Below are 60,948 nucleotides of genomic sequence, written 5' to 3' on the forward strand. Positions count from 1 at the left end.
AGGTAGTGTTGAGGAAGCAGGTAGGATGCAGAAGGACTTAGAAAGATTAGGAGAATGGGAAGAAAGTGGCAAGTGAAATACAATGTTGGAAAATGCATGGTCATGCACTTTGGTAGCAGAAATAAGTGTGCAGTCTATTTTCTAAACGGGGAGAAAATCCAAAAATTTGAGATGCAAAGGGACTTGGGAGTCCTTGTGCAGAACATCCTGAAGTTTAACTTGCAGGTAGGGTCAGTGGTGAGGAAAGCAAATGTCATGAGAACATTCACTTCAAGAGGTTTAGAATACAACAGCAAGGATGTAATACTCAGGCTTTATAAGGCACTGGTGAGGCCTCACCTTGAGTACTGTGAACAGTTTTGGGCCCCTCATCTTAGAAAAGCTATACTGGCATTGGCCAGAGGAGGTTCACAAGGATGATTCCAGGAATGAAAGGGTTATCATACGTGGAATGTTTGATGGCTCTGTGTCTGTACTCGCTGGAATTCAGAAGAACGAGGGTGAATCTCATAGTAACCTTTCAAATATAGAAAGGCCTAGACAGAGTAGATGTGGAAAGGATGTTTCCCATGGTGGGAGAGTCTAGGACAAGAGGGCACAGCATCAGGATAGAGGGGCGCCTTTTCAAAACAGAGATGGGGAGAAATTTCTTTAGCCAAAGGGTGGTGAATTTGTGGAATTTTTTGCCACATGCAGCTGTGGAGGTCAGGTCGTTGGGTGTATTTAAGGCAGAGATTGATAGGTTCTTGATTGGACATGGCTTCAAAGGTTATGGGGAGAAGGCCGGGAGCTGGTGTTGAGGAGGGGGAAAATGGATCTGCTATGATTGAATGGCGGAGCAGACCCGATGGGCCAGATTGCCTAATTCTGCTCCTATGTCTTATGGCCTATTTATCCTTGATCAACATGCAACATTTAAAATGTTAAAGACCATAAGACCACAAAACATAAGAGCAGAATCAGGCCATTTGTTCCATCGAGTCTGCTCCACCATTCTACGATTTATTATCCCTCTTGACCCCATTCTCCTGCCTTCTCTCTATAACCTTTGATGCTTTTACTAATCAAGAACCTATCAAACTCTGCTTTATATAGCCTCTGCAACTGTCAGTAACAGTAAGTTCCACAGATTTACCATCCACTGGTTAAAAAAATTCCTCCTCCTCATCGCTGTTCTAGAACAACATTTTTCTATTCTGAGGCTGTGTCCTCTGTTCCTTGCCTCCCCCACTATAGGACACATCCTCTCCACATCCACTCTAAGTTGGTCTTTCAATATTTGACAGGTTTCAATAGTTTAAAATAGACAAGCTAAGTTACTGTAAAATCATCTGTCATTTGCCTTAATTTTGATGTCATAGCATTTTATCTGTTACACTTATTTCAGATATAAACTATTAACTTTAGATATTAATATTAACATTATTAATATCTACTGAATGTGATAGTAAATTAACCGGGGTACTTTAATGATGTGTAATTTTACAAAGCCTTGAAATAAGCTAGCGAATGAGTTGAGGCTTGACCTATTGACTGTTTTTGCATGAAGTCTGCTACAGGGAGTCTTTTAAACTCTTATTGCACAGGAACATGTCACATCGGATACACAATGTGGCACTGGTTCTCATTGCTCAAGGACAGAAAATTAACATGCCTACTTCTGCCATAATGTTTTGGTATAAGCTCTAATGCAGCTCATTTGTAACACAGGCAGAGAGGTGGTTGAACAACTGAATTATTTTTATTATAGAAACATGTACATATAATTTATATAATTTATTTCCAATCTCCCCTACAGAACAGGATCATGTAGTTATTCTGCAAATATATCACAAGTAGTTATTAAAGGCTGACAGAGCATGAATCCTATAGAGTCCTATAGGATGAGTCCAGAGCATGAATCCTATTTAGTTTAGTACTGAACCCAGCCAACTCCTTCACACTCTGCCATTTTACTAAATTCATGTGCAATAGTTAAATCTGCTAGAGTTTTTTTGTATGCTTGAAACTGACTTGAGTAACACAGACAAAATGCTGGAGGAACTCAACAAAGGTCACGTCTATGGAAATTAATAAAGAGTTGTTGCTTTGGGCTGAGACTTTTCATCTCTTGTAAAATATAGAACATTTTTAAAAGAACAGAATTATTAAAAATAGATTATGTTTCCAAATCCAGCATTCCACATTTTTTCACATTAAAGGCAATATGTCCCTGAAGTTGTTTCAGTGCTAATTATTATTTCATTATCTGTTGGAAGATCCAGTCCACATGATGAAATTATGTGCAACCTTCTGACCGCACTGTTGGGATTTAGCTTTTATCCATCTAAACGAGGAGAAGGATATTTAAGGATTAACATTTGGAACCCTGCATAAGTTCCACACACAAGATACTGGAGGAACTCAGCAGGCTAGGTAGCATCAATGTAAAAGAGTACACCATCAACATTTCAGGCCAAAACCTTTTCAGCCCTTTCAGGGGACCCTTTCAGCCCCAAAACGTTGACTGTACTCTTTTCCACAGATGTTTCCTGGCCTGCTGAGCTCCTCCAGCATTTTGTGCGTGTTGCTCAGATTTCCAGCGTCTGCAGGTTTTCTCTTGTTTCTGACCAGTTCCGCTTGGAGTAGGGTTGGCCTACGTTTCGCAGGATTGATTGCTGAGCGGGCAGAATGCCTGACTGAATCATGAGCTGGACTCTGTGAATACGCAAGCTGAAGTTGAAGGTGATAGTCACTTGACTGACGAGTCAGCAGAGTGAACACTGTGCACTCTCTGCACAGTTTCAAATGTATGCTCGGTGGCCACTTTACTAAGTACCTCTGAGCCACTGAGTGTAGGTTCATTGTCTTCTGTTGCTGTAACCCGTTCACTTCAACGTTCCACATGTTGTGCATTCAGAGATGCTCTTCCGCACACCACTGTTGTAACGTGTGGTTATTTGAGTTATAGTATAACTTTCTCTGTGTTTTTTTTATTATGTAGTTCAGTCTAGTTTTTGTACTGTGTCGTGTAAACCATGGTCCTGAAAAATGTTGTCTCATTTTTACTATGCACTGTACCAGCAGTTATGGTCAAAATGACAATAAAAGTTGACTTGACTTGACTTGACTATTGTCACCTTCCTGTCAGCTTGAACCAGTCTGGCCCCTTTCCTCTGACCTCTCATTTTTAAGGCATTTTTCCCCACAGAACAGCAGATTATTGGAGGTTTTTTTTGGTTTTTTTTACACACCATTCTCTGCAAACTCTAGAGACAGTTGTGTGCGGAAACTCCAGAAGATCAGCATTTTCTGAGATACTCAAACCACCCTGTACGGCACCAACAACCATCCCATGGTCAACGTCACCTAAATCACATTTCTTCCCCATTCTGATGTTTGGTTTGAATAACAACTGAAACTCCTCACCATGTCCGCATGCTTTTTTCATTGGTTTGCTGCCACAAGATTGGCTGTTGATATATTTGCACTAACGAGTCAGTGTGTAAGTGTACCTAATAAAGAGGCCACTGAGAATAGTTCTATGGGTGACACCAGACCGGAATAGGCTATACTTTTTTTTAACTTGTGTGTCACACATATAGGAAGAATTTATACTGAGACGCAAACCAGCTACAGGAAATCTGCTGAACAGTAATGATGAGTCAGCATACAGAGAGGAAGTGCAGCGGCTAACAGACTGGTACAAAGCCAACAACCTGTCTCTGAATGTGAACAAAACAAAAGAGATGGTTGTACACTTCAGGAGGGCACGGAGTGACCACTCCCCGCTGAATATCGACGGCTTCTTGGTAGAGATCGTTAAGAGCACCAAATTTCTTGGTGTTCACCTGGTGGAGAATCTCACCTGGTCCCTCAACACCAGCTCCATAGCAAAGAAAGCCCAGCAGCGTCTCTACTTTCTGCGAAGGCTGAGGAAAGTCCATCTCCCACCCCCCATCTTAATCACATTTTGGAGGGGTTGTATTGAGAGCATCCTGAGCAGCTGTATCACTGCCTGGTACAGAAATTGAACCATCTCAGATTGCAAGACCCTGCAACAGATAGTGAGGTCAGCTGAGAAGATCATCAAGGTCTCTCTTCCCGCCATTACGGACATTTACACTACACGCTGCATCCGCAAGGCAAACAGCATTATGAAGGACCCCAAACATCCCTCATACAATCTCTTCTCCCTCCTGCCGTCTAGGAATAGGCACCGGAGCATTCGGGCTCTCACGACCAGACTATGTAACAGTTTCTTCCCCCGAGCTATCAGACTCCTCAATACCCAGAGATTGGACTGACACCAACTTACTGCCCTCTACTGTGCCTATTGTCTTGTCTATTATTTATTGTAATGCCTGCACTGTTTTGTGAACTTTATGCAGTCTTGGGTAGGTGTGGTGAACTAGATATACCTGTCTGGGCTGCGCCTGTGGCTCCTCCCACAGACCCCTGCTCACTGCTCCTGTGGCTCCTCCCACAGACCCCTGTATAAAGGCGACTGTGACCTGTTGCCCTGCCTCATTCCCCAGGATGTAGTGTTGTTCATTCTTCCAGTCAATAAAAGCCGATACCTCGCTTCCTACGTCTCAGCGTGAGTTATTGATGGTGCATCAGTAGGTCTACAGTCTAATGTAGTTTTTTTTTTTCTGTGTTGTTTTTACGTAGTTCAGTGTAGTTTTTGTACCGTTTCATGTAGCACCATGGTCCTGAAAAATGTTTCGTTTTTACTGTGTACTGTACCAGCAATGGTTGAAATGACAATAAAAGTGACTTGACTTGACTTGAATTACAATGAACCCAGTGAAAATATCTAAAACATATCCTCCAAAGTATAACACACACAAAATGCTGGTAGAACACAGCAGGCTAGGCAGCATCTATAGGGAGAAGCGATGTCGACGTTTCAGGCCGAGACCGGGTCTCAGCCTGAAACGTCGACATCGCTTCTCCCTATAGATGGTGCCTAGCCTGCTGTATTCTACCAGCATTTTGTGTGTGTTGTTGTTTGAATTTCCAGCATCTGCAGATTTCCTCATGTTTGCTCCTGCAAAGTATAAGAGGCCAAAAGCAGTAGACAAGATAGAAGGTTACTTAGACAATAGTTGTGCATAGAGACCTTCTTTTGAAAGGTACAGGGACAAGGCAAAATACAAAAGCTGCATATTAGTAGCTGTTTCATAAACATTGCCCATTTATTGATACAAGGGCAGAACTGAATTATATCCCTTCTTGAGAATTTCCATTCGCTTTGGCTGTCAGTCACATTTTATTACCATGTTCTGTAACTTTGATGAAAGAATTATGAAAGTCAAGTATTTTTGTGTTGTTCTGGCAAACATTACGGGCATGCCATTTTGGTGCTGGAATGTGTAGTGACACTTGTGTTGCTGCCCCCCAGCACACTCCCGGGTGTGTTGGCTGTTAACACAAATGACGCACTTCACCTGATGTCTCAATGTGACAAATAAACTTGAATATTTAATACTGAATCTTGCAGACTGAAGCCACATCCGTTTGAGAAGGGTGTCAAGTACAAATATGATCCACACTGTCACGTCAGTGCCATGAATGGCAGGCTTATTGCTTACCATATGGTCTTGATCTATGTTCTGGTAATGCTTCATTCAACCACCATTAAGTGGCTTTGGAGCATCTCATTGACAGAAATGCAGCCCTTGACTGCCTCTGCCTCAGATCACATTCTCCGTAGTAGACAGCGTCTGACCAATTTGCTCCTTCCTTCAACCATGCTGAGCAAAGTCAGGCAACCCTTTCAAATGCCCTATCCCCCTCCTATCAACACCAGCTGTATCAGAAATCACTGCCAGTTTTCTTTCTCCAGTGAGAATTTATATTAATATTGTTTTTTTTCCCCTTAAGTAAAAGTAGGGTGGGAATATACGAGCCTGTCAATTGAATATAATGGAATGCTCTGGTGGGTTGTATGGGAGCTTTCACTGTTGTTCTGAATTTGATTTGACATTTGAGTGCTGAGGCCTTCTGAATACAAAAGGTGAGAGAAAAAGGTGATGCAAACTAGAAAAAGCAAGACTTTCCATCAAATATGTTTTCTCAAAGAATTTGATTACATAGAAACATAGAAAATAGGTGCAGGAGTGGGTCATTCGGCCCTTCGAGCCTGCACCGCCATTCAGTATAGATAGATAGATAGATAGATACTTTATTCATCCCCATGGGGAAATTCAACATTTTTTCCAATGTCCCATACACTTATTGTAGCAAAACTAATTACATACAATACTTAACTCAGTATAATATGATATGCATCTAAAATCACCCTCTCAAAAAGCATTAATAAATAGCTTTTAAAAAGTTCTTAAATAGTTTACTAAAATACATTGAATGGTAACTTAAGCTCAGTCCTAACCCCGGCACTTTAACATATCTTACCCCTGGCGGTTGAATTGTAAAGCCGAATGGCATTGGGGAATAATGATCTCTTCATCCTGTCTGAGGAGCATTGCATCGATAGCAACCTGCCGCTGAAACTGCTTCTCTGTCTCTGGATGGTGCTATGCAGAGGATGTTCAGGGTTTTCCATGATTGACCGTAGTCTACTCAGTGCCCTTCGCTCTGCTACCGATCTCATACTCTCCAGTTCTGTGCCCACGACAGAGCCCGCCTTCCTTACCAGCTTATTAAGACGTGAGGCGTCCCTCTTCTTAATGCTGCCTCCCCAACACACCACCACAAAGAAGAGGGCGCTCTCCACAACTGACCTATAGAACATCTTCAGCATCTCACTACAAACATTGAATGACGCCAACCTTCTAAGGAAGTACAGTCGACTCTGTGCCTTCCTGCACAAGGCATCTGTGTTGGCAGTCCAGTCTAGCTTCTCGTCTAACTGCACGCCCAGATACTTGTAGGTCTTAACCTGCTCCACACATTCTCCATTAATGATCACTGGCTCCATATGAGGCCTAGATCTCCTAAAGTCCACCACCATTTCCTTGGTCTTGGTGATATTGAGACGCAGGTAGTTTGAGTTGCACCATATCACAAAGTCCTGTATCAGTTTCCTATACTTTTCCTCCTGTCCATTCCTGACACACCCCACTATGGCCGTGTCATCAGCGAACTTCTGCACATGGCAGGACTCCGAGTTATATTGGAAGTCTGATGTGATCATGGCTGATCATCCAACTCAGAACCCTGTACCTGCTTTCTCTCCATACCCCCTGATCCCTTTAGCCACAAGGGCCATATCTAACTCCCTCTTAAATATAGCCAATGAACCGGCCTCAACTGTTTCCTGTGGCAGAGAATTCCACAGATTCACCACTCTCTGTGTGAAGAAGTTTTTCCTCATCTTGGTCCTAAAAGGCTTCCCCTTTATCCTTAAACTGTGACCCCTCGTTCTGGACTTCCCCAACATCGGAAACAATCTTCCTGCATCTAGCCCATCCAATTACAATCTTTAATCATTGAGAATAGAACTACAGAGTCATACAGCACAGAAGCAGAACCTTTGGTCCAACTGGATGATGACAGCTATGACAACCATCCAAGCTAGCTTCATTTGCCAACTTCTGGCACATAACCTTTCCAATCCATGTACCTGTCCAACTATCTTTTAAATGTTGTTTTGTACCTAAATTCCCAGAAATTTACTCTAACCATTTTAATACCAGTCTGCTCCAAATGATCTAGCATTTGGGAGACTGCTAGGATGGATTTTCCAGAGGCCGTAGAGTTGCAGTGTTTCTTCTGCCATGTGGGAACTCTGTCTGGCCCTATCTGAGCAGCTTATTTCAGGGGCAGCTAACCTGATTGAGAGTGTGTACCTAAATTGGCGAAAACGTTCAGAAGATTTCTCTAGCATGCAGTGGTGATTTTGAGGAGAGATTAGCATTGATTAATGAATGAATAGGGGTGTAGTGGGCTCTGCATTTGATGTCAGGCAGCAGCACTCTACCTATTAGAGTGGACAGGCATCAAGGTCCTCATCCATCTCCTAAATCTCTCATGTCTGCCTCAAAGTGACACACCGCTACAGCCGGTGGGCTAAACGACATGACAGGGTGGTGCTAACATGGGTGAAGGACCTCGTCGAAGAGGTCACCAGCCAGGGCGGATGAGTTCCTCAAAGAACTACAATGGCTACGCACCCCTCATACAAACTCTTCTCCCTCCTGCCATCTGGGAAAAGGCATCGAAGCATTTGGGCTCTCACAACCAGACTATGTAACAGTTTCTTTCCCCAAGCCATCAGAATCCTCAATACCCAGAGTCTGGACTGACTCCAACCTACTGCCCTCTACTGTGCCTATTGTCTTGTTTATTATTTATTGTAATGCCTGCACTGTTTTGTGCACGTTATGCAGTCCTGGGTAGGTCTGTAGTCTAGTGAGGATTTTTGTGTTGTTTTACGTAGTTCAGTGTAGTTTTTGTATTGTTTCATGTAGCACCATGGTCCTGAAAAATGTCTCATTTTTACTATGTACTGTGCCAGCAGTTACGGTCAAAATGACAATAAAAAGTGACTTGACTTGACTTGAGATCAGGGTGAGCCACTGAGTTGGAGGACATTGGCTGTGGTCTGGCCTGGAGAGGGATGTGTGCCACCAGGCCTCACCAACACAAGACACGTGGAAATGCCCCTGTGACCCATAAGCGGGTTGTGATATATGAACCGATTGAATAAGTAGCAATAATTCTGGACTTCTTTAAGGAAAAAAGATGAGTTCTGTTGCTTAAGTAGATGCATTCATTGTTTTACTATTAATGAAAACTTTACAGAGACAGATTGAAATAAAAGGAGCATTTTAGAAACTGGTCATGGTCAAAATTATTAATATTAATCTTTTAAAAGAGAAATATTTTCAGGATATATATATTGTATACATTTCTCTGACATTAAATGCACCAATTGAAACCTACTAAGAATTGAAAAAGAACATCATTTCTTAAGTGCTGTCTTAAGGGCACCTACAGGCAGCGGGAAACATCTTCCTATAAATCTTATTACTGTAATAATTTCTAATGCAAATACCAATGTGCAGGTATAGATAGATAGATAGATAGATAGATAGATAGATAGATAGATACTTTATTCATCTCCATGGGGAAATTCAACTTTTTTCCAATGTCCCATACACTTGTTGTAGCAAAACTAATTGTCACCAGAAAGCCATCTCATGGGTGAAGTGGAAATTTTGGACCAAACTTGTATCAACAAGGGATGCTTGTGGCAGGGTTTGAATGCTATCACCTCTTATAAAGTTAAATGAAGTGACAATGGAGACAGCAGAGCTTTGCTTCCAGATGAGCTCAATGCCTTCTATGCTTGCTTTGACCGTCAGAACATGGAGGGACCATCACAGTCTCCCACATCGCCTGATGCTCTGATGATCCCAGTCTCTGACGTTGATGTGTGGGCTGCCTTGAGAGGGCTGAATCGACAGAAAGCTTCTGACAGGACAGGGTACCTCACCATGTACTGAAGACATGTGCTGACCAACTGGCGGGGGTGCTCACTGATATTTAGCCTCTCACTCCGGCAGTGTGTGGTACTCACCTGCTTCAATTAAACCAGCGCCAAGAACGTGCTGACCTGTCTCAATAACAATTGCCCAGTTGCAGATACATCCACAGTGATGAAGTTTTGAGAGGTTAGTAATGAAACATAGACGTTCCTGCCTGAGGGGTGACTTTGATCCACTCCAATTTGCCCATCATTGCAACAAATCCACAGCAGATGCCATGTCATTGGCTCTTCACTCAACCCTGCAACATCTGGACAGCAATTATGTATATCTGTATCAGGATGCTCTTTATCAACTGCAGCTGGGAATTCAATACCATCATCCCCTCAAAACTAATTAATAAGCTCCATGACCTTGGCCTCAATTTCTCCTTGTGCAATTAGGTAATGGATTTCCTTACTCATAGATCCCAATCATTTTGTGTTGATAATAAAATATCCTCAATGATCTCCATCAGCACAGGTGCACCTCAAGGCTGTGTGCTTACTGGCCTGCTATACATGCTTTACAGTTATGACTGTGTGGCTAAGCACAGCTCCAATGCCATATCCAAGTTTGCTGATGACACCACGGCCGAATGATGGTTGGTAAAGAATCAGCATATAGGAGGGAGATTGAAAATGTGTCTGAATGGTGCCACAACCAGCTACTTCTCACTCAATGTCAGCAAGACCAAGGAACTGATTGTGGACTTCAGGAAAGGGAAACCAGAGGCCCATGACCCAGTCCTCATCAGAGGATCAGAGATGGAGGGGTTATCAACTTTAAATTTCTGGCTGTTATTATTTCAGAGGATTTATGTCCCAAGCATGTAAGTGCAATTGCGATGAAAGCACAGCAGCAACTGTACTTCCTCAGGAGTTTGAAGAGATTCAACAAGACATCTAAAACTTCGATAAACTTCTGCAGGTGAGTTGTGGAGAGTATATTGATTGGCAGCATCACAGTATGGAAACACCAATGCCTTTGAATGGAATATCCTATAAAAAGTAGTTGATTCAGCCCAGCACATCACAGGTAAAGCCCTCCCCGCCCTTACTGAGCACATCTACATGAAATGCTGTTGTAGCAAAGCAGCATCTATCATCAGAGATCCCCGCTATCCAGGCAATGCTCAGTGTTGCGATCAGGTAGAAGGTACAACAGCCTCAGGACTCACACATACCAGGTTCAGGAACAGTTACTACCCCTTAACCCTCAGGCCCTTGATAAAAAAGGGATAACTGCATTGAACTTCACTTGTTCCATCATTGAAATGCTCCTACAACCAATGAACTCATTTTCAAGGACTGTATCTCAATATCTTATGTTTTTGTTGTTTATTGCTATTTATTTATATTTGCATTTGCACAGTTCTTCTGCAATCTGGTTGGTTTCTCATTGATCCCGTTATAGTTACTTTTCTATAGATTTGTTCAGAAGATGAATCTCAGGGTTGCATATGGTGATATATGTATACTTCGATAATAAAATTTACTTTGAATTCTAAAGGGAAAGATATTTAAAGCAGAGGTTTATAGGTTCCTGAATAGTAAAGGTGTTTAATATCATGGGGAGAAGGCTGTAGAATGGGGCTGAGAAAGAAATTAAATCAGTCATGATTGAATAGTGGAGCAAGTTCAATGTGCCAAATCGATTAATTCAGCTCCTATGTCTTATGGTTTTATTTTTATAACCATTGCAAGTACACAGGAAGTATATTTAGGAAGTTATCTGAATAAGTAGAATTATTCCTCAATTAGTCAACATGGATCAAAAAGCAGAGTTAATGTTTTGGGTCTTGAACTTTCTTTAGAGGGCAGGTTCCAACTTCTATTGGAAAGTTATCAACCAAGACCCTAACACTGTTCCTTTCTTTTCAGACATGCTGTGGATTTCTGGCATAGTTTTATTTCTTTCTGATCCATGTATGCAGCACCATTAATATGACAAAAATGTTCCAGGGCACTCCATAAGCATAAAATCAAATAAAAACTGCTTATGAAGGTTTATGTTATTATTGGAAGGACTTTGGCAGATCAAAATGTCTTTACCATTCCAGAGTGTTTTATATTCTCATTGCATCTTGAGATGATGCTTCTCAATGTTCTTTGGCTTTTTAAAGTGAGATGGCCAATTTAGTGACCAGTTGTGCCAAGATATAGACATCCAGGGTCAGGGTATCACCTACAAAATGCTGGAGGAGTTCCGCAAGTCAGGTAGCATCTATGGAGAGGAATAAACAGTCAATTGTTTGGGCCATGACTGAGTCCGGCAACTGTTTATTCCCCTCCAAAGACCATAAGATATAAGAACACAGCTAGGCCATTTGGCCCATTGAGTCTGCTGTGCTGTTTCATCATGGCTGATCCAATTTTCCTCTCAGTTGCAATCTCCTGCCTTCAATCCATATCCCTTCATCCCCTGACCAATTAAGAATCTATCAACCTCTGCTTTATATATACAAAAAATCTTGGCCTCCACAGCTGCCTGTGGCAAAGAATTCCACAGGTTCACCACTCTCTGGCTAAAGAAATTCCTCCTCATTTCCATTCTAAAAAGACACTCCTCTATCCTCAGACTGTGTCCTCTGGTCTTAGATTCCCCCACCATTGGAAACATCCTCTCCCATCTACTCTTTCAAGGCCTTTCAACATTCAATAGGTTTCAATGAGGTCACCCCTAATTCTCTTGAATTCTAGTGAATACAGGCCCAGAGCCATCAAATGCTCTTCATAGTGTTAGGGTTAATGTTAGGGTTAATTCGAGACTGCCACTACAGGTCAGGAGTGGCTCACGTGATATTAGGAGACAGGAGTACAAGGGAGGGAGGAAGTGAAACTGGGGATTCCGCTACACCGAAACTGCTAGTGTCATGCGATTCAATAAACAAAAGAAACAGGTAACTCGTGAGTGAATGGCATCGGGCCAATAAGGAGGACACAAGTGCCCGATATTACCTAATATGTACAACAAAGTTCGGCCTTACCAAATATGTGTAGCGAGGGGTTGGAATGGGGAAAAGGGGTATAAATAAGAGCAGAATGTAAGGGGAAGGCAGAACGCGCCTTCTCCAGCGACGCCGTGTACTCGCTGTGCCAGTTACGATTCTGCAATAAAGCCACGTTTCACTATAATCAGGTGTTGGTTGTCTCTCTTCCAAACGAACACAGGGCAGAATTTGAAGCCCAACAATATGATAAGTCATTCAATCCTGGAATCATTTTCATGACCTACTTTGAACCATCTCCAGTTTCAGCACATCCTTTCTAAAATATGGGGCCCAAAACTGCTCCCAATTCTGCAGTGCTTTATAAAGACTCAACGCTTCATCCTTGCTTTTATATTATAGTCTTCTTGAAATGAATGCTGATATTGCATTTGCTTTCCTCACCACAAACTGCATCTGCAAATTAACCTTTAGGGAAAATTGGACTGGTCAAAGAACACTGAGGCTGTCTACAAGAAGGGTCAGAGTCGTCTCTACTTCCTGAGGAGATTGAGGTCCTTTAACATCTGCTGGATGATGCTGAAGATGTTCTACGAGTCTGTGGTGGCCAGTGCTATCATGTTTGCTGTTGTGTGCTGGGGCAGTAGGCTGAGTGTAGCAGACACCAACAGAATCAACAAACTCATTCGTAAGGCCAGTGATGTTGTGGGGGTGGAACTGGACTCTCTGACGGTGGTGTCTGAAAAGAGGATGCTGTCCAAGTTGCATGCCATCTTGGACAATGACTCCCATCCACTCCATAATGTACTGATTAGGCACAGGAGTACATTCAGCCAGAGACTCATTCCACCGAGATGCAACACTGAGCGTCATAGGAAGTCATTCGTACCTGTGGCCATCAAACTTCACAACTCCTCCCTCGGAGTGTCAGATACCCTGAGCCAATAGGCTGATCCTAGACTTATTTCCACCCGGCATGATTAACTTATTATTATTTAATTATTTATGGTTTTATATTGCTATATTTCTGCACTATTCTTGGTTGGTGCGGCCGTAACGAAACCCAATTTCCCTCGGGATCAATAAAGTATGTCTGTCTGTCTGACTGTCTGTCTGTCTGATTCATTCTTTTGCAGGGATTTAGCAGAAAAACAAGGGGTACAATGGAATTTACTGAAAAGCTGTACATAAACACTCAAAAACTAACAACCACCATGCAAAAGAAGAGGCCATGCATTTAAGGTGGAGGGGGTAGTTTAAAGGAGATGTGAGAGGTCTGTTTTTCACAGAGAGAGGCGGTAGGTGCCTGAAATGTGCTGTTCATGTCATGGTGGAGTTAGAGGCAGATACACTAGGGACTTCTAAAAGATGATTAGATAGGCACAGGAATGTGAGGAAAATGAAAGGATATGGACATTGTAATGGCAGAAGAGTTTAATTACTGATGTAGTTGGTTTAGCACAACATTGTGGGCTGAATGGCCTGTTCTTGTGCTGTACTCTTCTACTGAATGTTCTACTTTTATGTTCTAATGCTTTAAAAATAATATGGAATACATGAGTTGTAAAGAGATATTCAGAGATCTGTCATCAGCACTCAGCAAAATGGAGCTACCATTTTTCAAGGCAGTCTGAAATCCATTTCAGAGGGCCATTTGGACATCAAATAGCCAGAAATGAGTCACATTCTGGAGTCTTGTTTTACTTACTCCCTTTAGTGAAAATACATTAAGAGTAAGGATTAATTTATGGATTCCAGAGTCAGCAGGAGGTCCTGTTGACGCCCTTCAGCTGAAGTTTTTGGAATCACGGGAAAGATAGATAGATAGATAGATAGATAGATACTTTATTCATCCCCATGGGGAAATTCAACTTTTTTTCCAATATCCCATACACTTGTTGTAGCAAAACTAATTACATACAATACTTAACTCAGTAAAAAATATGATATGCATCTAAATCACTATCTCAAAAAGCATTAATAATAGCTTTTAAAAAGTTCTTAAGTCCTGGCGGTTGAATTGTAAAGCCTAATGGCATTGGGGAGTATTGACCTCTTCATCCTGTCTGAGGAGCATTGCATCGATAGTAACCTGTCACTGAAACTGCTTCTCTGTCTCTGGATGGTGCTATGTAGAGGATGTTCAGAGTTTTCCATAATTGACCGTAGCCTACTCAGCGCCCTTCGCTCAGCTACCAATGTTAAACTCTCCAGTACTTTGCCCACGACAGAGCCCGCCTTCCTTACCAGCTTATTAAGACGTGAGGCGTCCCTCTTCTTAATGCTTCCTCCCCAACACGCCACCACGAAGAAGAGGGCGCTCTCCACAACTGACCTATAGAACATCTTCAGCATCTCACTACAGACATTGAATGACGCCAACCTTCTAAGGAAATACAGTCGACTCTGTGCCTTCCTGCACAAGGCATCTGTGTTGGCAGTCCAGTCTAGCTTCTCATCTAACTGTACTCCCAGATACTTGTAGGTCTTAACCTGCTCCACACATTCTCCATTAATGATCACTGGCTCCATATGAGGCCTAGATCTCCTAAAGTCCACCACCATCTCCTTGGTCTTGGTGATATTGAGATGCAGGTAGTTTGAGTTGCACCATATCACAAAGTCCTGTATCAGTTTCCTATAATCCTCCTCCTGTCCATTCCTGACACACCCCACTATGGCCGTGTCATCAGCAAACTTCTGCACATGGCAGGACTCTGAGTTATATTGGAAGTCCAATGTGTACAGGGTGAACAGGACCGGAGAGAGCACGGTCCCCTGCGGCACTCCTGTGCTGCTGACCACCGTGTCAGACCTACAGTCTCCCAACCGCACATACTGAGGTCTATCTGTCAAGTAGTCCACTATCCAATCCACCATGTGAGAGTCTACTCCCATCTCCGTTAGTTTGTGCCTTAAGATCTTGGGCTGGATGGTGTTAAAGGCACTAGAGAAGTCAAGGAATGTAATCCTCACAGCACCACTGACCCCATCTAGGTGAGAGAGAGATTTGTGCAGCAAATACGTGATAGCATCCTCCACTCCCACCTTCTCCTTATACGCAAACTGAAGAGGATCCCGGGCGTGCCTGGTTTGTGGCCTCAGATTCTGTATTATCAGTCGCTCCATGGTCTTCATCACGTGCGACGTCAAGGCAACAGGTCTGAAGTCATTCAACTCCTTTGGTTGTGGTTTCTTCGGTACCGGGACAATACAGGATGTTTTCCACTGTCTGGGTACTCTTCTCTGCTCCAGGCTCATGTTGAAGATGCGCTGTAGTGGTTCTCCCAGCTCAGTCGCACAGGCCCTCAGTAATCGTGGGGAAACTCCATCCGGTCCCGCCGCCTTGCTGGTACAGATCTTCCTCAGTTGACCTTCCACCTGTGCAGCCGTAATCCTGGGCGTGGGCAAGGTCTCCTGTGAGTGGCTATTTTCCTGTGAGGGAAGTAAGCCTGGTGTGGAGTTCTGCGGTGAGGATGAGATTGTGCTGTCGAACCTATTGAAGAAGTTGTTCAGCTGGTTCGCTTTCTCCACATCTCCACTTATGTTTCATATATCTCATAGGATATCTCATTTGAATGTAGTCCTTGCTTGCTCGTCTGCCGTGTGCGTATCTTTGGCATTGAGCAGTAGGAAGCCAAATCCACTGTGGTTTGGTTATTTTCTTTAGTCTCTCCACCCACCTGAAAAATCTGTAAAATGCCTCAATTCAGAGAATGTCAAAACACTGTAGATTGATATGTGAAAGAACTTTGTGACAGGAACAATGCTTGGAACTGTCATATCTGGGATTGATTCAGCTCTTGCTAAATTCTCAGAGAGAAATCCTGCTCCACGTCCAAGCAGTCAGCATACCCTGAAGCTAGAAAAAGAGATGGTAACAAACTATCTGAGTGCAATTAAGGGATTAAATTTTGAGTCTAAGTAAAGGTATTCAGAAAAGCTGGAGTTAACGTGTCTCTTGATTTGTAGGGAACACCCAACTCTTGTTAGTCACTCAAATCAACCAACATAGTTTCATCATGAGTGCAGTGGTGATGTGGTGTTGCACAATGTGTTTGCAAAATTTGCGAACAAATTCTTTCACAGAATGTTTTCACCCCTCTTCACCTCATCCTTGCAACATATGCTATCCACCCCATGCTATTTTCTAACCTCACCCGAAATGCATCTATTTTCAACTTCTTGAGGTAGGTTTGAAGATTCTAGGGTATTCTTAATTGACACATTGGTAGCTATCTTATATTCATAGCACCTATTACATCTCTTTTACATTCAGTTTACTCTTTACTCTAGGATTTTTGAGAATCCATCATCATTATGTGCCATGTCATATGACATGGATGATCAAGATCTCCCTGACCATGGTTGTCCGTGGCAATTTTTTCTACAGAGGGGCCTTCTTCTGGGCAGTATATTTACAAAACAGGTGACCCCAGCCATGATCAATGCTCTTCAGAGATTGTCTGCCTGGTGTCAGTGGTTGCATAACCAGGTCTTGTGATGTGCACCAGCTGCTCATATGGTAATTCACTATCTGCTCCCATAGGTTTACGTGACCCTGACTGGGGGGGGGGGGGGGGTTGCTAAACGGGTGCTACACTTTGCTCAAGGGTGACCTGTAGGTTAATGGAGGGAAAGAATAGTTTCACCTCCTTTGGTAGAGATGTATCTCTATCCCATTACCCAATTAGTGGAGTCATAAAGCCAAGAGACTGGCCCTTTGGTCCAAATGGACCATGCCAACCAAGATTCCCAAATATGTTCATCCCATTTGAATGTAGTTGCCCCTTTCCTCTCCATGTACTACTCAAAGTACCTTTCAAATGTTGTAAGGTACTGTAACCACTTCCACTGGCAGCTCATTCAATATACTGACCATTATCTGGAATGAAAAAGTTGCCTCTCAGGTTCCTATTAAATCTTCCCCCCCCCTTACCTAAAGCCTGCATCTTCTAGTTTGATGACCCAATGCTGGAAAAAATGACGTTGTACATTGAAAGTTCGAGGTAAATTTCTGATCCTCATAATTGTCTGTGTACACTTTGATAAGATTATTCCTCATTCCTTTAAAAAAGTCCCAACCTACTCAACCTCTCTTCGTAAGTCTGTCCCTCAAGTCTGGAAACATCCTCATATATCTCCTCTGCACTCTTTTTAACTCAGTGGCATCTTCCTTATAGCAGAGTGGCAAAAGCTGAACACAATATTTCAAGTATGGCTTTTCCGTATACCTTTAAATATTCAGTATGTCATGTGAGTCATTACCTTCAATATATTACTGCACCAGCCACTACTACCAGTTGTGAGTTGATTGCCTTCATTCGAGATGTATGTTGGTAGCAATATTTTTGTTATGTGTCTGAACATCAGCAACAAACAAGACATGGACACTGCAATGGTCATGCGTTCACTGAGTTGTTGCTGAATGGATTAAGAGGGCCATAATAATGGTAGAACAGCGATTATGTCAGGCTTTGGATGTGACAGTGAGCTTGCCAGATATTGCTGGCTACCAATAGGGAATGGGTGGAAGTGGTCTGAAGGGTGTGCAATATCATCTAGGTCAGGACTTCCCAACCTTTTTTATGCATGGACCAATACAATGAAGCAAGGAGACCGTGGACCCCAGGTTGGGAAACCCTGATCTACGTCCTGGGGGAGGACCTGGAACAGAGTAATACAGCAATAGGTGAGGATGGGAGGCTGATACTGTTGCATCTACTGCTGGGCCAAGGACAGATTCGATGTTGGTGGTCCTACAAACTCTGAACTATGGATGAAGGTGGCAAAGCTCACAGATCTAGTGACCCAGGTTCAGTTCTGACCTCTGGCACCATCTGTGCAGAGTTTGCACATTCTTCCTGCTTGGATTCCCCTGAGATGCTTGTGTGAGTTGGTGGTGGCTGTGGTTCAAAGAGGTATAATTTTAGAGTTTTGCTGCACAGAAACAGACGCTTCAACCCAACTTATCCATGCTAACCAAGTTGGCTTCTGTGTTTGCCTCATATCCCTCCAAACCTTTCCTAACCACATATGTGTTCAAATGTATTTTTAAACTTATAAGCATCTCTGGTAGTTTGTTCCAGAAACCTATCATCCTCTATGTGAAAAAACTGCCCCTTTAAATCTCCATTCAATGCAGGTTGGCACTTCCATGGTATCCTGGACAATGGACTACCTGACTGGCAGACTACAGATCGTGTGGCTTCAGAGCTGTGTGTCAGACATGGCTATAGGCAGCACTGGGGCCCCACAGAGGGTTGTATTGATTCCTTTTCTGTTTACCCTGTATACCTTGGACTTTAATTACAACACTGAGTCATGTCATCTGCAGAAATTCTCTGATGATTCAGCAATAGGAGGGAGGATGGGAGGATGAATACAGGGCCCTGGTGGAGGATGTTGTCAAATGGTGCAAGCTGAATCATCTGCAGCTCACCATCAGTAAGACAAAGGAGACGGTGATGGACTTTAGGAAGACTAAGTCTGCACTGCCTTCTGGTAATGACATCAACATGGGTGATGCCGATAGGGTCAATACACTGATTAGAAAGGCTGGCTCTGTTATAGGAGTCAAGCTGGACACAGTGGAGGGTGTGGTAGAACAAAGGACCCTACGGAAAATCCTGGCAATTCTGGACAATGTTTCTCACCCTCTGCTGCCACCTTGGCTGAACAGAGAAGCACTTTCAGTAATAGACAAGACAACTGCACTGCTCCAACGAGTGCTACATGAGATCATTCTAACCCTCGGCCATTAGGCTCTTTAATGTCAACTTATAGCCGGAGAAGTGATGACCCCCTCCTGTTAGACTGTTTGAGGTAATTTTTTTAAATTCTTTCTTACTTTTCTTCTAATATTTGTATATCTGTGCATTTGTAATGCTACAGTGACCCTGTAATTACCCTTGGGATCAATAAGGTAACTATCTATCTATCTCCCCTCTCACTCCTTATGCTTTTGCCTTCTAGTTGTAGACTCCATGCCCCTCGTGATTTTATATACTCCTATCAGGTCATCCCTCAGGGGAAAAAGCCCCATCTTATCCTGAACTCAAGTTGCTTTTATGTAGGTGAATGACAGAATCTGAGGATAGATAATGGGAATGTAGGGAGAACAAAGTAAAATTGGTGTAGGATTAATGTGAATGGGTGCTTGATGGTTAGTGGTATCTCAGGTGGGCTGAAGGCCCTATTACTTTTCTTTAGAGATACAGCACAGTAATAGGCCCTTCCAGCCCAACGAGCCCCAATTACACAAATGTGACCATGTTACTGCACTGTTTGAAGCTAGGACTCTTGTTCTCTTAGGCCAACAGAGGAAGAACATTTAAGGGGCATTTTAATCAGAGATTTTTTAATATTACAAATTTGGCACGTGGCAAACATCAGGAAGGAAAAGGTGATGAATATGTCACAGACAACAAACATCAGAATCAGGTTTAATATCGCTGGCATATGTTGTGAAATTTGTTAGCTTAGTGACAGCAGTACAATGCAGTACACGATAATATAGAAAAATAAGTAAATCAATTACAGTAAGTAAATATTTGTATATTAAATAGCTACATGAAAACAGTGCAAAAATACAAATAATATTAAAATAAATGAGGTTGTATCCATGAGTTCAATGTTCACTTAGGAATCGGATGGCGGAGGGTAAGAAGCTGTTCCTGAATTACTGAGTGTGTGCCTTTAAACTTCTATACTTACTTTTTGATGGTAACAATGAAAAGAGGGGATATTCTGGGTGATGGGAGTCCTTCTTAATGGACACCACCTTTCTGAGACACTGCTCCTTGAAGATGTTTTGGATACTACAGAGGCTAGATGGAACTGACTAATTTTACAACTTTTTTAGCTTCTTTTGATCATATGCAGTAGCTGGCCATCCCCTCCCTCCCATCTCACTCCCACAGTGATGCAGCCTGCCAGAACACGGTACATCTGTAGAAGTTTTTGAGTGTTTTAGGCTGACAAAACAAATCTCCTCCAACTTCTAATGAAATATAGCCACTGTCATGCCTTCTTTTTGCTGCATTAATATGTCGGGACCAAGTTAGGTCCTCAAAGATCTTGACACCCAGGAACTTGAAATGCTCATTCTCTCCACTTCTGATCCCTCTATGACAACTAGTTCATATTCCCTGATCTTACTCTTTCTGAAGTCCACAATCAGCTTCTGACATTGAGTGTGAGGTTGTTGCTGCTACACCATTCAATGAGTTGGTATATTTCGCTCCTGTATGCCCTCTCGTCTCCATCTGAGATTCTGCCAACAATGGTTGCATCTTCAGATGGCATTTGAGCTACACTTAGCCACACAGACATAGGCATTGAGAGAGTAGAGCAGTAAGCACCAGTGTTGATTGTCAGGGAAGAGGAGCTATTATTATCAATCCACATAGATTGTGGTCTTGTGGTTAGGAAGTTAAGAGTCCAATTGCAGAGGGACATTGCCCAGGTTCTGTAGCTTTTCGATCAAGACTGTGGGATTGATGGTGTTTAACGCTGAACTAACATGATGAATATGTAGTCAGGCTTAGGAGTCTAGGTGAATGGCACATTATTGGTCCGTGTGGGAGTGCTCAGTCTGCAGACTATGGAATGGGAGAACCCTGACCAGAAGTACAGTATTTGTTGTTGCTAGAACCAATGTTCCATGGAGCATGTAAAACACCCACAAGAACACAGGTGGCACTAAGAGTGAGATATAGTTTCATGCAGAACCTGGTTCTGAAGTACAAACGTACAAGCCACAGAAATGGCAACAGTGGAGCTGAGACATGTAGAGCACTCCAGCACAGAAACATCTAGTCCGTGCTGAACTATTATTCTGCCTAGTCCCATCAACTTGCACCTGTGCTACAGCCCTCCCTACCCCTCCCATCCTTGTACTTATCCTAATTTCTCTTAAATAGTGAAATAGAATTCATATCCACCACTTCCACTGGCAGCTTGTTCCACACTCTCAAACACCTCCTCAGTGAAGAAGTTCCCGACATGTTCCCCTTAAACACCTCATTTTTCACCCTTAACCCATGCCCTCTAGTTCTAGCCTTACCCGACAGCAGAGAAAAAAAGCCTGCTTGCATTTACCCCCATCGATACCATTCATAATTTTATGTACCTCTAACAAATCTCCCTTTTTTTTTCTTATGCTCCAAGGCAAAAAGTCCCAGGAAAAAGAATAAAGATGTGGACACAGAATGCCCAGTAAAAATGGTCCAGTTCCAGAAATGTCACCAGTGAGGACATAATACAGTTAAGTCTAAGCTCTTGAAGAAAGCAACTACCTGCAAATCCACAAACATGGGAAAAGCTGCAGATGCTGGAAATTGAAAGTGTCACACACAAAATCCTGGAGGAACTGATCAGGCCAGGCAGCATCTATGGAAAAGAGTAAACAGTCGACGTTTCAGGCCGAGACGCTTCTTCAGGTCTTCTACAGTCTTGAAGGAGGATCTTGGCCCAAAAGGAAGACTGTTTACCCTTTTCCATAGATACTGCCCGGCTTGCTGATTTCTTCAAGCATTTTGTGAGTGTTACCTGAAAAGCCAGGAGCCTGTATTTGTCTCTAATACAAGGTGCACAAGTGCACCATACATTGTAAAATCAGACAACAAATTGGGAGACTGGCACTCTGAACAGTATTTATTACACATCCAGAGGATGATCAAAGTAAATTTAATTATCAAAGTACATATATGTCAGCATATATAACCCTGAGATTCATTCATCAGACATCACATTTGTATCCATCTCATTTACTGAGAGGAAAATGATAACTATCTATCATAAACACAAGACGCTCTGAAATGCTGGAAATCCAGAGCAACAAACACAAATATAATGTTGTGTTATTTGCTCAGGGTGCATACTTAAAGGCAAAATGGTCTTGAAACTATACTCCAGTCATTCTCAGTTGTGCAGGTGGAAAATCATGGATTCAGTTGCCTGACATAGTTATGAGCCAAGAATTTGCTCCAATAATCATGGACAACAGTAGGTCATTTAGATTAGGTTTGAGAGGACCAGAGCTTCTGATATTGAGGATATTCGGGACCAATCAGTGGTTTGAAGTGCATGACTCAGAGAAACCATCTATTAACACAGTTTAACGAAATCTGCTACACTCTCCAACAACTGGGGCTCAACTGAGCATTTCAAAGTTGAGTTAATATCTTTTTGGCAGGTGGGGGAAAAAGGATGGCATGACTAAGTCAGATAAATAGAGACATAGGTACATGTCACCGGTAATGTAACATCTTCAGCTGAATAATTTGCCCCTCCTCCACTGTTTACATTGCCATTGTGAACATTACTCATCATGCCCGCAATTTAGATTAATTTTGGACTATAAGACATTGGAGCAAAATTAGGCTATTTGGCCCATTGAGTCTGCTCTGCCATTTGATCATGGCTGATCCATTTCTCTCTCAACTCCATTCTCCTGCCTTCTCCTCATAATCTTTCAAGAACCTATCAGCCTTCCCCTTGAATACAAACAATGACCTGGCCTCTATAGCTGCCTGTGGTAGCGAATTCCACAGATTCACTACCATCTGGCTAAAAAAATTCCTTCTCATCTCCATTCTAAATGGATATCCTTCTATTCTGAGGTTATGCCCTCTGGTCCTAGACCCCACCCTCCCCACTACAGGAAATATTCTCTCCACATCTTATGGGACTATAGCCTTCCATACACCTACCTTCCATGTACCTATCCAAACTTCTCTTCAACATTGAAATCGAGCTCACATACACCACTTGTGCTGGCAGGTCATTGTACACTCTCAAGATCTTCTGAATGAAGAAGTTTCCCCTCACAGTCCCCTTAAATGTTTTACCATTCACCCTTAACCCATGACCTTTGGTTGTAGTCCCACCCAACCTCAGTGTAAAAAGCTAATCTATACCGGTCATAATTTTGTATACCTCTATCAAATCTCCTCTCAATTTTCTATGTTCTAAGGAATACAGTCCAAACTTATTCAATCTTTCCTTTAAAAATAAGTCCTCCAGACCTGGTAACATCCTTGTAAATTTTCTTTTACTCTTTTAACCTTGTTTATATCTTTCCTGCAGTAGGTGACCGAAACTGCACACAATACTCCAAATTAGATTATACCAATGTCATAGTCTATATGACTTCAACATAACATCCCAATTCCTGTACTCAATACATTAATTTATGAAGGCCAATGTGCCAAAAGCTTTCTTTACGACCCTATCTACATGTGACACCACTTACAATGAATTATATATTTGTATTCCCAGATCCCTTTGTTCTACAGCACTCCTCGCACTTGTCTGTATTCAATTCCATGTGCCATTTTTTCAGCCCATTTTCCCAGCTGATGCAGATCCCTTCGAAAGCCATGATATCCTTTCTCACTGTCGACTACACTCCCAAATTTGCAGGTGTCATCTGCAAATTTGCTGATCCAGTTAACTGCATTATCATCCAGATTATTGATATACTGTAGATGACAAACAACGACAGACCCAGTACTAATCCCTGTGGTGCACCATTAGTCACAGACCTCCAGTCAGAAAGGCAACCATCTACTACCACTCCCTGGCTTCTCCCACAAAGTCAAGGCCTAATTCAATTTACCAGCTCATCTTGAATGCTGAGTGACTGAATCTTTTTGACCAATGTCCCACACGGGTCCTTAACAAATGCCTTGCCTAAGTACACGTAGACAAAGTTCACTGCCTTGCCTTCATCCACTTTCCTGGTAACTTCCTCAAAGAACTTTAAAATATTGGTTAGACATTATCTAACACACACAAAGCCATGCTGACTGTCCGTAATCTGTCCATGTCTATCCAAATACTTATATATCCAGTCCCTTACAATACCTTCCCATAACTTCCCCACAACTGATGTCACCCTCACTGACCTACGATTTCCTGGTTTGTGTTTAGAGCTTTTCTTAAACAGCAGAACAACATTGGCTATCCTCCAGTCCTCTGGTACTTCGCCTGTCACAAAGGATGATCTAAATATCTCTGCTAGGACCCTGGACACTTCTGCATTTGCCTCCCGTAGGGTCCAGGGGAACACCTTGTCAGACCCTGGGGATTTATCCACCCTGATACGCCTCAGCATAGCAAACAACTCCTCCTCTGCAATCTGTACAGGGTCCATGAAGTTGTTGCTGCTTTGCCTCACTTCTACAGACTCTGTGTCCATCTCCTGAGTAAATTCTGCTGCAAAGAATTCATCTAAGATCTCCCTCATCTGCTTTGGCACCACACCTGAATTACCATTCTGGTCTTCCAGAGAACCAATTTTGTCCCTTGCAGTCCTTTTGATCTTAACATATCTGTAGAATCCCTTAGGATTCTCTTTCACCATGTCTGCTAGAGCAACTTCATGCCTTCTTTTAGCCCTTCTGATTTCTTTCTTTAGTATTCTCTTGCATTTCCTATACTCCATAATCACCTCATTTCTTCCTACCTGCCTATACCTGCTATGCACCTCCTTTTTCTCTCCTAACCAGGCCCTCAATATCTCTTGAAAGTCAAGGTTCCTGCACTTATTATCTTTATCTTTATTCTGACAGGCACACACAAGCTTTGTACTCTCAAAATTTTGCGTTTGAAGGACTCCCTCTTACCAAGTACACTTTGCCAGAAAACAACCTGTCCCAATCCTCACTTGCCAGATAACTTCTGATACAACCAAAACTAGCCTTTCTCCAATTTTGAATCTCAACCCGTGACCAGCCTATATTTTTGCATATTTACTTTGAAGCTAATGACATTGTGGTCAGTAGATGCAAATTGTTCCCATACACATACTTCTGTCACCTGCCTCGTCTCATTTCCTAATAGCAGATCCAGTATTGCACTCGCTCCAGTTGGGACTTCTACATACTGATGAATGAAACTTTCCTAAACACATTTGACAAACTCTATACCATCTGTTCCTTTACAGTATGGGATTCCCGGTCAATATGTGGAAAGTTAAAATCACCTACTATAACAACCTTATGCTTCTTGTTAGTCTGCGATCTCTTGACAAATTTGTTCCTCTAAATCCTTAGGACTTTTGGATGGCCTGTAATATAGCCCCATTAACATGGTCATACCTTTCTTATTTCTCAGTTCCACCCAAAATACTTCACTAAACGAGTTCTCCAGTCTGTCCTAATGGAGCATTGCTATGACATTTTCCCTGAGTAATGACACCACCCTTCCTCCTGTAATCCCTCCTGCACTGTCAAGTCTAAAACAACAGAAGCCTAGAATATTGAGCTGTCAGTCCGGTCCCTCCTGCAACCAAGTTTCACTAATGGTTACAATGTCATAATTCCAGGTGTTGACCCATACTCTGAACTCATCCGCCTTTCCTGCGATAATTCTTGTACTGAAATTTACACAACTTGGGACACTAATCGCACCATGCTCAACTTTTTGATTCCTGACTCTGTCCGAGGTCTTCCAACATCTGTCTCCACTAACTGTTCTGGCACACTGGCTCCCATCACCCTGCAACTCTAGTTTAAACCCCACTGTGCAGAATTAACAAGCCTTCCTACTAGGATAGTAGTCCCCCTCCAGTTCAGGTGTAAACTGTCCCTTCTGTACAGGTCCCACCTTCCCTGGAAGAGAGCCCATTGATCTAAAGATCATACGCCCCCCCTCCAACACCAACTCCTTAGCCACCTGTTAAACTGTATAATCTTCCTAGTTCTGGCCTCACTAGCACTTGATGTGGGTAGCAATCCTGAGTTCACAGCCCTGGAGGTCCTGCCCTTTAACATGGCACCTAACTTCCCGAACTCCCTCTGTAGAACCTCGTCACTGGTCCTACCCATGTCATTGGTACCTACATGGACCACGACCTCTGACTGTTCACCCTTCCACTTAAGAATGCAGCCCAAGACCTCACCTGCCACCCCACCAGCTTCTGCGTCCAGCACATAATTCTCCGAAACTCCTGCCACCACCAAGCGCAGGGATTCACCAACACAGTTTTCCGCAGGGATCGCTCCATACTTGACTTCCTTGTCCATTCATTTCTCCTTCCTGGCACTTATCCTTGCAAGCAGAATTAGTGCTACACCTGCCCTTACACTTCCTCCCTCATTGCCACCCAGGGGCCTAAGTAGTCCTTTAAGGCGAGGCAACATTTCACCTGTGAGTCTGTTGGGGTCATGTACTGTGTTCGGTGCTACCGGTGTGGCTTCCTGTACATTGGTGAGACCTGATGTAGATTGGGAGACAGCTTCACCAAGCATGCACGCTCTGTCCACCAGAACAAGCAGGATCTCCCAGTGGCCATCCATTTTAATTCCACTTCCCATTCCCATTCCAGTATGACTGTCCACGGCCTCTTCTACTGTCGTGAAGAGGCCACGCTTAGGTTTGAGGAACAACACCTTATATTCCATTTGGGTAGTCTCCAACCTGATGGCATGAACATCGATTTATCAAACTTACGGTAATGGCCCCCACCCACCTCCCCCCTTCTCCATTTCCAATCCCCTTTTCCCTCTCTCACCTCATCTCCTTGCTTACCCATTGCTTCCCTCTGCTGCTTCTTCCCCCTTTTTCTTTAGTATAGCATAGTATAGCCCTTATTATGGTAAAGTAACGTACTTATGTAGATAGAATGGATTACTTTAGTTGAGCATTTAATGACTAGTTAGTATGGACACCATTTTGGGCTGAAGGGCTTGCTCCTGTGCTGTGTTGTTCTATGTTCTGAAGAAGCAGATAATTGAAGGCAAAGCTGAGATTGGTAGTTGGGGTAGAAGTGATGCCATAATGGTTCAGATTACACCTACTGCCCAGGCATATGCACTCACCGCAGTCTTGAATTGTTTCAGATATCAAAATGATGCAAGGGTAAGTGTCTGGAATGTTAAAACTTGTGGGAGTTCGGCAGAACTGCCAGATCGGTGCGTAGATCAGAGCAAGCTGCTGAATATTTCACCCCTCTGGAACTGTGTGCCCACCTGCCCCTCTGGAACTGTGTGCCCACCTGCCCCTCTGGAACTGTGTGCCCACCTGCCCCTCTGGAACTGTGCGCCCACCTGCCGCCCCTCTGGAACTGTGCGCCCAGCTGCCGCCCCTCTGGAACTGTGCGCCCACCTGCCGCCCCTCTGGAACTGTGCGCCCAGCTGCCGCCCCTCTGGAACTGTGCGCCCACCTGCCGCCCCTCTGGAACTGTGCGCCCAGCTGCCGCCCCTCTGGAACTGTGCGCCCACCTGCCGCCCCTCTGGAACTGTGCGCCCACCTGCCTCCCTTCTGGAACTGTGCGCCCAGCTGCCGCCCCTCTGGAACTGTGCGCCCAGCTGCCGCCCCTCTGGAACTGTACGCCCAGCTGCCCCTCTGGAACTGTACGCCCAGCTGCTAGCTCCCATTATCCTCACCTGGCTAACCATCCATTCAGCATCTTAAATGACCATCGTATCCTCTGGCCCTCCTCAAACCCAATCAATGCTATTAATGTATTGCACAATGAAGTACACCCAATTCTGAGCTTTTATGTAGCTCATCCAAGTTAAAAACACTGCATAAGCAAAATGTTACACTGTGACTTCTTGATGTAACAGACCATAGAAGAAATAACTGATAAGGAATGAATGCAAGAGAACAAGGGGAAATCTTCCAGGTAATATGATGACATGCCTTTTCCCCTTCAAGCTGGGTGACACTGGATCTAGAAGTTATTGGTTTAGGGTGAAAGATGAAATAGTTGCTGGGATCATGAGAAGGAATTTCTTCCCTCAGAGGATGATGTAAGCGTGAACAAGCTGCCAGCGGAAGTAATAGATGTGAGTTCAATTGTAATGTTTAAACAAAGTTTGGATATGAATGGGAGGGGTTTGGTGCAATATGCTGGTAGATAGAACTAAGGATATGGGCCAATATGTCTTTGGACTGTAGGAGGAAACCAGAGCACTCAGAGGAAACCTGTGCAGTCACAGAGACTCCTTATAGACAGCGATACGAATTGAACCTGAGTCTCTACTACGGTGCCACCCCATTGTAAAGCACTTTAACTACATTGTTTGTATGAAAAGTGCTCAATAAATAAGTTGTTAGTATTATAAGCTGTCAAATTTTACACCATCTTTAGACTTGCGAGACATTATTGACCTTTTCAGCAGTGGTTTCCTAGAAGCCTCTGAGTGAAGAATCATCTCCGTTACAGCAATGTTTTCATCACCTGGTGATTAAACTGAGATTTCCTTTACTTCTTTTCATTTCAGTTCCATAGAATAAACACCCACTAACCATTTTCATTGGAATTCTTTGTGTTGTTTCAGGGATTGAAATGGCTGGTACTGATTAATTATAATAATTGAGTCTGAATCTTTGCAGATCACCCATGCAATTTATTACAATGGATGTTAAATTAATAACATATTGAATAATCAATCTGCAGATATAGAACCAGAGCACTCATGTATAATCATGCTGAGATGTTTTAGAAAAGCCTGTGAATCCTTTAATAACATTTCGAATCTCCTATTAAGAATAAAACTATGGTGTCAGTTATCCCCATCTTCAACATACTCTCAAGGTAGCTAAAACTAATCCTATGAATGGCAGGAGCAGATTGACCTTCCTTAAACCTCTTGGACCTTTGAACAAATGACCCGCCCCCACTAAGATTACTAGGTGGCATGATAGCATAGTGGCAGGTGCTACAGTGCTACAGTGCCGGCAATTTGGGCTCAGTTCCTGCTGTTGTCTGTAATGAGTTTGTATGCTCTTCCTCGTGACCACATGGGCTTCTTCTGAGTATTCTAGGTTCCGCCCATGTTCTAAAGATGTACGAGTTAGTAGGTTAATAGGGCAGCATGGTCTTGTTGTCCCAGAAAGGCCTGTTATCATCCTTTATCTCTAAATAAAAATAAAACTATACCTTGCCAGTCTTACAAAGCCAGAAGTGGGTCAGCCATTTGGGACCGAGCAAAGGAAATCCCTTCATACAAACGGTTGTGAATACTTGCAATTTTCTACCTGCCTCCCCAGTAATATGGATGCTCATTTGCTGAGCATATTCACAGCTGTTATCAATGAACTTCTTCAACACCAAGCAATATGGGTATCAGAGATGTGACCTTAAGGTAAAGAATCAACTTTGATTTCATTAAATGACTGTACATGTACTTAGCTAGGGTAACAATGTATTAGGTGGGATAGCTCAAGGCTTTATGCTATAACCCTCAGTTCTAAATTTATATGAAATACAAAACACAAAATTACATCCCAAATTGAGCAAACTCAAGTGCTTGAGCTTGGCTACATGTGGCTTGAAAAGAGAGAGATCCCAATATTTCTTATATCTTCAAATTAAATCAGTTTATAAATGATATTTATCACTTCAGCTTAGGAAATAAAAACACTATAAAAATTACTAAGATATGAATTTGGAAACATTTTGAATATAAAACATGACACATTGGAAAAATTAAATCCTTGCCCTACCTCTTTGAAACTATGAGAGCACATCTGAAAAGTTTTCTGCTGCCTTGCAGTGTCATGTGGTTTGTGGAAAAATGGTACTTATTGTAGATAGATTCCGTACCTGTCTGTCTCTCAGTCTTGTGGACTGTGTAGGGTGAGCAAGGAATAGGAATCAGCAAGGCAAAGAGGTAAGGGAAGAATGCTCAATAGTAACTGGCTGCAGGGAGAGCTTGAGGACTAGAAGTGGACAGCACAAAGTGAAGAGGCGCTGGGTGTTGAGCCAGCACACGTGATGGGTAGGATGCACTGTTGTGGAAATGGCAGACTGGGAGTGGATACAGAAGCGTTGTGCTCGGGCTGACATGAAGGGGAGATGTGGCTTAGACGGGCTTGAAAGGAAAACGACAGGGTGGAGCTCAAGGAGGCATGGTAGGTTGGTGGCCGAGCAGACTGCGTAGGGTGAACAGGGGACAGGGAGAGACGGGGCGGAAGGGACAAACAAGCAATGGATGCACTACAGTAAGTGGCCACAGGGTGATTAAAAGTAGGCTGTAAAAAGTGAGTGCTTTGGGGGTAGAGCAAGTGTGACCTTCGGTGGAAGGGGAATTGGAATGCCAGACTGGGTGTAGACCTGGCTGGGTGTAGCTCAGGCAAATGTGAAAGGGATGTCAGTGTGTGGCTTATAAGCGGTCCTGATAGGAAGATGGCAGGCTGGCTCTCAAGCAGACATGAATGGAAAAAGGCAGGGTTAGGCTCAAGTGGATCTGATAGGGTGATAGCCTGGCAGACAGTATAGGATGAACCTGGAGCAGAGATAGACAGAGTGATGGGGGCATCTAAGTAAGGAATGAAAAATAGCAGTTGTTTAAAAAATACACAAAAAAACTAAATGTTTTATGAAGGCTAAAACAAATGATGTCCACCATCCAGAGACATAGATAAACTGCATCTCCAAATAATCAATAGATCCTGATGTTAGTAATAATGCAGTTGCAATATATGCTTTTACTGAGAGGTAGAGCCATGTTTATCAAATAAATAATTTAATTACGTTGCATACTCCATCATGTAGTTTAATTGACTCCATAATAGTATTTTTAATTTTAGCCCTGCAACTTTGCAAAATCAATACATTAGCAAAGATAGTACAAGGCAAAGTAATACATTTATATGATAAGCACAAGAGATTATTTTCATATGCTGGAAGTTCAGAGTAACACACACGAAACGCTGGAGGAACTCAGCAGGTCAGGCAGCATATACATATGGAAGGGAATAAACAGTTGACATTTTGGGCTGAGACCCTTCATCAGGATTGTAATTTATATATTAGTATGCTCTTTGTACAAATTACTGACAATAACAGCATCAATTCAGACTTTCAATAAGTAAGCTTACAATACCAACATAATTCTGACAAGAAGTACTGAATTTCTTGGAATTAATTGAGGAATACATAAAAAAAATCCTTCAACAAATTTCCCATAATGTCCCTGAAAACTGGTCATTCTTAAATGGTTGCCGGTCTTTATTACGACCTTCACAGTAAGTGATGCAGAGATCTTGGGTTTATGCTGCGTTATCAGTAATCCATTGGCTTGCAACGTTAAACTCAAATTTGAAACACTGCGTTTTTATAAACATGGACACAAGGCAGCTGACCGATCATTCCACATCTTATTTTTATTTATACCACAAATGCCACCCAAGGAAGAAACTCTGGTGTCCTTACCAAATTCAGTTTCTGAAGTGACTGAACAATCTTGTGTCAAACAATTGTAGAAACCCATACCAACCTTCTCAGTGCTACTGAACTGCTGCCAAAATATTGGCCTTGCCAGCAATGTTCCCATCCTAAGAATTAGCTTTATAAGCCTGAGAGACCCTTGGACATTTTCTGGTTGTAGAACAACAGTAGTTACAGTGTCTTCGATTCTCTATTTAACCGACTGTCACAATGGGTTCCACAATGGAAATATCAGTCCTTGCGGAGTTTGTGTTGGTGCTGAACCGTGGATTCCGAGCTTCACTGGTCCTCTTGTGGCTTCTCCCATCATTCCATGCCTGCCTGTAGGGAGGGGGGCTGTAGGCAAGTGGCTGCACGTGGGTGGCCCTCCTCCTCCTGCACATACTCAACAAGGATTTGAATTCAGATCGGAAATTTGCGTTCAGCCAGCAGTAGATGAAGGGGTTGTAACATGTACTGCTCATGGCAAACCAGTGGAAGGTGAAGTACAAGGCGTTGTTGGTGTTGATGGCCTTGCTGGAGATGAGCACCAAGTAGCAGTTCAAGGGGAACCAACAGACAGCAAACACCACCACCACCAGCATCAGCATCTTCAGCATCATCTTTTTCTTACGCCTGTGGGCAAAGTATTGCTCCACAGTGATGTCCCCAATGGCATTCCGCAACCACAGCTTCTTTGCCACTGCAGTGTATGCCACGGTTATGATCAGGAGTGGCAGAACATAGAGGAGAATAAAAGTGGACAAGTCCATATACTTCCAATACAAATCTGCTGGCTGTGGGAAATTGTGGAGACACAAACTTCGCACTCGCTCCTTCCTGGAACACAGAATGTACAAGTGATTTACTGTGCTGATGATTTCACACAGGGAGCAGACTTTCTTTGATTGCTGTGGAAATTGGACTTTATTACATTGGCTAGACAAGGAACATCACCTCTACTACTCATTCAGAAATTCTCCAGTGGAAATGAAGGTCAGGTTGAGAGTGCATTGAACCATCTCTCTAAAGTCAACTACTCTACAATAAATACCTACCCAGTGGTGCACTTTTAAAACTATCTACTGTTCTACACAGAGTGCAACACAATTGGAAAGACTACTTACGTTGAGTTGTAGTCATTGCTATTCACAATCATTTAGAGGTCAATTAATAATTACTTCCCAATAGAGTCATAGAGCATTTCAGCACAGAAACCAGATCTTTAGCCCCATTAATCTATTATTCTGTCTACCTTCATCAACCCACACCTGGGCCATAGCCCTCCACTTCTCTTCCATCTATGTACTGATCCCAACTTCTCACAAGTGTTGAAATTGAACCTGGATCCATCACTTCTGCTAGCAGCTTGTTCCATACCCTTACCAAGGTCTGAGTGAAAGAGTTCCCCCTCAGGTGCCCTTTCACCTTTCACACTTAACCTATGGCCTCTAGCCCTCACCTCCCCCAATCTCAGTGGGAAAAGCCTGATTGCATTTACCCTACCTATAACCCTCACTATTTGGTATACCTCTGTTAAATCGCTCCTCATTCGCCTATGCTCCAGAGATATAGTCCTAATCTATTAAAACTTTCCTTACAACTCAGGTCCTCAAGTCCCAGCAACATCCTTGTAAAATTTCCTCTATACTCTTTCAAACTTTCTGATATCTTTCCTGTAGGTAGATGAACAGAACTGCACACAATACTCCAAATTTGGCCCTACCAATGTCCTATATAACTTCAACATAACATCCCAAATCCTGTAGACAATATTTTGATTTGTGAAGGGTAATGTTCGAAAAATTCTTTTACACTTATCTACCAGTGATAGCACTTTTAAGGAATTATGGATCTGTATTTCCAAATTCCTTTGTTCTACCGCTGTTCCAATTTACCTTTTTAACCAATGGTAATCTCAACAGGTGTTGAGATCCATCAGCATTAATTAGGTCACAACTTGCAGCTATCTGAATGGCTCTATGATGTGGTTTTGTATGATTAGGTCAATCACACAATTTGGCAATGAAGCCAAGACCTTCATCTCTCATTGAATAATCTGTTGAGGCATCAGCAATGCTTGTTCCTGAAGAATCACTTCAACTCATTATTACGCAAATCCATTTTCAGCTGGCAAAGGAAAATGCTCATTTAAGCTTTACACAGGAATTGAAACTCAACCGACGAATGAAATATTGCAATCTGATTTGTTGTCACTGACTTAGAATGTAAAGTTGGTTGCTTTGTAGCAACAGTACAGTGCAAAGTTTCACGCAACCCTGCCACTTTGATCTGGCCCACGCCTTCATTGACCAGGTCCAACACTTGCCTTTGTTGAATCTTGCCCCTCCTGACATAGGACATCAGGTTTGTGAGGGTCTAGCAAGGGTTAATTGGGGTGTGTTTAGGGTTTGTGGGACTGAAGCCAGGGATAATCGGGAAATGCCAAGGGTTTGTGGGGGTGTGTGCCCCATTTGGACCTTAGGATTAGGTTTGAGTGTTGGGCTGGTGGATGTATATGTTTGGCTGGGAGAGGTTAGGCTGCAGAGTTTTGAGTGGTGATGTATGAACTGCTATGGCGGATAAGCTGGTATGGGGAAGCCAGGTTAATCTGGCCCATGCCTTTCATTATCGTGGTCCGACACCACTTGGTTCAACGAACCGGGTGTGCACTGGGACACATCGTCAGTAATGCGTCCTCAGATCGTCAGGTGTTTCGGGCCTTTCATCATTAGACACCCTCCCCAAGAGAGGAGATAACATACAATGATGGAAACCTTCCATGTTTGGTTGTTTGATTTTTGTCTCACCTGTATTCAACTTTAAACAACTTCTGGTAGATTGCATGTGGAAGAGAGAAACCTGTAGCCATGATCCAAATGATGATGATGCAGAGGACTCCTTTAGCCTTAGACATCCTCGGCTTCAAGGGATGCATGATAACCTGTGTAAAGCAATAATAAACCATATCAGTGGGTGTCCCATACAACCTGGCTAACACACGCAATATAATGCAGAGACTCTCACTATAGAGGAAGTGTTATACCAAAGAATACATGACATTGACAATGATTAGTCAGTCCATCAAATTCCATGTTAACTTTGGCAAAGAACAGCTAATCAGTCCTATTCTCTGTAAAGTCTAAGGAAGAGAATAGGACCACCTAGGAGAGTACCACCTCTGAAATGTCCTGAAAGAATTCATTTTCCTTTGGGTCTAACTCCTCACTTTTTCCCCCTGTATTTTGCCCGTCACTTTGAATCTGTAGTCCTCAAATCATTCATCAATGGGGGCAGTGTATGCCCTTGTGTGTATCCATCTGATTTCCTGATAAGCACCGATGTTCCAAGGAGAAGAAATTCTGATTCCACAATCTAACCTTGCTGCTAAAATTCCCCCTCTTTTGAACCATTCACTCCCAGTAGGATGTTCTCATCTTCCCTCAAGTGTGGTGACCAGAGCCGGGCACTAAACTCCAGTGTTGATTTTTCAGCAGGTCAACACACCTTCATCAATGCTGCTCACAATGCTTCCAGGATCCCTTACGTTTCCACTTCCCTCCCCTGATTCTGATCCTTTTATCACACTTGAATCAAAACATACCATGAAATGTGCCATATGCATTAACAACCAACACCATCTAAGAACACCTCTTCTTCTATTCCTCACTCTGGCGTCTTACCTCTTCTCACCTGCCTATCATCTCCCTCTGGGTCCCCTCCTCTTACAGCCAACCCTTCTCTCCTATCAAATTCCTTCCTCTCCAGTCCTGATCTTTCCTACCCACCCAGCTTCACCTATCACCTTCTAGCTATCCTCCTTCCCCCTTTTTATTCTGGTATCTACCCCTTTCCTTTCCAGTCCTGAGGAAGGGACTGAAACATTAACTGTTTATTCATTTCCATAGATGCTGCCTGACCGGCTGAGATTCTCCAGCATTTAGTGTGGGCGACAATCTGAGAACGTGGTTCTGGCAGCAGCCTGAACCTGTCAAATCTGCCCAGGGAACCCCTCTGTGTTGGAGCATAGACCCTAAGTTGCTTTTCTTCATACGCCAGATGAAGTGTGCAAAGACTGCTGATGTAGGTGGCATTGTTGGATAGTGACAAGTAGTATAATCTAGCTGCAATTTGTTCCTCTAGGCTCCAGGCACTAGAGAAGATTGCAAATTACTCACAAACATCTTCTCTAGTAGGTAATCATGAAGTTGCTTTGGAAAAGAAAAGTTTAAGAAGGTACTTCAGAAAGGAAAGTGTTCAGCAAGAAAATTGTGTTGTTCACAGCTGCAATTCTAATGGATCCATTTAGTTTTTTTACTCAGCACAAGTTACTAATAAATTAGAACCTGAATTTCCTAAAATACAGGTTTATTCTTAATTTCTAAAGATATATGTTCCCAATACTCCGCTTGCAATACTGCTCAGTATATTATCGTAAATACAAGACCATGTTTAACATAAAAGTATATTGGTGTAATTCAAGGTGAAATAGTAATGTTGAACAAGGTCATCATAAATTTGTCATCCACTTCCCACTTGGAAGCCTCTTTGCACTGAATTTCATTATTTGAAATAAGTTTTTAAAAATGTGAACTATTGGCAAGTGAAGGTGGTTTGATTTTCGGTGAATTACTTCTCATCAGAACAGCACCCTCTGGGATGTGTGTATTATACTTAATGAATCTATAAACTGATGAAGAGAAATTTTAAAGGAATTTTGTCTATAAAATAAGAATGGCCTTTTGGTGGGTTTTATAACTGTAACCATTAAAAGTAACATTTCTGATTAGAAATTGATGAAGGCTCAGATTTGAATCAGAATCAGGTTTATTTTAACCAGAGTTAAAATTCATATGTCATGAAATTTGCTTTTTTTAAAAAAAAAATGGCATTACAGTGCAAAACATAACATTTATTATAAGATAACAAAATATAAATAGTGTAATGAAGTTGTGTTCATTGACCATTCAGAAATATGATGGTGGAGAGGAAAAAGCTATTGCCAAGACATTGAGTGTGTCTTCAGGCTCAGATACTTTCTGCCTGATGGTAACAATGAGAAGAGGTTATGTCCCAAATGCTGGGAGTCATTAAGTGATGCTTCAAGAAGTTGGCATCGATAATTCTGGAAGATGTCTTCTATGCTGGGGAGGGTTGGAGCATGATAGAGATGGCCTGTGCAGCCTCTCAATTCCGTGCATTGGAGACTCCACACCAATCAGTCAGATGATGAGGTGCAATCAGTCAAGAATGATCTCCACTAAACATACAACAATTACAGCACGGAAACAAGCCATCTCGGCCCTTCTAGTCTGTGCTGAACGCTTATTCTCACCTAGTCCCACCGACCCGCACTCAGCCCATAACCCTCCATTCCTTTCCTGTCCATATACGTATACAATTTTTAAAAAATGACAATATTGAACCTGCCTCTACCACTTCAACTGGAAGCTCGTTCCACACAGCTACCACTCTCTGAGTAAAGAAGTTCCTGCTCATGTTACCCCTAAACTTCTGCCCCTTAACTCTCACCTCATGTCCTCATTTGAATCTCCCCTACTCTCAATGGAAAAAGCCTATCCACGTCCACTCTATCTATCCCCCTCATAATTTTAAATACCTCTATCAAGTCCCCCCTCAACCTTCTATGCTCCAAAGAATGAAGACCTAACTTGTTCAACCTTTCTCTGTAACTTAGGTGCTGAAACCCAGGTAACATTCTAGTAAATCTCCTCTGTACTCTCTACTTTGTTGACATCTTTCCTATAATTCAGTGACCAGAACTGTACACAATACTCCAAATTTGGCCTCACTAATGTCTTGTACAGTTTTAACATTACATCCCAACTCCTATACTCAATGCTCTAATTTATAAAGGCCAGCATACCAAAAGCTTTCTTCACCACCCTATCCACATGAGATTCCACCTTAAGAAACTATGCACCATTATTCCAAGATCACTCTGCTCTACTGCATTCCTCAATGCCCTACCATTTACCATGTATGTCCTATTTTGATTAGTCCTACCAAAATGTAGCACGTTACACTTATCAGCATTAAACTCTATCTGCCATCTTTCAGCCCACTGTTCTAACTGGCCTAAATCTCTCTACAAGCTTTGAAAACCTACTTCATTATCTACAACACCACCTATCTTAGCATCATCTGCATACTTACTATTCTAATTTACTACCCCAGCATCCAGATCATTAATGTATATGACAAACAACATTAGACCCAGTACAGATCCCTGAGGCACACCACTAGTCACCAGCCTCCAACCTGACAAACAGTTATCCACCATTACTCTCTGGCATCTCCCATCCAGCCACTGTTGAATCCATTTTACTACTTCAATATTAACACCTAACGATTGAACCTTCCTAACTAACCTTCCGTGCGGAACATTGTCAAAGGCCTTACTGAAGTCCATATAGACAACATCCACTGCTTTACCCTCATGAACTTTCCTCGTAACCTCTTCAAAAAATTCAATAAGATTTGTCAAACATGATGTTCCACGCACAAATCCATGTTGACTGTTCCTAATCAGACCCTGTCTATCCAGATAATTATATATACCATCTCTAAGAATATTTTCCATTAATTTACCCACCACTGATGTCGAACTTACAGGCCTATAATTGCTAGGTTTACTCTTAGAACCCTTTTTAAACAATGGAACCACATGAGCAATACACCAATCCTCCGGCACCATCCCCGTTTGTAATGACATTTGAAATATTTCTGTCTGAGCCCCTGCTATTTCTACACTAACTTCCCTCAAGGTCCTAGGGAACATCCTGTCAGGACCAGGAGACATCCACTTTTACATTCTTTAAAAGCGCCAGTACTTCCTCTTCTTTAATCATCATAGTTTCCATAACAACCCTACTTGCTTCCCTTACCTTACACAATTCAATATCCTTCTCCTTAGTGAATAGTGAAGAAAAGAAATTGTTCAAAATCTCCCCCATCTCTTTTGGCTCCACACATAGCTGTCCACTCTGATTCTCTAAGGGACCAATTTTATCCCTCACTATCCTTTTGCTATTAATATAACTGTAGAATCCCTTTGGATTTATTTTCACCTTACTTGCCAAAGCAACCTCGTATCTTCTTTTAGCTTTTCCAATTTCTTTCTTAAGATTCTTTTTACATTCTTTATATTCCTCGAGCACCTCATTTACTCCATGCCACCAATATTTATTGTAGATATCCCTCTTTTTCCAAACCAAGATTCCAATATCCCTTGAAAACCATGGCTCTCTCAAACTTTTAAACTTTCCTTTCAACCTAACAGGAACATAAAGATTCTGTACCCTCAAAATTTCACCTTTAAATGACCTCTATTTCTCTATTATATCCTTCCCATAAAACAAATTGTCCAAATCCACTCCTAAATCCTTTCACATCTCCTCAAAGTTAACCTTTCTGCAATCAAAAATCTCAACTCTGGGTCCAGTCCTATCCTTCTCCATAATTATATTGAAAACTAATGGCATTGTGATCACTGGACCCAAAGTGCTCTCCAACACACATCTCCGTCACCTGACCTATTTCATTCCCTAACAGAAGATCCAACACTGCCCCTTCTCTAGTTGGTACCTCTATGTATTACTGCAAAAAACTATCCTGCACACATTTTACAAACTCCAAACCATCCAGCCCTTTTACAGAATGGGCTTCCCAGTCTATGTGTGGAAAATTAAAATCTCCCACAATCACAACCTTGTGCTTACTACAAATATCTGCTATCTCCTTACAAATTTGCTCCTCCAATTCTTGCTCCCCATTAGGTGGTCTATAATACACCCCTACAAGTGTTACTACACCTTTCCCATTCCTCAATTCCACCCAAATTGCCTCCCTAGACGAGCCCTCTAATCTATCCTGCCAGAGCACTGCTGGAATATTTTCTCTGACAAGCAATGCAACACCTCCACCTCTTGCCCCTCCGATTCTATCACACCTGAAGCAATGAAATCCAGGAATATTTAGTTGCCAATCACACTCCTCCTGCAACCATGTTTCACTAATAGCTACAACATCATATTTCCAGGTATCAATCCATGCTTTAAGCTCATCCACTTTTCTTATAATTCTCCTAGCATTAAAATAAATTCATTTAAGAAATTCTCCACCCCTTACTGTTTATCCCTAATGGTGCAAACAACTTTACTAATCTTTTTTTTCTTCCTTCTCCCCTACATCTTCTGTCTGAGCGCTCCCCTTCTCTATCACCTGCCTATCCTTCCTCACACACTGCCTACAAGCTTTCTCTATTTGTGAACTAACCTCCTCTCTCCTAGTCTCTTCAATTTGATTCCCACCCCCCAACTATTCTAGTTTAAACTCTCCCCAATAGCCTTAGCAAATCTCCCAGCCAAGATATTGGTCCCCCTAGGATTCAAGTGCAACCCATCCTTTTTGTACAGGTCACACCTACCCCAAAAGATGTCCTAATGATCCAGAAACTTGAATCCCTGCCCCTTGCTCCAATCCTTCTGCCACGCATTTATCCTCCACCTCATTCCATTCCTACAGATGCCTTGTGCAGGAAGGCACAGAGTCGACTGTACTTCCTAAGAAGGTTGGCGTCATTCAATGTCTGTAGTGAGATGCTAAACATGTTCTATAGGTCAGTTGTGGAGAGCGCCCTCTTCTTTGTGGTGGCGTGTTGGGGAGGAAGCATTAAGAAGAGGGACACCTCACATCTTAATAAGCTGGTAAGGAAGGCGGGCTCTGTCGTGGGCAAAGTACTGGAGAGTTTAACATCGGTAGCTGAGCGAAGGGCGCTGAGTAGGCTACGGTCAATTATGGATAACTCTGAACATCCTCTACATAGCACCATCCAGAGACAGAGAAGCAGTTTCAGCGACAGGTTACTATCGATGCAATGCTCCTCAGACAGGATGAAGAGGTCAATACTCCCCAATGCCATTAGGCTTTACAATTCTACTGAAGAACTTTTTTAAAAGCTATTAATGCTTTTTGAGATAGTGATTTAGATGCATATCATATTTTTTACTGAGTTAAGTATTGTATGTAATTAGTTTTGCTACAACAAGTGTATGGGACATTGGAAAAAAAGTTGAATTTCCCCATGGGGATGAATAAAGTATCTATCTATCTATCTATCTATCTACTCTCACTGTCGCGTGGCACAGGCAGTAATCCTGAGATTACTACCTTTGCGGTCCTTCTCAACTCCCTTCCTAACTCCCTGTATTCTCCTTTCAGGACCTCTTCCCTTTTCCTACGAATGTCATTGGTACCTATATGTACCACGACTTCTGGCTCTTCACCCTCCCACTTCAGGATATCTTGGATGCAACCAGAAACATCCCGGACCCTGGCACCAAGAAGGCAAACTACCATCCGGGTGTCCTGACTGCGTCCACAGAATTGCCAATCTGACCCCCTAACTATCAAGTCCCCTATCACTACTGCCTTCCTCTTCCTTTCCCTACCCTTCTGAGCTACAGGACCGGACTCTGTGTCAGAGGCACTGTTGCTTCCCCCAGGTAGGCTATCCTCCCCAACAGTACTCAAACAGGAGTACTTATTGTCAAGGGGTACAGCCGCTGGGGTACTCACTAGTACCTGACTCTTCCCCTTCCCTCTCCTTGTCTGCCTCCTGTGGCCCCAGTGTGACCACCTGCCTGGAACTCCTCTCTATCACCTCCTCACTCTCCCTGACCAGACGAAGGTCATTGAGCTGCAGCTCCAGTTCTCTAACATGGTCCCTTGGAGCTGCAGCTCGACACACCTGGCGCAGATATGGACGTCCGGGAGGCTAGGAGACTCCAGGACCTCCCACATCCGACACTGAGAATGACAAGCAGCCCTCACACTCATAAATCTTTTGGTCGCATACCAAATCTCTTTAAAATCCTAAAGTAGTGCCTTCTTCATTCCTGCACCAGGATAGATCTAGTCACAAACAAGAGAAAATCTGCAGATGCTAGAAATCCAAGCAGCACAAAATGCTGGAGGAATTAAGCAGGCCAGGCAGCATCTGTGCTGAATACCTGCTGAGTTCCTCCAGCATTTTTTGTGTTGTCAGGATAGATCTATCTCGGTCCCAGGATAGATCTGAGAAACAGACATCCAGGAACTGGAAGCTGTTCACCCATTCCACCACTGACCCCTCAATGAGGACTCGTGTTATTCCAACTTGCCCCTTCCTGAGGGCCACAATCAATTCCTTGATCTTGTTGATGTTGAATTCAAGGTTATTGTGACAGCACTCTACTAGATGATCTATCTCACTCCTATACACCTTACATTCTTGTTGCTATCCGAGATTCTGCCAACAGTGCTGCCATAGGCCAATTTATAGATGGCATTTAAGCTGTGCCTAGCCACAGTCATGAGTGTAGAGTAGAGCAGTGGGTTACACACACATCTTTGAGATGTACCTAGTTGATGGCAAGGAGATATTATTATTTATCGGATTGCAGAGAGAGCTATAGCGGCCCAAGTTTTGAAGCCTGTTGATTAGGCGATGGTGTTAAACACTAAGTTGTAATTTTAAACTGCCATCTGTCATATGTTTTGCTGTTCTTTAGGTTCTCCGAAGCCAAAAGGGGAACCAGTGAGATTGACTAAATTGTAGACCTACTGCAGTGGTAGATGAATTGCAGCAGATCTAGGTCCTTGTTTAGGCAGGAGTTAATTCCAGCCATGACCAAACACTCAAAGAATTTCATCACAGTAGATGTGAGTGCTGCTAGGTGACGGTCATTGAGGCAGCTCACTCTGCTCTTGTGTACTGGTACGATTGATGCCCTTTTGAATCATACGGGAGTTTCCAACTACTGAAGAGAGGTTGAAAATGTCCTTGAACACTCCAGTCATCCTGCTGGCACAGAATTTCATTACCCGGCCAGGTACTTCATCAGCGTCTGATGCATTGCAAGGGTTCAGCCTCTTGGAGGATGTACGGACATCAGCCTTCAAGACAGACCACAGGATCACCAGGTGTTGTGCATGATGACAGTTTCTGGAGGTTTGCTCAGAGAAATTGCATCTTGAGAAATGAACAATGCGAGTTATTAATACATAACCCACTGTACATCAAGGGGAGTCAAACTATCTTTAACAGGCCTGTTCCGAGCTGCCTGCCTCATTTGTTTGGGAATGTTACCAGGCACCCCGAGATAATAAAAACACAAAAATACAACTGCAGATGCTGTGGATCAAAGAATACGCACACAGTGCTGGAAGAACTCAGCAGGTCAGGCAGCATCCGTGAGAAAAGAGTAGCCAACATTTCGGGCCGAGACCCTTCATCAGGAATGGGGGGGGGGAAAGAAAGGGCCGAAGCCCAGTATTAGAGATAGGGGAGGGGGTAGGGCCTAGAGGTGCCAGGTGGAAAACCAATCAGAGTAAACATAAAGGGGGGAGGGGGAGGGGATAAGCATGAAAGAACTGTAGAGATAAAGAAACAGAAAGTTGAAAGGGGAGAGAGGCAGAGAGGGTCCTGGGATAGGGGAAGAGGGAGGGGGAGGGAATTACCGGAAATTGGAGATTTCAATGTCGCGCACCTACGCTCCGTCCGTCACAATAGACAGGACCTCCCGGTTGCCACCCACTTCAACTCTGCCTTTCATTCCCATCTAGATATGTCCATACATGGCCTCCTCTACTGCCATGATGAGGCCAAACTCAGGTTGGAGGAGCAACACCTCATCTACCGTCTGGGTGGCCTCCGACCTTGTGGTATGAACATTGAATTCTCCAATTTCCGGTAATTTCCTCCCTGTCCCCCTTCCCCTATCCCAGGACCCTCTCTGCCTCTCTCCCCTTTCAACATTCTGCTTCTTTATCTCTACAGTTCTTTCATGCTTATCTCCTCCCCCCTTTATCCTTCCTCTGATTGGTTTTCCACCTGGCGCCTCTAGGCCCTACCCCCTCCCCTATCTCTATTACTGGGCTTCGGCCCTCTCTTCCCCCCCCATTCCTGATGAAGGGTCTCAGCCCGAAATGTTGGCTACTCTTTTCTCACGGATGCTGCCTGACCTGCTGAGTTCTTCCAGCGTTGTGTACGTATACCTCGAGATAATAACTAGCCAGAACCCATTATGGGCAGGAGCACTCTGAAGCACTTCTCCTCAGCTTAAATAAATGGGTTATTGTTCTCACTATTTTAGTGAAATTTGTATCATTCTTAGAGGATCTAACAAAGCAAGGTTAGCTTCAGTTATCTGTCACACACACATCACAACATTTCTAACAAGATGGCACCAGTGACCAATGGCAACATCTTGCAGACAGCTGACAAAACTGCTGGATACTGTTCTTCAAAATACATTTCTACTGAACTGGGATCGATTGCAGCCTGTAATTTCCCTTTTAAGAATATTTTTGGGCTGACTAAATGACCTGCTGCTTCTGTGATCTCCTGAGGGATTCGGCGTGGGGAGCAGCTATGGCTGTTGCTGGGATGCAAGGTGCATCGATTGCTAACAGCAGAATACAAACCTGTGGTCGGCTCCTTCACTCCGTGCCTATTAAAGTGTTGAGCAAGATCAGAATTGACAAGGACGAGAGCAGAAACTGAATGGATGCTCAGTTCAGTCTGCCTGTGTTTGTTTGGTCTCCCCCTCACTTCTGCCAGCAGAAGGTGCAGTAGTCTTGGGTCCCACACTACAAGGTGTGATTGTCTAGGCAACTTGCAGCCCAGGACTGCGGACTCACTTTTGACTACAATTTGATGCTTAATGTCCTTAGTGCTGAAAGCACTTTACCATTTGCCCAATTTGATCATGGCATTTCATTGCAGAATTATATCTACAGCTGTGGCCTGAAGCCATTGACACAGCGCAGAACTGACCGACTCAGTGTCTGTGGTCGCAGCTATCAGCTCCTGGACTGGCTTTACTTGCCTCAATGGCTCGTGGCTGTGGACTCACTTCTGGTTACTCTACGGTTTAATGTTTAGTAGTTTGCGTGTTATTTGTTTGCTTTTTTGCTGTTTGTGCAATTTGTTCTTTTTTTTGCACATTTGATGGTCTTGAGTGGGAGTTTTCTTTAAATGGGTTCTAAGGTGTTTCTTTATTTTGTGTGGGAAGATGAATCTCAAGATTACCTGGGGAACCCTAGGTAATTTCTAAAGTACATGTTCGGCACAGCAGTGTGGGCCGAAGGGCCTGTATTGTGCCGTAGGTTGTCTATCTTCCTGTTGTATACTGTATACATACTTTGAAAATAAATGTACTTTGAACATCAGTGAAATACATCATTTGCATCAACGACCACCACAATCAGAGAATTGTACTGGGAACAGCCCACAGTGTCACTGTTTCCAGCACCAACATAGCATGCCTACAATTTAATAATCCTAACTTGTACATCTTTGGAATGTGGGAGGAAACTTGAGCACCCAGAGAAAACCCACACAGTCAAAGGAAGAATATCCAAATTCCTTACAGAGAGGGTTAGGAATTTTATCCCAAGTGCAATGTATGGTGCAAGGCATTATGCTAATAGATCTGATTCTATGCTACCCTGGAGGAATTAATGGAATATTCTTAAGAAATTAGGAACAGTTCATCTAGCCTCAAGCCTGCTTCACCATTCAATGTGATCATCCAAATTCAGCACTCTGTTCATACCTTCTTCCCACATCTCTCTATGTCTAAATGCTGGGAGAATATGGATCTAGTAAAGGAAGTAGAGCTGAGAAATCAGGTCGGCTATTTGAGATAACACTGAGAAATTTCTTAACTAGAGAGGGTTGTGAATCCAGAATTTGATATTCCCAAAGCTTCTGGATGCCCCATCACTGAATATCGGAGTCAAGGTGAAGATGTTTGAGGCTTAAGTGATTCTGCAAGTAGATCAGATAGAAGTAGCCATTCAAGGATCAGTGATTTTACTGAATTGCAGAATCAGACAGATTATAAAATGGCACTGTCTGTCATTTCTCATGTTATATTTCAGTCACATAATTTACAACAAATCTGTAGTACATATTGACCTGCTTGCTATTATGTGTTTTTAAAATAGATCAATCATAGAAAAATTTCCAGTATACAACACAGTTACAGGCTCTTCCGGCTCAATGGATTTATGCCACCCAATTTCAATTTAGTGATCAATTAACCTACTAAGCCATAGTCTTCAGACAATGGGAGTAAACCTATGCGGTTATGGGGAGAACATACAAGATTCTTCCAGACAGCGGCGGAATTGATCCTGAGTTGCTGATGCTGTAATAGTTTTTCACTAACCACTATGCTGCCATGTTTCGCGGCAAAATTTTGTAAATGTTATCAGTCCATGTATGGCACCAACTCTAATCCACAAGGATAATTTATGTTGGAAATGGAACAGCTGAATATGTGGGAAACATGTCCTTTCAATATGGATGTCTGAGCGGAACTGATATCCTGTCTCATGCCATCCTGAAAGCTTTCTATGTTACAAACTATTTGGTTAATCCACCTTTGGAAATTTTTCCTATGACAATATAAGCCCATGTGTGAAAGTAACAAATTGTAAATTTACGTTAGCATGCAAGCCTGTCTGAGCATTCACAGGCATAACCAGGTAATACAGACAGAATTACAACCCCAAATAGTTGGAACTAACAAGTAGTCTTGCCACAACCTCACTGCTGGTGGATCTTCCAGACCTCAACTGTCTACAAAGTGAAGGTCTATCTAATATACAAAAATCATTCTTATCAATGGAGACCTTAACAGGAGATACTGAATATGAAGAGAGAAGTTTAATATAATCTTTTTAGGAATTTTTATAGATATATCCAGTAATACATCAAAATAGTTTTATTAAGGTTGTTATAGCCAGGGTGGTAATGGGAACAAGCTCCCACTACCTATTAAATGCTCCCTGTGGCATGTGGCTCAAATAACCTCTGACAACCAAGTCCAGCTCCTGCCCTTCATGTGTGGTTTAGCTACTAAGCCCGGTGGAACAGTTTCTACTGACAGGAGGTGGTGCAAAGTAGGTTTACTGGCACCTTAAAGACAGTTGTTTTGGGCAGATGGGGCTTTTCAGCCATGGTTGGCAGCTCATCTAAGAGAAGGAAAACTGATCTCAAACCTCTGCTGCCTTGTGGCTGTACCTACTCATGGGGAAGGCTCAGAAGTAAACTGAGGGGGAAAAATCCAGAGCTGGAGTCCCTAAGGCAGTCCCACATTGAGTTCAGTGCTGGCTGGCAACTCCTACGACACTGCTGCTATCAAATTCTATTGAGTTCATCAGATGCACAGAGAGGGGGAGCTTGTTACATGGCAGCAGCTTGCTCTCCATGTTGTACTGCCCAGGCTTGTGTATCTAGACAGCTGGGATGCAATATCCATGGTCGACCCTGACCGACGGAGGCCATCACTCACATCAAAACAAGATTGTTTTTAGTTTCATAGAAAACTACAGATTTCTCTAGTAAAACACACAAAATGCAGGAGGAACTCAGCATGTCATGCAGCCTCTATGGAAATGAATAAACAATTGACGTTTCAGGCTGAGACCCTTCTTCAGGAAGAATTTCTGACCTGTTGAGTGCACTAATAACCCGGAAACAGATGGCCCCACATTCAGTGTTGGTTTGGAAACATCTATTCGTTGATAACATTTAATGGTTAGCCATCAGGGTGTAATAACAGCCAAAGAAAGGATTGACTTTGGCTAACAAGCTGCTTTGAGTAGTTATTTCCCCCATAAACAAGAGAAAATCTGCAGATGCTGAAAATCCGAGCAACACAATCAAAATGCTGGAGGAACTCAGCAGGCCAGGCAGCATCTATGGAGAACCCTTTGGCATGACTGGAGAAAGAAAGCGGAGTAGATTTGAAAGGTGGGATGAGGGGGTTGATTGGAAAGGTGGATTGGAAATCTACTTCACAGCTTTTTTTCTCTCCAGTCCTGCCGAAGGGTTTTGGCTGGAAACATCAACTGTACTTTTTTCCATAGATGCTGCCTGGCCTGCTGAGTTCCTCCATCATTTTGTATTTATTCCGCCATGTTCAATCCTGGGACCAGAGTGACATTGTGATGTGGCACTTGCAAACAGAATGTAGCAGTGTGCTGAGAACAAGCTTTTAACTGCACAAGAAACATTTATTAAGTCTTACTGCATTGCAGGAAACATTTGAAAAAACCTTTATACTTGGGTATCTTTTTGTTTGAATCCTATAATGTAGTGAATTGTTTCCCCACAATAGTTCCCAATTAGGTGCAGAAGGTTTCGTGTTTTGCTGCCTTTCCTGTGGATACTGTACCTGGTGCCGGTCCAGAGCAATAGCAGTGAGGGTCAGGACAGAAACATGTACAGAACAGTACTGAGCAAAGCGACTGACATGACACATCAACTTGCCGAACACCCAGTTGCTATTCACAAAACGGACCTGCAAGGGGAAAAAAAGGAATAAATGTCAATAAAATTGTAATATATATTCATTTCCTGCAGATAATTAATGGACCTTTCAACATTAAGAGTAGGGGAACTGCTCGCTATACTGCATATGTTGCCTACTCTCAAATTGACCATAAATTATGAACATAGTTAAATTCAACTTCCTTCACTGGTTATGTGTAACATAATTCCACTCAGTAGGTTTGGGAGGGGCTGTATTCCACCACTTTTAGGTAGCTGCATGTGTCCCAATTTTAACAGCTACCTAAAAGTGGTTGAATACAGCCCCTCCCAAACCTGCTGCATGCTTGGAGAAACACTAGTGATTGTAGTTTACTTATTTTTATTTCAACTTAATGTGTCCAACAGCAATTTATCCGATTAGCCTGTAGAGCAGGGAAAGTGGGTGAGTGTACCAACACTATTGTTGGAATATACCATCTTTCCAATCAACTTTACAGTTCAATTCTTCTCAAATGGTAGGGTGTTCATGTAGATAATCCATATAAAGGTGTATTCAGCAGATCATGTAGCTTGAAGTATTTCAAGTGAAGTCCTACACTTGATCAATGCACTTAGTCACCAATGTTCACAAAAATTGCCCCAGGAATGTGAATGCTACAGCTCCACAGACCTTGTCATTATAGATTACAGATTTTATGATATGCTGAGGTGCTTATGGAGTACAAGACATGCAAGAGAACACTTAAGAAATCAGGAAGGCTGAAAGAAAGTATGAAGTTGCTCTAGCAGACAAAACAAAGGAGAATCAAAAGAACACTAGATCATAAGGTAAAAGAGCAGAATTGGGCCATCTGGCCCTTCAAGAATTCTCCACCATTTCATCATGGTTGACCTAATTTTCCTCTCAGTCTCCCAAGGAATTCTACAGATATGTTAGAGCAAAAGAATTAGTAAGGAATAGAATTGGTCCTCTGGAGGATCAGAATGGTAATCCATATGTGGAGCCAAAACAGATGAGGGAGATCTTCGGTAATTTTTTTTGCATCTGTATTTACTCAGGAGGCAGAAATGGAGTTTAGAGAAGTGGGGCAAAGTGGCATCAACTTCAAGGACCCTGTACAGATGACAGAGGAGGTGTTTGCTATCCTGAGGCAAATCAAGGTGGATAAATTCTCAGGGCCTGACAAGGTATTCCCTCAGACCCTACGGGAGGCAAGTGCAGACATTTCCAGGGCCCTAGCAGAAATATTAAAATCATCCTTAGCAACAGGAGAGGTACCAGAGGATTGGTGGGTAGCCAATGTTGTTCCACACTTTAAAAAGTCTCCCTCTAAATGCAAATCAGAAAATTGTAGACCCATGAGTGACACAAGTTATCGGATGGTATTCCAAGGGACCAGACATAAAAGTATTTGAAACATAGAAACATAGAAAATAGGTGCAGGAGTAGGCCATTCGGCCCTTTGAGCCTGCACCGCCATTCAGTATGATCATGGCTGATCATTTGGATAGACATGGACTGAAAGGATAGTCAGTATAGTTTGTGTAGTAGGTCACATCTTTTTTTCCCAAGGAAGTTATCAGGAAAGTGGATGAAAGAAAGACCGTGGATGTTGCCTAAAAAAGTTCAGCAAAGCATTTGACAAGGTTCTGCATGGGAGGTTGGTCAAGGTTTTGCCGCTTGGTGTTCAAGCTGAGGTAGTAAATTGGATTAGATAATGGCTTTGTGGGAGAAGCCAGAGAGTGGTAGTAGATGGTCGCATCTCTTACTAGAGGCCTGTGACTAGTGGTCACACGGATCAGTGCTGGGTCTGTTGCTGTTTATTATCCAGATTGTTGATATAGATGACAGTGTGTTAACTGGATCAGCAAATTTGTGGATGATACCAAGATTGGTGGTGTAGTGAACACCAAGGAAGGCCATCATGGCTTGCAGAGGGATCTGCATCAGCTGGAAAAATGGGCTGAAAATGGCGGATGGAATTTAGTGCAGACAAATGTGAGGTGTTGCACTTTGGCAGCACCAACTAAAGTAGGTCTTACAGTGAATGGTAGGGCACTGAGGTACGTGGCAGAAAGAAAGATCTGAGAACAAAGGTCCATAATTTGTTGTAAGTGGTGTCACAGGTAGATAGTGTCATAAAGAAAGCTTTTGGCACATTGGCCTACATAAATCAACGGATTAAGTACAAAGTTGGCATGCTATGTTGAAGTTGTATATGACCTTGGTGAGGCCTAATTTGGAGTGTTGTGTGCATTTGTGTACTTATAAGAAAGATGTTTGAAAGTGTGCAGAGAAAATTTACAAGGATGTTGCCAGGTTGGGAGAATCTGATTTATAAGGAAAGATTGAATAGGTTAGGATTTATTCCTTAGAACACAGAAGACTGAAGGGAGATTAGATAGAGGTATTCAAAATTATGAGGGGTATAGATAAGGTAAATGCAAGCAGGCTTTTTCCACTGAGGTTAGATGGGATAACAACCAGAGATCATATGTTTTGTGTGAAAGGTGAAAGTGGTGTATGTGAGCTTAATTTCAACACTTAGGAGAAGTTTGTGTAGGTATATGGATAGAAGGGGTTTGGAGGGCTATGGCCCCAGTGCAGGTAAATGGGAGTAGGCTGTTTAAATGGTTTTGGGATAGACTAGGTGGGCAAAAAGGCCTGTTTCCGTGTTGTAGTACTCATGTCTATCTCAAAAAAATAAATCTAATTTACAGAGAGTGAGACATTTCTTCCCCCTCTCCCCATAGTCTTCATTGTGCCATTACATTAATCAACTGTGCATTATTATCCTGGAACCGAATTAAACTCAATTAAATTGATTAACTAGGTCAAAAGCATAATGCTTAAACTTACACTCAGGTGGCAAGTTTTAAGTGAAACCTTGAGCACTCTGTTCAGTCAAAACCCAAAAGCGCAGCTCACATTGCAGTTTCACCACTTCAGACTTGGTAACATTTCCTAGTACTTTGCTGTCACTTTACTGATGGCTTGAGATGCAAACTTGACAGAATGTAAAGCTTACTAAGGTTTGTCACCAAATTAAGTTTAAACTCATTGTTATATAATGACAACAACTTGATGAATATCTAAATGCAAGATAAAAAACATTGGCTATATTACCTGCTTCCTCAGAACTGGGCATTTGTCATGAAAGCAAGATCATGTTTGGCGTACAGCCAAATTAAATGTCCACATGTTCCTTCAGCTCACATAATATCCTTCCATATTGGAAAGACACTTGATTTAACGGGATGAAGAAGCTTGCAAACGATAGGGTTGAAGTGTCTTGTTATTATGCTCCAAGCATGCTATATGTTTTACTTAATGCATCTTTTTATATGCTCATTGCTTGTTTCTAACCAGCATAGCATGTTTCTAAATAGATTGAAGCAGGCACTTCATCTAGCTTGTATTTAAACCTCAAACACGAGACCCCCATCATCTTATTTTCACCATGGATGTCCAGTCCCTATACACCTCCATTCCCCACCAGGAAGGTCTCAAAACTCTCCATTTCTTTTTGGATTCCAGACCCAACCAGTTCACCTCTACCACTACTCTCTTCTGTCTAGTAGAATTGGTCCTTACTCTTAATAATTTCTCCTTTGGCTCCTCCCACTTGCATCAAACTAAAGGTGTAGCCATGGGCACCCGTATGGGTAACAGTTATGCCTGCCTTTTTGTTGGCTATGTGGAACAGTCCATATTCCAAGCCTATACTGGTATCCGTCCCCACTTTTCCTTCACTACATCAGAGACTGCATTGGCGCTGCCTCCTACACACATGCTGAGCTCGTTGAGTTCATTAACTTTGCTTCGAACTTTCACCCTGCCCTCAAATTTACCTGGTCCATTTCTGACACCTCCCTCCCCTTCCTTGATCTCTGTCTCTATCTCTGGACACAGCTTATCTACTGGATGTCTACTATAAGCCCACAGACTCTCACAGCTACCTGGACTTCCTCTTCCCACCCTGTTACTTATAAAAACGCCATCCCCTTCTCTCAATACCTCCGTCTCTGCCACATCTGCTTTTGGAATGAGGCTTTTCATTCCATGATGAAGGAGATGTCTTCCTTTCTTAAAGAAAGGGGTTTCCCTTCCTCCACCATCAACTCTGCCCTCAAACACATCTCTCCCATTTCACGCATATCTGCTCTCACCCCATCCGCCCACCACCCCACTAGGGATAGGGTTCCTCTCGTCCTCACTTACCACCCCACCAGCCTCCCGGTCCAACATATAATTCTCCTTAACTTCCGCCATTTCCAGCGGAATCCCTCCACCAAGCACATCTTCTCTCCCCCCCCCCCCCCAAACTTTCTGCTTTCCGCAGGGATCGGTCCCTACGCGACTCCCTTGTCCATTCGTCCCCCCCATCCCTTCCCACCGATCTCCCTCCTGGCACTTATCCTTGTAAGCGGAACAAGTGCTACACCTGCCCTTACACTTCCTCCCTCACCACCATTTAGGGGCCCAGACAGTCCTTTCAGGTGAGACGACACTTCACCTGTTCAGTGCTCCTGGTGTGGCCTTCTATATATTGGTGAGACCTGGCACAGACTGGGAGACCGTTTCGCTGAACACCTACGCTCGGTCCGCCAGAGAAAGCAGGATCTCCAAGTGGCTACACATTTTAATTCCACATCCCATTCCCATTCTAATATGTCAATCCATGGCCTCCTCTACTGTCAAGATGAAGCCACACTCAGGTTGGAGGAACAACACCTTGTATTCCGTCTAGGTAGCCTCCAACATGATGGCATGAACACTGATATCTCTAACTTCCATTAATGCCCCTCCTCCCCTTCTTACCCCATCCTTAATTTTTCATTTTTAAAATTTTTGTTGTATTTCTCTCTTTCCCTCTCACAATAACTCGTTGCCTGTTTTCCCTCTTCCTCTGGTGCTCCCCTCCCCCTTTCTTTCTTCCAAGGCCTTCCGTCCCATGATACTCCCCCTTCTCCAGCCTTGTATCCCTTTTGCCAATCAACTTCCCAGCTCTTAGCTTCATCCCTCCCCCTCCTGTCTTCTCCTATCATTTCGGATCTACCCCTCCCCCCTCACTTTCAACTCTCTTACTATCTTTTCTTTCGGTTAGTCCTGACGAAGGGTCTCGACCCAAAACTTCGACTGTACTTCTTCCTATAGATGCTGCCTGGCCTGCTGCATTCCACCAGCATTTTGTGTGTGTTGTATTTAAACCCAATATATTCCACTGGAACCTTGAACAGTACAGCACAGTACAGGCACTTCAGTTCACAATACTGTGCTCATCTATCTAAACCTACTCCATAACTGATCTATCCCTTTCCTCTACATAGCCCTTGGCCCAGAGTTTCCCAAGCATTTTTATGTCATGGACCAATACCATTAAGCAAGGAGTCCATGGACCCCAGGTTGGGAACTCTTGACTTATCCCATTCATTTTTCTTTCATCCGTGCACATCTCCAAGAGCCTCTTAAATGTCCACAACTCATCAGCCTCTATTACTTCTGGCAGTGCATTCCAGAAACTTATGTTAAAAACCCTAAACCTTCCTCACTTACCTTAAGAAGATGCCCTCTTGTATTAGCCATTGCCTGCCTGGGAAAAGGCACCGACAGTACACTTTACCTATGCCTCTTATGATCTTCTACACCTCTATCAAGTTGGCACTCATCCTCCTTTACTCCAAACAAAACTCCAGTTTGCTCAAGCTTTCCATACAAGATCTCCTCTTTAAAACTTCCGGTAAACCCTCTCTAAACCTTCCATATCGTTCCGAAGGTGAACAAGCTGAACACAATACTTGAAGTGTGGTCTAACCAGAGTTTTATAGAGCCCAACATGGCTCTTGAACTCAATCACCCAACGATTAAAAGCCAACACACCATATGCTTTCTTCACCACCATATAAACTTGCATGGCAATTTTAAGGGACCCATGTGCTTGTACTCCAAGATCCTTCTGCCCCTCCACACTAAGAAACCTTCCAATAACCATATTCCCTGCCTCATGTTCAATCTTCCAAATTATATTACTTCACACATCTCTGGATTGAACACCAGCTGCCACATTGGCTCAATGAGAGATGGTAGAAGGGGTGGGTGGGTTTAAGAGAATACAAGATACACACTCCAGCACAATGATATTAGGGGTTCATCTTCCTAATTAACTAACCCAATTTGATCTAGACCTTAACTGGAGAGAAACAGGGCTAGTGATGTCACCCATTTGGAAAGGAACTGTAGTGGTTCCTGAAGTAGTGGTTCCAATTTACTGCAACTTTGACACATCAGTTCACTAAAGTGGATACCGACATCAGATAAAAATCATAAACAAGAATGTTTCTGATTGCCCTTTCTCCTCTTTTCCACCCCTGTCCATAACCTCCCTCTGGTGCCCGTCCTCCTTCCCTTTCTTCCATGATCCACTGTCCTCACCTATCAGATTACTTCTTTAGCTCTGCACCTCTTCCACCTATCACCTCCCAGCTTTTTACTTCATCCCCCTTCCTCCTCCTCTGGTTAAATCTATCACCTGCTAGCTTTTACTTTTCCCTCTTCCTCCACCTTATTCTGGTTTCTTCCCCCTTCCTTTCCGGTCCTGATGAAGGGATTGGCCTGTCGATTGTTTATTCTTCATCATAAATGCTGCTTGACCTGTTGGGTTCCTCCAGCATTTTGTATTTGTTACTCAGTAAAAATCAGTTGACTGGTCAGCATAATAAAGCACACAGATCAGAGGCAACACCAAATTGTGGATCAAAATATACCTGGCAAGATCAGCCAGTAACATTTTTAATTATCAATGCATTTTCATGTACAATTCTCAAAGCTGTAATTTGCATTGTCTTTTCAGGAGACTTGTAAATAAATGGAAATCCAGGACAGTTATGATTTTAAACTGATATGCCCTGTCTATATTACTGTTGACTTACTCCCAGGTGGTCATAAAAAAGTACCTGAAGCTTTAATTAAAATGTTCATTATCAATGACATGCCAAACAGTTAATTCAATTGAAGATTGCAGCCTTGAGCATATTATCCCAATTTCAAATTAAATTAAGGTTGCCAAACAAAGGACATGTCCTCTGGAGCCGACACAGAATTAGGATCCAGCGGATCAGGGTTCCGTCAGCAGTTATATACTCTTACAGAGGGAGAGATACTTAATGAGAGGCACTGAAAATTAATGGGTTATTCCCTTGGTAGCAATAATTCAAGTCCTAATATTTTACCGTGCATATTCACATTGGTAGGAATGCTATTTTTTTTTTTGAAGCACATTCATGCAGAAAGAACTGGGCAAAGCTATTAAATTCATGCAGATTCATGGGGTCTGTTAAACCCCAAGGCAAGTAGTGCGATAATTATAACACAGCTGCCTGCTTCCCCACCCCACTCCCCCGACTACAAACACAGGAGTTTGTAACACTCTTGCAGTGCCAGCAGCCCAGTTCAGTTCCTGTTGCTCAGTCCTGAATGGCCATTTCCTTATTTTGAGCCATGGTCCCGATACATTCACCTGGGGAAATAACCTCTCTGCATCTACCCCATCACGTTTCAGTGAGATCACCACCTTGGGTGACCTGGTAGAACAGTGGATAGTATAATGGTAGTATAGTGCCACTGACTTGGGTTCAATCCCACAACATTCTGTAAGGAGTTTATACATTCTCCTGGTGACTACATGGGGTTTCCTCTGGGTGCTCCAGCTTCCTTCCACATTCCAAAAACGTATAGGTCAATACATAGGTTAATTGATTTCATGGTGTCATTTGTTGGGGCTCAAGGTCCTGTTACTATGTGTAAATAAATTAAAGTATTATTGACAGGCATCTATAATTCCTTACTATTGATCCTGCTGTGGCAGTTAACCTAACAGAATCTTTGCCAAGACTGGAGAAGTTACATTCAAAATAATTCAATAAATTAAGTAGAGACTGAGAGGATACCTGACCGAAGTTTGAAGATTGAAAAGCATAGGTAAAGTAGACAGCCAGTATCTTTCTCCCCAAGATAAAGATGCTGAATACTAGGTGTGTATTTAAGGTAAGAGTGAGTTAAGCTCAAAAGAGATGTGCAGGTCGTTTTCTTTTAAAAATAGAGAGATGGGTGCCTGGAATGCACTGCCAGGGTGGAGCTAGAGGCAAACACAATAGTGGTGCATAAGAGGCTTTTTGATAGGTACATGAATGTGTAGAGAATGGGGGGAGATAGAGACATTGTGTAGATAGAAGGAATTAGATTCATTCAGCACAATATCATTTGCCTAAAGTCCTATTCCAGTGCTGCAATGTCCATGTTCTAAATCTGAAATAGATGTTCAAAACTTGAAATATATTACTACAACATCAGTCTCAGTAACCATAAATATGTTCAATTATTATGAAAAGTCATCTAGCTCATTAATGTCCTTCAGTGGGAGGAATCTGTCAACCTTTCCCGATGTGACTCAGAGTCATCAGCTTAATTGCCTTTAGTTCAAGGGTGATCAGGGATGGATAAAAAATGCTGGCATTGCCATTGTAATCTTTATTCAGCAAATAAATGCCAAAGAAATGATTAGGATTTCCAATCATTTGGGCAACAGCATTTCAAAAAATTTTAGTGGACCATCCCCAACCCTCACCACCGGGGTCACATCTGAACTCAAACATGAATTGTGAAGAGGATATTTCTACTCGTGGGAGAATGCAAGATCAGGGGGCACTACATCAGAATACAAGGATGTCCCTTTAGACCAGAGATGAGGAGGATTTTCTTTAGCCAGAGTGTTACGACTCTGTGGATTTCATTGCCTCAGGCAGGTGTGGAAGCCAAGTTATTGGGTACATTTAAAGCAGGGATTAACAGGTTCTTGATTAGTAAAGACATCAAAGGTTACAGGGAGAAGACAGGAGAATGAGTTAGAGAGAGATAATAAATCAGCCTTTATGGAATGGCAGAGCAGACTCAATGGGCCAAAAGGCCTAATTCTACTCCAATATCTTATGGAATTATGTCAAAGTTAATATAGCTTATTTCCCATCAGCAGGTGAATGCAGACACATCACTGCGAGTTGGCTACCATATTCAGTGGAATCAACACCACCTGACTGTCACACTATCTGCTAGAATCCACTATTCCTTTGGCCCTGGTTCCCAGCTAGGAGCACAGGAATGTTTCCATGAAGTCCCAAGGATAATGGCTAACTTCAATTCTTTGACACTGACTGCCATCCTCCCACCTTCCTCACCCACTTGGTGATCCTGCTAGAAATTTCTGCACATTTGTCAAAGGTTAGCAGAAGCAATATAGTATCCTAGAAAAGTACAGTACAAAAACAGGACCTTTGGCCCATCTAGTCCATGCTGAAGCATATAAACTGCCTGGTCTGATCGACTTGCTCCCAAACCATAACCATCCATGTACCTATCCAAACTTCTGTTAAACATTGACATTGAGCTCACATGAACTGGCAGCTTGTTTCACACAATCACGACCCTCTGAGTGAGGAGGTTTCCTTGCATGTTCACCTTAAACTTTATCACTTCAGTCTTAACTCATGAACTCTAGTTGTAATCCCATGATGTCCAGAAGTAGTCCCACCCAACCTCAGTGGAAAAAGCCTGCTGGCATTTACCCTATCTATACCCATCAATTTTGTATACTTCTATAAAATTTCTCCACATTCTTCTCTGCGCCAAGGAATAAAGTCCTAAGCTATTCAATCTTTCTTATAACTTAGGTCCTCCAGACCCAGCAACATCCTTGTAAATTTTCTGTGGCAAAAGCTTTCTTTACAACCCTGTCTACCTGTGCCACCACTTTCAATAAATTATGGACCTGTATTTCCAGATCCCTTTGTTCTACTACACTCCATAGTGCCCTACCACTCACTGATATTTTTTCAGCTGACTCAGATCACTTTGCAAGATCTGTTAGTCTTCCTTGCCATCTACTACAGCCCCAATCAAGCGGGTCATCTGCAAATTTGCTGATCCAGTTAACCACATTAACCCAAATCATTCATATAGATGACAAACAACAATGGGCCCAGTACCAATCCTCTAGAGGCAACCATCTATTACCACTCTGGCTTCTTCCACAAAGCCAATGTCTAATCCAATTTACCTCCTCATCTTGAATACCAAGCAAATGAACTTTCCTGTTCAAATTCCCATGTGTTAAATGCCTTGCTAAAGTCCATGTAGACAACATCCATTGCTTTGTCTTCATCAACATTCCTGGGAATTTCCTCAATAAACTCAATGAGATTAGTTAAACACAACCTACCATACACAAAACTGTGCTAACTATCCCTAATCAGTGCCTGTCTATGTAAATACTCATATGTCTAGTCCCTTAGAATATCTTCCAATAACTTAATCAATACCTCCAATATGGCATTTTTATTTTGAAAGAATACTCTTCTGGTAATTAACAATGACAGTACAACTGTACTGAGACTAATCATCCATTGCAATAAACATGAATCTGCTTTTAGAAAAATACTCTGTCAAAATCTTTTCATTGCTTATGAGTATGCTGATTATCGCGTTAGAAAATTCAGGCTTGCAGAATCCCATTTTCTGCCTACTCAATATGCAGGAGCAATGACGGCCCAAGTCTTTCTTAGCTTTGTTTTTGACCCAAACGCCCATCAGGACCTAAACCATATTTCGAATAGGCTTGACCTCAAGATAATTCTCGAGATCTCCACTTTGGTTAAGACAAGAAGCAGGGCTTACCAGTGTGAAGGGGGTGTTGAGAAGGGTGATCATAATATCTGCTACGGCCAGGTTAGCTATGAAGAGGCTCGTTGCGGAATGCATCCGCTTGTTTTTTATCACCACCTGGCAGACGAGGACATTGCCGAACAGTGAGATGACAATGATGACTGAGTAAGCCACAATCAGCAGCGCCTTCACAGTCGGGTTCTTGGACTCGGCTTCATACTTGGTATGATTGTTGAAGATGCCCCAATCTTCGATGGTCAGGTTGCCCCAGCTGAAGAAGGAGGTGGTGTTGGAGAGGCCATATAGTGCGAGGAAGTAGTCGCTGCCATTGACCTCTTCACCGTTCTTGCGGACGGAGTTGGTTACATAGGACAAGGGAAGCCACAGATAGCGGCTCATTGCAATCATTCAAGTTTCACAAACTTACGGGCATCTGGGTCGGTCTTCTAGCCAGCAAGTCTACAGCTATGGAAACCTCGCCGTTTGCAACAGTCTATCTACAAAACCGGCAGCACAGTAATTAAGCCCTCAGCCTTTTTTTTTGTTGTTGTTGGGAACAAGGTTGCGTTAGTTTTATGACCCCCTTATTTCAGCAACATTGCGGCGCCGAGCTGAGCATCATTTATACAAAGCCTGGCAAACCTCGAAAGGCGGGGTTTCTGAATCAGCCAATCGAATCCTCTCCTTTCAGCCAATCAGATGGCTTCATCATTCGTTTTGCTGTATCAGTTTATCACTGAGACTTGCCCAAGTGGTCCGAAGTTTCAGCACTTCCCAGTCATTCGTGGACGAGCCGGTAGAATATTTTTTTCTCTCTCTTTCAAATGCAAAACATTTAAAATTACAGCTCCTTCTCTTACTCAGAGTCGAGTTAATAAGCCGAGACGCCCACACAACCTCTGTCTTTTACAGGAATAAGACACTTGCACATTTAAATCGCACAGTAATTAATCATATGTATTAAAAAAGAACAAAAGCGGGAAACACTAGATTTTTCCAGTTTTATTTTCTCGATTACAATGATAGATCACCAGGACATCTATTTCGGAAGCAGGATTGCCAGTATGCTGTTTTGCACTGAGTGGCAGAGCTCTGCAATTTCGTTATCCTCAGCAATGACAACAGCGCTCTAACAAACTGAAAAATGAACAATTACACTCCCCGCCACCGATTGGCCTTACATGTCTCTCCAGGGTTACATCGGCTTGACGAGGCAGCTGAAGAGCGCCTTTAAGATCTGAAGCATGCTTCCTCAAAGGGTAACGAAGCCACAGACCGCCCAGATACTTAAACCGCATGACCAGATGGCCCTGTGTACCCCGTATCCCTATGACGTTTTACCCTATCGGAGAGATATCCCTCTCCTCACACCCCATTCATCCTGCTTAAACGCAATTATGTTTTTCTCCTCAAATCTAACGTGGGATATTCGACGTGAAACGTGAACTCTGTTTCTCTTCCCGCAGGTGCAGGTTGATCTATTGAGCGCTCCCAGCATTTTCTATTTTTATTTTAGAGTTCCAGCGTCTTCCGTTTATTTTATTTTCAATTCACGGTAAGTGCAAATTCTGTCGCTCTTTTGCTAGTGTCAGTGTCTTTGGCTTTGTCAGCAAGCGAGTGGTACCCGATTTAATGTGCACCGCTGATGGTACACTCTGACTGAGGTGGGTCATTAACGCAGAAAGACTGCACTGAAGACAACAAGAACATAAATAATTCAGACAAACTTTCGGTGACTGCAAAAAAAAAGACAAGTGGTGGCGTTGTGACAGTCCCGCAGAACAGCAGTCTAAAACAAATCCTTCATGACTCATAGGAAAATTGCTGTGCAAACAAGTCACCGACGCTGAAAGAAGACTTAACAAGTATTTGGATGTGTCAGTTGTTCCAGCAAAGATGTAGAAAGCATTTTCAGCTTTGATATCTTTCTTCTAGAGGAGAAAAGATGATCAAAATAAAAGTAGCCAAATTTTGCATTTCACACAGCTTCTGAGTGTACTGATCCATAAAATAATACATTTAATTGGAGCTTTCAAATGATAGAAAATGCTGAAAGCTGTCAGCACATCAGGTCACATTTGTGGAATTGACCTTTTTTTCTCAGCTCAAAAAGCTACACCAGAATCTGAACCATTTGTCTTTGACCTGAAATATTAAGCCTGTTTACCCGTTGTTGCCTGAACTACTCAGTTATTCTAAAAGAATTTCTGTCTTTATTTCCACTACTGAGTACATTTACAAGGAACGCTGCCAAAAGAAAGTGGCATCCATCATCAAGGACCCCCACCG

At 42.7% G+C, this 60,948-nt stretch overlaps 1 protein-coding gene across 1 annotated transcript; it reads right to left on the reverse strand.

Moving 5' to 3' along the window:
• Positions 1–30,927: 30,927 nt before the first annotated feature.
• On the reverse strand, positions 30,928–59,305 carry LOC140734053 (G-protein coupled receptor 83-like). The gene is made up of 4 exons (XM_073057637.1): positions 58,672–59,305; positions 47,848–47,973; positions 34,405–34,538; positions 30,928–32,434 (listed from the first exon to the last, which is right to left on the reverse strand). Exons 1-4 carry the CDS (start codon positions 59,065–59,067, stop codon positions 31,810–31,812), a joined length of 1,281 nt encoding a protein of 426 aa, XP_072913738.1. The 5' UTR covers positions 59,068–59,305; the 3' UTR covers positions 30,928–31,809.
• Positions 59,306–60,948: the final 1,643 nt, after the last annotated feature.

This window comes from Hemitrygon akajei, chromosome 10 (genome assembly GCF_048418815.1).
Source record: "Hemitrygon akajei chromosome 10, sHemAka1.3, whole genome shotgun sequence".
Taxonomy (NCBI): Eukaryota; Metazoa; Chordata; class Chondrichthyes; order Myliobatiformes; family Dasyatidae; genus Hemitrygon; species Hemitrygon akajei.

What these genes read in the sequence shown, in the direction of transcription:
- LOC140734053 (XM_073057637.1), bottom strand. Translation starts at nt 59,067, where the DNA reads ATGATTGCAATGAGCCGCTATCTGTGGCTTCCCTTGTCCTATGTAACC. An exon ending in TCAACACCCCCTTCACACTG is followed by an intron (nt 47,974 to 58,671) that starts GTAAGCCCTGCT and finishes TTCCCCTTGCAG; the next exon opens with GTCCGTTTTGTGAATAGCAA. An exon ending in TTGTTTAAAGTTGAATACAG is followed by an intron (nt 32,435 to 34,404) that starts GTGAGACAAAAA and finishes TCTGTGTTCCAG; the next exon opens with GAAGGAGCGAGTGCGAAGTT.